The sequence below is a fragment of the Cajanus cajan genome, chromosome 2 (genome assembly GCF_000230855.2).
Source record: "Cajanus cajan strain Asha chromosome 2, NIPB_CcT2T_4, whole genome shotgun sequence".
NCBI lineage: Eukaryota > Viridiplantae > Streptophyta > Magnoliopsida > Fabales > Fabaceae > Cajanus > Cajanus cajan.
This window is the reverse complement of record NC_138518.1, coordinates 13,916,804-13,988,892: the sequence shown is the minus strand read 5'-3', so window position 1 is coordinate 13,988,892 and position 72,089 is coordinate 13,916,804. Positions and strand designations below refer to the sequence as shown.

At 33.6% G+C, this 72,089-nt stretch overlaps 2 protein-coding genes and 1 long non-coding RNA gene across 4 annotated transcripts; 2 read left to right on the top strand and 1 right to left on the bottom strand.

Moving 5' to 3' along the window:
* Window positions 1-37,080: 37,080 nt before the first annotated feature.
* On the top strand, window positions 37,081-54,052 carry LOC145954176 (uncharacterized). 2 transcript variants are annotated; one of them, XR_014431331.1, is made up of 5 exons: window positions 37,081-37,148; window positions 37,306-37,381; window positions 37,828-37,949; window positions 40,095-40,162; window positions 53,788-54,052. It is a non-coding gene; the product is annotated as an uncharacterized LOC145954176 (long non-coding RNA). The 2 variants fall into 2 exon arrangements; XR_014431330.1 differs by lacking the exon at window positions 53,788-54,052 and adding an exon at window positions 43,155-44,187.
* Window positions 54,053-55,913: 1,861 nt separating this feature from the next.
* On the top strand, window positions 55,914-63,814 carry LOC109788658 (uncharacterized). Its single transcript, XM_020347435.3, has 7 exons — window positions 55,914-56,566; window positions 57,004-57,150; window positions 57,444-57,793; window positions 61,288-62,032; window positions 62,138-62,234; window positions 62,326-62,380; window positions 63,317-63,814. Exons 1-7 carry the CDS (start codon window positions 56,086-56,088, stop codon window positions 63,377-63,379), a joined length of 1,938 nt encoding a protein of 645 aa, XP_020203024.1. The 5' UTR covers window positions 55,914-56,085; the 3' UTR covers window positions 63,380-63,814.
* A 1,565-nt stretch (window positions 63,815-65,379) lies between these two features.
* On the bottom strand, window positions 65,380-68,504 carry CYB-1 (cytochrome B561-1). Its single transcript, XM_020347434.3, has 4 exons — window positions 68,155-68,504; window positions 67,778-67,826; window positions 65,943-66,142; window positions 65,380-65,825 (listed from the first exon to the last, which is right to left on the bottom strand). Exons 1-4 carry the CDS (start codon window positions 68,299-68,301, stop codon window positions 65,523-65,525), a joined length of 699 nt encoding a protein of 232 aa, XP_020203023.1. The 5' UTR covers window positions 68,302-68,504; the 3' UTR covers window positions 65,380-65,522.
* Window positions 68,505-72,089: the final 3,585 nt, after the last annotated feature.

Below are 72,089 nucleotides of genomic sequence, written 5' to 3'. Positions count from 1 at the left end.
AAGTTTTCGATGATATTCTTTAAACAATCAAATAAATTCAACACTTTATTAACATTTCTAATTTATATCTATTCCGATCCCTTTTATTATCTCACATTATTAATCATTTCAATCGCTTTTCTTTCCTTGTATTTCTTAAATTCGTATAGCCCTTAGGGTGTAAACACCTCATCTATGTACAAAAATTAGTTTTTTTCAAAAGTGTTGCTTACAAAATATTGGAATAAGAATACCCTTTATATACATATATTTATTGAAAGAAACCTAATTTAACCCTTGAGCGTTCTGGCTCGTTTAATAATAAATGACTGACAGGTGAAGATAGCGACAGTCAAGATCATGGCATCACAGTGTGCCCCTGATAAAAGCATATTGAAATGTACAAAGCAACTACTCTGTTGTCTGTACGTGAATCAAATTAACTCTCTTCAAATACTCTTGTCATACTAAATTTAATTAAACCCTCCAAATTCATCACATGAAACCATGATATTCCATCACTATCGTAATCATTGCAAGACTTTTAGATGAGACGTTTACTTTATGCCTCGGAGGACCTAGCCTTCTCATCTTCATAATCATTCTGCAACTCTTGCTTATAATATAAACTGTTTTTTTTTAATATATATATCTTTTTATGCAAGTATTATATGAAGTGTAAGTATTTCTTTCTTGACAACACCCTAGTAATATGGTATACAGTATTTTTCATATAGCAAATATTATAGAATTCATAATAATTTTCACAAGGTTGCGAAAATGTAGTGATATTTTTATGCAAACATATTTTTCATAAATATTTTATCACAATTCTTATAAAAGAAAAATATTTTTTAATTTATAAATATAATCCATGCAATATTTTAAACTAACAATCAAATATTAATTTATATTTACAAAGTAAATTTTCCTGATTTTACATTATTTTAATATAAATAAAAATCAAATATGAAAACACTATATGAATCTAAACGGACAAAAAATGTAGCTGTTTTAATTTCTGTGTCTTTTCATAGTGGGGTCTCCTACACCAAAATATATAACTTGTATTTAATCATTAATTTGTTATTATGCTTTCTGCTATCGGAGTAGGGGGGCCATCGACCATGTCTTATGTTGGTCAGTCAATATTGATCTGCTACATTTAAGCTTGTAATTCATTTTTCCATTTAACGATTTGAACATTCTTTTAAATAAAATTTTATATATCGATGTATAATAACGTAGTGTGATTAATTATCTATCATCATTCATCAGTTTGATGTATCAATTAAATTATTTATATTTAAGGCCTTTTAGACCTTAAATGTTATTGATATTCTGATCAACGGGGACAATATCAGATCTAGGTCTTTCCAATAGTAAAAAGGAGAAGAGAATTGGTAATTGGTTTAATCACTTGAACAAAATAGATTTTTAAGTTATATTTAATATTATCTTTAATGATAAAAATGGTCGCAAAATAATTTATCAATATTTTTATAATTGTATATCTTTATAATAATTAAAAAAAAAAAGTGTATGAATTTTTTTTTGGTATTTTTTATTATTTTCACTAAAAGTGTAAGAAGTAATTCATAGTTTATATATTTTTTAATTGTTTTATCTTAATCGATGTAAAATTTGTAAGGTAATGATTGTCCTATATTTATGTACTCTTTAATTATCTTATTTTTAATTAATGTGAAACTTGAAATTTTTCTAATACACTTTCTCAAGTCTAACACTATTGAACTTGGTACATGAATAAATGGTAGGTGATTTAATACCATAAAAGAATAGTGAATTATAAACTTAACTCAAACCTACAAAATTAGTTTGTAAGATAAGAGTTACCTTCCACTTATACGCTTTTTAATTATCTTATTTTTAGTTAATATAGAATTTAATTTTTTTCTAATAAAAGTTATTATTAATTTTTTTACTAGCAATTTTCAATAATTACTTTTATGAATATAATTTTAGTGACTATTATTTATTGACTATTAATATTTTTATTAGATAATAAAAGAAAATAATTAGTTTATTATTATTAAATAGTTATCGTTAATAATAAATTTTAATATAGTGAATTCATGTAATTAAAATAAGTGGATAATACCTACAAAAAGTTACCTAGTAATGAAATTTTCTTTTTAATAGTTTGTACCAAGATTATGTTTAAATTTATCTTATAAATATGAATTTAAACTTAACTTGATTTTATAAAAATAATCATTATCATCAATCTAGTAATCAGAATTAAACTAATATACACATAATCTTAAATTCAAACATATATATTATGGGCATAATCTTAAATTCAAACATATTATGGGCTTTGTAATTCTCGTGGGTAAAAAAAATAAACTACTTAACCTACAAAAGAGAATTGCAAAGTTAAAATTGACCATCTCACATAAGAATTGCGGCAACAATTTTAACACAATATATAAGAAAAACGTACATGAAATTGAAATTTAATTATAAACTCATACAAAGCATTCATCTCAATGTAGGCCATAATAACGATGTTTCAAGATAGGACTTACCTGAAAGGAGCTTGCACCTATTGGACGAACAATCCACGCGAAATGTACACAGATTAACTAGCTATATTTAGAAAAATAAACAAAAATCATATCAGACAACAAAAACTTCATCTTCAAATACATTTCTTTTTTGGGTAAGGATGAAATTTCAACACAAAATCAATGGAAAGAGGAAGAAAAGAATTGAAAATGGCAATGATTGCATGCTTGCTCACCTTGATTGCAGTGATCACCTTTTTACATGGCTCGCTTCCACTCTGTGTCATTGTAGCCATCATTAGAAAAGTCAATACAATCAAAATCTTGGTTCTGATAAGTGACGAAAGAAAAGATATGGGAATTTGCAAGTTGTGGTGTAGAGTAAATAATCACATAACGATATCACATATATATATCAATGATAAAGAAAAGACCCTTCGATACCATTGTACTAGTTTCAATTCTTTCTTTCCTTTTTGAAATAAAATCTCTGCCTAGCTAGATTGAACTTGCTCAGTTTCATGTATATCTTAATGGTTTTGCTCTTTGTTTTCTTTCTTCCTTTCTTCCGAATAATGCTTTCACGTGATGAAAGTTATGTTTCACATATATATACACAACATATAAAGGAATGAAAAGATGAATGAAAATGAAGTACGTTTTATACTAGTTATATCCACCAAATGCTGACATGCCATTCACTAAAGAATAGTCTTATATGCTCACTTCATATAGTTTCTATATGATAAGAGAGAAACAGAAGAGAAGAAAGAAAAATATAGAAATTAAAAAAAAAAAAAAAAAAAGTGGGGAAATGTGAAATGAAAATAACATTATTCTTTACCAAATTAATGTATATTGTCTTCTGTCTCAATGAATTAACGCATTCATTTCTTTTCATGAAACAGATTAAGAATGAGTAAGTTCTCAAAGAAAAAAGTAACTTGGAATTAACCACTGCATACCCATGTAAGCTTTTAAGGTTTATTTTAAAAAAAATCATTGAAAATAAAATATCTATATAATATATATTATACTTTTATATCTTAAATATATATAATAAATATTTTCTGTTTCAGTAAAAAACTTATGACTTATAAAGAAATTGTAGATATAACACTAGGAAAAAGCATGCATCGTCTATATATCAAACAGTGACTACACATGAAACAAAAGAAAGAAGGTGAAGTTGTTAAGGCATGCGCAGAGAGAAACACCCCCCGAGACACAAAGAGAGAGAGAAGACACAAAGTTACCTGAAAGAAGAACTTGTTGAACACAGCCTCATCTTATGCGTGTGAGTTATAAACAGCAATGAAGCTCAACAAGAACTGCTGGAAGAACAGCAGAGAAGAGAAGTGACAAAATATATATAACCTTGAGAGTTGAGACAGTGAGAGATAAATGGTAAGAGAGTAAGAGAGTAGTGTATGTGTTGATCAAATCAATGGTATATATTTATATATATCTGTTGAGAAGTTATATGATATCTTCGATTCTGCATGTTTGGTTTGTTTTGCAGAAAGTGAGTAAAGTGAACTACTTCTTAGGTTCTATAACTAATTCATAATAATAATAATAATTATTATTATTATTATTATTATTATTAATGATAATAATAATATATGACACTGCATGCTCTGCAAGCCTTTGATGTCAAATAGTAGAAGGCTATTTGCTACTACTAATTAAGAAATAGAGAGAGACTTTAATTTGTTTGTGTGCATGAGATGCAGATATCTGTGCAGTATCATACGTCACTCTCCCCCTTCACCTCTCTCTCCGCAGTATGCAGAACAGAAGCAATTATAAAACATTAACTAAGAAACAAAATTAATTTTCTTAGGTACACCATATTTGTGTACTAAACATATAATCTATTTCTCTTGTTTAGCATTGTAAATCTTTTGTATCAATTAATGTATATCTTGTGTACCAATAATAATGTGTTTGTTTACTGCCATTTCCGAATTGCAAACTTTGCTCATCAGAAAAGCTATCTCACAAAGTTTTTTTTTGTTTGAAAAGGAACGGAATGACAATTCAAATATATCTTTAGTCATTAGTTCAAGGTGGTATTGAAATTAGTTTCTTTAAACGAAATTTTGGGCTTAATTTTTTTAATGGAAAGATATGATTAAAAAAAGACGTCTTATTAAAAATAATTAAGTAAATTTTTTAGTAAGATTAATCATAATAAGATTATAAGAAAAAACACCTTTTATCATTAAATATTTTTAAATCTTATTTTTTTAATTATTAGTTTAGACTTGTAAAAATTTAATTCAGAATAAAAAACTATATTACAATAATGTATTACGTACCGATATATACTTTTACCTTTTGATATTATGTTCTTCAGATGACAATGACTCACAAAACCTTATCATTATATATATTTTCTTGGTTTTATTTTCCTGAAATGTTCTGGACAGGAAACATTAATTTTGTATATATTTTGCTGCAAAGATGAGCATGCAGCAAATCCAATATTATATTGTGAAAAAATCTTACTAAATGATCTTTCAGAGACTAAAGCCCTTCAGAAATACGGTGCATAGATTACAGCATCGATCATTGGAATATGAAATATAGTTCGTGACACATCTCTTTCTCATCTATTTTCCTGTCTCTCGTATACACTACCAATTCCTTGCATATGATGCAGAATCTCAAGGCATCATTTACCAACATTTTATATATTATTACATTTCAAATTATTGACCTTAATTATCGCATAACGCTATCATTCAGATTCAGACTGCAATGGCCTATTTCAAAAACACACAGTTTGCCATTATTATAGTGTTTATCAATTAAAATCCTAATTTTACTGTAACACGTAGTCAACCATATATACGACACACCTTGAAATCCTAATTAGTTTTGCTCGTTAATTAGACATTCTTATTGTGCGAAAGTGTAGTTATTATTTGGAGGTTATTCACTAAAAAATATTTTTTATAATTAGTTAAGAAGTTCTTTAAAATATTTTTAATTTGTATCTAAATAAACTATTGTTATGTTCTTATTATCATTATTAGTTTGTGTTAGATATATCACATTAACTAATAATAAATTTGTTTTTTTGTAAAGAAAAAAAAACTTAACTAATAATAAATTTATGATAGTGTATATAAATTTCAAAATAATTTTTATTTTTTTAATTTTGTAAAGTTAAATTATGTTTATAATTTTTTTTAAAATAATATCAGAATCTATATTTTAGAGGGTATTTTGGACTTAGTGACTCGCTTATTATTAAGTTATTATCGAATCAATCAAAGATATTCAATTCTACAAATTTTACTATATATCCATATATCCAATTTTGAATGTGAAGACTATCTATGGGGGATTTATTTCTTTGAGATGGATACATTCATGTTCTTGATGTTGTAAAATCACTTTTAAACACGTAAAATAATCATCGTGTTTTCTAAGATGTTTTATATGCATTTTCCATTGATAATTAACCTGCTTAATTAGGAGTGCTGGTTGAGATTATTACATCATTATTGCTCTTCTCATTGGATTGTGTGTTTGTTTCATGTTTCATGTTTCAAATACATAAATTACATTCCTAATTTAGAATCAACATAACTAGTGTTGATGCTTAAATTAGCACATATATGTTGAACTGGTTCCTAGCTAGTGCTGATTGTTGAAGCTAGTACATTTATATAATTCACCTTAAAGATAAAGTACCACTGTTATTTTTCTTCAGGGTGTTTTTCCAAAATGTGCGTGCATACTTTTAGAATTATAATAAAAAATGTTAAAAAAAAATATATTCTTATTTAAATTATTAAAAAAATTAACAGTAGTTTTAATCACTTGTGTAATTTGATAAAAGATAATGAATGATTTTTATTACGTACAAAACCCTATCATTTACTTTCTGAATTTCAACTTTGAACATTAACTTCATCATCGTAAGTGAAAAAGAAAACGTTGTATTCGGCTAATTTACATGCAAATGATCGCTACTATGATATAGCCTGTTTTCTTTGACTGTCAAAATTTTTTGACCAACTTAGCATTCTTACATACAATTTAATCAATATTTTAATACTTTGCAAGAATAAAATTGTACAAATTAAGTACGTTTGAGTGTATAATAATGAACCCTAGCTAGGCGTAGGACATCATGGGCATCTCCTTTAACACAGTTTGACCAACCTCGCAGTGTTTTGACGTTCTCCAACTCCCCAAACACAACTTCTATTAAAAGAATGCAAGGGTTATTCCATATTTAGTTGAATCAATACCATTGAGTAGCATGAATATACTCTTAGTTTAAAATTAAAAGATAATCTAGACCAAAAACGAATCTTAATTAATGAGGATTAAAATCTTAAAAAGGGTCAATTTAATATTTCCTTCAAACTAAAAAAAATACACAATTTTGGTGACCCCAAATGAATGGTACTTAAGCTTGATGGTCACTGAGACAACCAAGGACCAAATGATCAATATATAGGTAAAAATGGATACAAAACCACGTCTTTCGGCACCATCACTTGAACCCTTCCAAACGGAAGAGTGGTCGAGGCAAGTGATGGATTCGACCTTTCAACACCCTCGCCAACCAAGAACAATGGGCTGAATGATTATCTATATATGTGAATGGATATGAAACCACATCATTCGACACCCTTAACAACTAAGAGCAATAGGCCGAATAATCATCTTGCCTTAGTAACAAAGGATGAGCACATGATTAATGTTAAATAGGATAAAGTTAAGATTAAGACTCACCTTACCTAATCATTAATCATAGACAAAAGTCCACGAGAACAGGGTGAATACGGTTAGTATAAATGATAACATATTTCAAGTTAAAAGATTATTGTTCATTTATTATTAGCATCTATTATTTTGAATGACTATCTTACTTAAGTGTTAGAATGATTTTTATAAATACATTTCACTCCGCGTAACTAAAAAATACCAAATAGAAAATTGAATAGAAGAAACGAAGATATATAAGGGAGAAGCTTATTACCCGTATCTCTAGGCAAGTATAACATAAGACTCAATCTTTTAAGTAAGGTTTCAAGGTTTCAAATTTAAGTATTGTATATGTAAAAAAAAACAGTTGAAAAGAGAGACTTCATTAAAAGTTTCTCAACAAAAATTAGTTATCAATAAATTAGTGGTTTAAATATGTTTTTAATCCCTATAAAAATTGATGATTTTGATTTTGGTCCCTCTAAAGTTTTTTCTTTTCTTTTTTATCTTTCTAAAATTTATAAACATTATTTTTTGTCATCGTAAAATAAATAAATTTTGATTTTAATCTCTATAAAATATTTTTCTTTATTTTTCATCCCTCTAAAATCTAAATTAACTATTTTTAGTGTCTAATGGTTATTTTAAGGTGGATAATATAACATTTATTATAAGGACTTATAAATTTTTTTAGAGATGTTAAATATTAATATGATATTAATAATGATTGTAAGTAACACTTTTATTTTATAAGTTGATTGTAAGTAACACTTACAATGGTTACTTAACTTTTTAATAAATAAAAAAGTTAAAAATGACCACATAAAAATAGAGATTAAAAATAATATTTTTAATTTTATAAAGATGAAAAATAAAGGAAAAATTTTACAAGAACTAAAATCAAATCTTGTTAATTTTATAGAAACTAAAAACATATTTAAACCTAAATTAATGGATATTTCATACCAATAACATAATTAAAAAAAAAATAACCACTCTATAATACACAACAAATTAGGTCAAACCCTTCTTTAATCGTTTAGCAGCATTTGATAATTCAACAAGAACGACTCAGAACACGACATGCAATATAGGTCAGTTTGTTATAAAAATATTAATTCTGGTATGAAATAATCTAATGATTAATTTTGAAATATTTAAGAGTAAAAAAAAAGAAGCTAATTTGTGTTTTTTTATTATTTTAAATATCACTTAAAAAATGATTTTATTATAAGTTATTCAAAATATTTTTAATTTTAATTTTATTTTATATTTTTAATTTTCTGCTTCACATATAAAAACTTATAAAAGTAATTATTTTATGAAAAAAAGTTATAAACAAGTGGGCTATATTCTATAGTAATATTTTAGCATATTTTTAAGACAAATAGTATATGATTATAATTCATAATAATATTTTAAAATTTATATATATTCCACCATCTTCCTCCTAGCCAACAAGACACTATGCACAGCTCGTAAAAAGGCCATGTGACCGTGGCATCACATATTGCCATTTAAGGCCTCCATAGACAACGAGCCCAGCAACACCATGGAGTTCCGATTCATGGGTCTGTAATAAATTTCTGGTTGTTATCTTTATTGGCAGATGATAAACACACCTCCACTCTCGTATAAACACACCCCCTTTTTAAAATATATATATATATAATGTCTAAATTACCCTTTTAAAAAAAATGAAATTCCTAAATTTACACCCCCCTTCCCCGCACCCGAACAGGCCGTTCTGCAAGAAGAACGTCCCGTTCTGCAAGCAGTACAGGCCGTTCTGCTTGCAGTACGGGCCGTACTGAAAGTAGTACATGCCGTTCTGGGGCCGTTCTGTTGCAGTACAGGCCACCGCGTCACTTTTAAAATGGCTACCTTATGACTGATTTTAAAACTCCGATTTTAAAAGTCATTTTTGTACTAGTGTGTCTTTCCATAGAACAAGTAAGAGTCTTTCTCTTACAAGACCACCTGCTGACATTACGCACCCCTCTTCTTTCTCTTTCTGGCACTCCTCTTCTTTTTTTTCCCGCACCTCGCACACCCCTCTTCTTTCTCTTTCTGGCACTCCTCTTCTTCTTCTTCTTCTTACTATTGCGGAAAGTTCTTTCCGGAATTATATAAAAATGTTCCGGAAAATACTTTCCATAATATTAAATTCTTATTCCGGAAAGTATTTTCCGGAAATGTTTTGTTACATAATCCCGGAAAGTACTTTTCATAATATTAAAGTTACAATTACGGAAAGTTTTTTCCGGAATTATATGAACAATAATTTTACTATTCCGGAAAGTACGCTAATGACTGTAAAAGTACTTTTCGGAATGCTAATGACTGTAAAAGAACCTTTCTTATGCTGATTATGGTGGGGCTAGTCCTTTTTTTCTATTCAGAATGACTGTAAAAGTATATTGCTTAATGATATTGAGCGGAAAGAGGCTTTGGAAAGAAGAGGGATGTGGAGTGTGGGGTGCGGGGAAAGGGGGTGCGGGGAAGGGAGGTGTAAATTTAGGAATTTCATTTTTTTAAGGGTAATTTAGACATTTTATATATTTTTTTTTAAAAAGGGGGTGTGTTTATACGAGAGTGGAGGTGTGTTTATCATCTGCCATCTTTATTTTCTTTAGTTAAATTGGGCTTTTATATGGACTTTAATTCACAAGTTGGGTTGAGCTTTTAGGTAATAGAAAAGGCTAAAGTTTGGCTTATGATATAGGCACCTTTTTTTTATTTATTTATTATTATAAATATATCTCTTTTATTTAAAAAAAAATTGTTAAAATATCCATAATTTTTTATTCTTTAATTTTTTTAATTTCACACCTCTAACTTTTAATTTACTATTTTTTTTCTTCTTTTTCTCACACATCCTTCATTTCGCATGCACCTTCTTATTTTTCTCCTCACCTATTTCAGTAAGTAATTTTAGTTATCTCATTTTTTACATTACTCTCTTTTCTCCTCATCTTGTTTATTTTTTCACATGCACCCATATTATAGAATTGGTACGCGACAACATTGTAGATACATGGGACTTCCTCAACAGTTTCTATTGAACTAAACATACATTTTTTTTCTTCCAACACTTCCTCTCCCTTCACACTTCCAAAAACTTTAACATTGAATTTAGTGTTATGAAAAAGACATTTTAGAATACTAATTTCACTATTTCACAATACATTCAAAGATAGTAAAATTAGTGTTTCGAAAAGAACTTTTCAGAATTGTGTTTTTTACATACTTTCAGAAAGTACTTTTTGGAATAGTATATTTAGTGTTTCAAAATAGTAAATTAAGTGTTCCAGAATAGTAAATTTAGCATTCTGAAAAATACTTTATGAAAGTATGTAAAATAACAAACTTCTAGAAAATACTTTCTAGAGTGCTAAACTTAGTATTTCAGAAAACTTTTTGAAATTATGTAAAATAACACATTTCTGAAAAGTACTTTTCAAAATAGTAAAATTAATGTTCTAGAAAGTATTTTCCGAAATAATAAAATTAATGTTCCAAAAAGTACTTTCTAGAAGTATGTTGTTTTACAAAATTTTGAAAAGTACTTTTCGAAATACTAAATTTATTGTTTCGGAAAGTAATTTTCATAAGTATGTTAAAAACCAATTTTGAATTATGTTTTCAACAACACTAATTTTACTATTCTGAAAACTATTTTCTAGAACACTAAAATTATTTGATAAGTTTTTTATATGTGTAAATTAGAGAAGTGCTTGAAGAAAAAAAACACATTTAGCTTAGCACTTTCGATATTGTCGAAAAAGTCACATGCGCCTATAATATTGTCAAAAATTAGTTCTACACTCTAGGTACGTATGAAAACTAAAAGAGGGGAAAGAGAAGATAATAGTAAAACTGAAAGAAGAGGAGAAACAAAGTAATGTAAAATTGAAAGGATCAAAACTACCTACCAAAATAGATGGAGGTGGAGGAAAAACAAGGAGGTGCATGTGAAAACAAAAAGAGGAGGGAAGGAGCTGTGTGAACAAGAAGAAAAAAGTGCTAAATTAAATGTTGGGTAAAATTATAAAAATTAAAGATATTTTAAGAATTTAATTATTTTTTTTAAAAGGAAGTGAACTTATAAAAAAAATGTATATAATTATGAGTCCTAAATCTATATGAATAAACTTCCCCTCTTTAATAGGTATGTGGTTCTTCTCTATTTTCTTTTCATTTTTTAAATATTCTTTTAATTTATTTCTTTTTAAAATAAATTTTAAAAAAAATTATCTTATTCATTCACTTCTTTGGCCTTTTGGCCTGAATAAATAAAAAAATTTAAATATTTTCATAAATAAATTATTTAAAAAATAATTTACTGAAATAAATTATTTTGGCCACGTGGACATTTACAAACAAAACGTCAACAGAAGTGACGATTTTATTTTACAAGAAAAATGTAAGTATAATTGACGTTTTTAGTATAATTGAAAGTTCATATCACTTTATATGTTTATATTAAATTTTGTTAAAATTGAACAACAACTTAAAGGTAATCAAAATATTCATATTTTAGTATATTTAAAAATGTATATATTACTTCAATTTTGTTTTACAAGAATGAAATATCAAATCATCTTGAATTAATATAAAATTTTGTATATATGATCTAAGAGTAAAAAACTTTCAATTTAATGGTTGAATTTATAAAATTCACATTTAATATAAAGTTATTGAGCGATGTAATACTTAGTAAAAGTTATACCGGTGTTATTATAACCCTTCTCTTTTAAAATATTATTTTTATAAATTAAATTTTAACATTTTAAATAAATTATTAATTAAATTAATATATTTATTCATCTTAAATATAAGATATAAAATTCAAAAAATGTATTTATTCTTGTTTTATTTTCTAATTATCAACCATTAATAAAATACTAATTTAAAATCTTATCTAATTATATCATAATATTTTCATACCAAATTTAAAACCAGATATTAGTTATACAAAAATATCAAGATCATATAGTAAATTATCAATAAGATTCTAGTTAAATAATTTAAAATAATTAATTTTTCAACTATATTGTTTACAAATAGTTTATTCCAAAGCTAATCAAATTTTTCTATATTAATTATTAGTTTGGATCGATGAAATTTAATAACTTTTAATTTATTATATCCGTCGAAAATATAAATTTTTCGATGGATTTGTATCCATAAAAAATTACCGATGAATATATCCATCTAAAATATAAATTTTTCAACGGATTTGAATCCAACAGATATGTATTCGTCAGAAATTACTGACAGATATATCTGTCGAAAATATAAATTTTTGACAGATTTTTTTTTTGTCAGTAAAATCCGTCAAAAATATAAATTTTCTGACAAATTTGTATCCGCTAGAAATTATCTGTTGATAATTTACATTTTTCTTGTAACGAGGAACTAAAATTTTCATAAGCCAAATAGTAATAAAACAAAATAATAATTAGGATAAGAAATTCAAATCATTGACTTCTTTTTTCTATTTTTTGTATATGTACCTTTTAATTTTATTTATCTATTATACTCACTTTTTTATATATATATATATATATATATATATATATATATATATTATATCTATGCATATTGTTTGAACTTATATATTTTTTCTTTTATTTTACTCTTGAATAATATTACTGGAACATATTACATATTGTATATTGATATCTCATTCACAACTTTTTATTTCGTATTTTTAATTAAGGGATTAATTACCTGATACTGCTTTTCAAATATTTCTTTTTCTCGAAAGAACCCTTTATCTTTACATAATCTTTTATAAAGATCTATAACTATTATTATACTTATTTATTAATTTAAGTTAATGAGTCGATTTGGCTTGAATAACTTATCAAGTCTCGTTTTCTTTTTCTTTCTTTTTATTCTTCAATTTAAAAAAGGCACAATTTATTTGGAATAACTTCGTGCATGAATCATGTTTTATTGAGATATGTGAATAATATAAACTCTATAAACTTTTTTTAAACGATAATATTAATATAAATATTGATTGCATGAAACTATATTTAATATTTCATCAATCATTATATCTCGCATTCTTATATTCATTTATTTAAAATTATGTGAGAGAAGAGATTCATTTATTTTAAGAATAAATTTTGGTAGATTTATATAACTCAATAATTAATAACTCAATAATTAATATTGTGACATCCTCTACTCCAACATATATATATAATAGTTATAAAAATAAACTATATTTAATATTTCATCAATCATTATCTCGCATTCTTATATTCATTTATTTAAAATTATATGAGAGGAGAGATTCATTTATTTTAAGAATAAATTTTGGTAGATTTATATAACTCAATAATTAATATTGTGACATCCTCTACTCCAACATACATATACAGTAATTATAAAAATAAACTTCTTCATCATTAAAAACCAAATCTCCAACCACATAAGGTAAATAGTTCACATTCATAAACTTAATCCAAATAACATGTCAGTGAAATTACAAAGAAATAAAACTGAGTTTTCAAATAGTTTAATGGAAATAGCATCCTAAATTAAGCCTAGCTATGTCCCGATGTCACATATCCTATTAGAGCATGCCCAACTGAAGCCTAAGCCTTATCACCAATATCTTCATGCTGATGATCACCTGCAATACAATTTAAACACATACAAAGTGAGGTTAGCGGAAATACACACAGAAGGGGGAGGTTGAATGTGTATGCCCTAGTTCCTATTTATCCAGGTACGGGAGAAAAAAGGATTATTTATATGTAGGGTTACATGAGGGAATTGGGTAGAGGAAGAGCCCTTAGGGTTATGAATAATTTTATAATTATTTCTGTTTGGAGAATTAATTGTCTTATGTGATTCTATATATATTTAGGACTACGAATATATGTTTAATTTGTAAAAATGATACTCTGGGAGAGAGAACGAAATTATAGAAAAGTGTCTGTAAGTTAGGTTGTGAAAATTGGATGATTTCGTTTTAAGGAATTGAGGATCTCATTAGATTCTGTATGTGTTGAGGATTATAAATATGCTAATAATTTGTAAGAATGATGATCTGGGAAAGAGAACGAAATTATAGAAAAGTGTCTGTGAGCTAGGTTTTGGGACAATTGAGGATTTTACTATTTATGTTAAAATTATATTAAATTGATAATTCTATTGTTTATTATATTAATTTATGAATGTTATTATTATATTATTTAATAAGAATTGATGATCTAGATGTGAATTGCTTGAGGGATGTGTAAACCCTTATTTTGTTAGACTTATCTGTTGAGTATGTGATATGGAATTGTGTATGTGATATGAAATCGTGATATGAGATGAGATGTTGTATGAACATGATTAAGAATGTGATTGCGATGTGTTTCCTCACACTAATGACTAGGGATGGCACGGCCCCTGGGTAAGTGGTGCTACAGGGAGGGCGTGACCCTAGCATGGTGTGAGATGAGTAAGACAGTTAACACACACCACTTATGTCGATTATGGCAGCCCTGGCATAGGGTTAATTGCAAGAGACTGTATGGATTGTAATTGTGGTTCCTCACACTCATGCTTCAGGGACGAGCGTACTCCTGAATGACCAGGGATGATACGAACCCTGGGTAGGTGATGCTTCAGGGACGAGCGTACTCCTGGATGATCAGGGATGATACGAACCCTAGTATGGTGTGGGTTGAGTGAGGCAATTAACCCGTATCACCTGTGTCAGATGTGGCGAGGTCTTGGCATAGTGTTAATTGTAAGATTGGCTTGAATTATGGATGTGGAAATGATATTGTTAATCGTAAAATTGTGTGGATTGTGATGGATTGATAAATTATGATACATGCTTGTATATATATGAATTATGATTTCATTATGATGTGGTTGTATGTACTTTGCATGTAGATATTTTCTTTTCTCACCGTATAAATTGTGGATGTTTTAGGTGAGGAAGATCCGGTTACGAGTGACATCTAGAATGCCAACAGTTGAATTGTGGGTATGCTCTGATATTGTGACATCGGGGTAGAGGATTTTTAGGACATAGATTTTATATGGATTTGGAATTGTAAATATGATTTTGAAAACAATTTGTAAACTTTCAAGTTTTATTTTCAATTATTATGTTGGTTATTGATAAATGAATATGAAGGTTTTATGTGAACCCTTTTACCAACGTTAAAAATTTTATTCTTTAATTTATTTATATGATTATATTTATATATGTGTTGGGGTAGTAAGGGTGTCACAGCAAGCGTACTTTTGGTTGGCAAAATTAAAGCAAAATTTTTGTCTAGTGATTTGTGTTGACTCAAACTAATTCTTAATGTAGAAAACTAAGTAGATTAGATCTCCGTCTGAAAAAGGTTTATCGTCTAGTAAAGATAGTTTTCACAAGGTCAAGTAAGTTTTCGTCCAAAGCTTTGACGAGAAACGAAATGGTTCAAAAGCAAAACATGTAATAACAAAATTTAGAAAGATTGCACAGACAGTTATACTAGTTCACTCAAACTGAGCTACGTCCAGTTTCCTTCAATCTTGATGGGTTCCACTAGACGCTAGTATTCTTAACCATTTCTGGTTCACCAAGTACTTTTGGCCACTCCCGGCCTGTCGGCTTCACTCACCAATGCTAGTATTCTCAACCACTTCTAGTTTGCAAGTATTCTTTCTATCAGCCTCTTCAGGCGTTACAATAGTTGTAGATTTTGAGTGTGTGTATAACTCTCACAGAGAGAATAGGGTAATTTCTACACTCACTAAGGTGCGTAACCTTAGTTTTTCAAGGATAAGTGTCTGAGTGTTTGGTTACTCTCGAAGAGAGGATGAACTATTGGCAACACTCACTAAGATAAGCTATCTTAGTTTATACACAGATATACAGGAAGTGCTTTGAGAGGAAGAATAGTTAAAGCTTTTAGGCTCTTGAATTTTTCGTTTTATCTTTTTTCGATCTCTATCTTCTTCTTCTTGGTCTTGATACTTATATACTTCTGATAAATCTGCCCGTTGTTTGAATTTAAATTTATCCGTTGGAGCGTAATCTTTTGTTGATGCAGATGAAAGCTTCTTTCATGTTCATCAGATCTTCTCATTTAATGCATTTGATCTTTGCATTAAATGTTTGCTTGTATTCGTGGAGCCTCTCTGAGTAGTTGATTTCTTCGATGTATGACTCCAACCATGGTCTAGGTATATTTTTACTTTTCATCAGTTTAGTCGTTGTCGTGCTATCTTTCCCTAAAAAGTAGGTGTCCTTTCTCTGACGCATCCGACTTTGACTTGGGAAGCATTCTTGAACAATTTTTTATTCTTGACTATGTCCTCTTACGTTTCTTGTATACTTCCTTTCAATGTGATTAGTGGACTTCAGACGTGCTTAAGTATTCACGACATCGTCTGGTTACTAGATGTTACATCTGATCTTGACGCTTCTTATCGTCTGAGTGTGGAAGTGATAACTTCGTCTTTTTTTATTAATTCTTCCTGATGGTCACTTCATGTCGATGCCTTGGTCATTGATGACAATATATTGTCCAATTTTTGTCTGATGCCTTAGGCTTCTATTTGATAAACTTTGTATCTGATTTGAGCCTAGATTATCCTTAGCCTTGATGTTGGTTTCTCTATCATCTAACATCTCCCACTGTTTGAACTTTTCTTTTTCCAGACTGAAACACTAATGCACAAGTAAGAAATAACAATATATATTATATTTTTCATATTCAAAACTTTAGTGGGAATTGCGAATTTCACTTCGTTTAACTTAACACAAAGAACAACAAGGGAGTGAGAAACATCTCACTCAGGTTCAAGTGTAGAAATAAAGGTTAGATAACACACACACACACAACAGACATAAGTCACAAGCAAAAATCACATGTAAACAATACACATACACAATCAATATCACTTGCTCATTTATCATGCAATGATTTCATGGACTTGACTCATAAATGCATGCATGTGGCACCATACGGAAGTTTCACATTTCTCATCATTTCATCACTGGTGACCCAAGGTACACCTAGAATAGCTTGTTACATCACTAGTATGCGGCCTAAGCGACACACCTGGAATAAATCATATATGCACATGATGCATGTCACACATTCACGATTTCATTGACTCAACATTTCACTTATCATGGAATTTCATGTCTTATCTCATTTCATCACATTTCACATTCTCATAGTCATAATGTTCACATTAGCACATTCTCATTCACATCATGTCTCATGTGATCATTTGTTCATATTTTGCATAGTCATACTCATAATTGGGTTTCACACAGGAGCCCACAGAGTACTCTAATTCATATCAAAACTTATCTAGTTTTGAAATCAAATACATATTTACACTCTACATCACACAAGGAACGCAACAGAACATTCAGAAAGAAAAACATAAAACATTCATATTTTTCCTGTTTCTCATAGGGTTCTCTCAGGAACCCATAGAGCACTCTAATTCATATCAAAACTTGTTTACTTTCGAAATTAATCACATATTCATACATCACATTCAACAAGGAACACAATAGAACAATCAGAAGGCAACATACAAAACATTCATATTTTGCCTGTTCCTAGAAGCATGCATTAGGCAATGGATTGGGGGCCAATCCTGCTACCCAACAATTATTCCTACACCCCCGAGCGAGGTTTCTCACTCCCCCTTTACCTGGATAAGCAAAAGACGAAGCAAGAGCGGAATCTGGTTGATCTCCTTCTCTTGGTTCTCCTTGGTATTTAAAGAGTGTGGCCAGAAGCAGTGCCAGAGTCTACTATTTATAGATGTCAAGAGTGGCTAGAATGGCCCGTTCTGGATCCTTTCATCATGCGTAAAATTCACATATGGAATGGCCTGTTCTTAAACCAAAACGACCCTTTCTAGAGATGAGTTTTAACTCACAACGACCATGTTTGGAACGACCCATTCTTAAACTAAAACGACCTGTTCCCAACTAGGGTTATAGGCCATTTTAGTAGTTTGGAACGACCAGTTCCAGTTTGGGAACGACACATTCTGGGCTACCAAAAATAGGTCTTTTTAGTAGTTTGGAACGACTCATTCCAGTTTGAGAACGACCCGTTCTAGGCTACTAAATCACTTTTATTAGGCTTTGAGCCTTCGTATATCTGTGAAAATCGAGGTGTTACAAATATTTTTTATCAAATTTTGACAATTCAATTGTCAAACTAAAAGTTTTTAATATTTAGATCAAGTATACAAATTTTTTAAAATTTTAAAAATCGTATGATGTTTCATTATATATATTCAAATCAATGTATAAAATATTTTTATAATTATTCATCAATTTGAATTAATGAAATGAAGTACTGATGGAACCTCCTCCCCATTGATGGATTGATGACTCAAGGGGAGATACTCCTTACTCTAAGGATCATGAATCATCAAGAGCTCCTAGTTTCCATAAATGAAAGTAGACGTCCAAGGGAAAAGATGAAGAGAGTGAAGTGTGGATGCTTTTAAGGTAGGGTTGGCTCACTCCAAATGAATGTGGAGGCCACTCTAGTGTTTTCACTCACTAAGGAAGGGATGTTGAGGCATGAAATGCTCACTCAATATTATACAATCCAAAATATTTACAAGATGGGTGGCCTAGGGTATATACAAAAGGGAGGAAGGAATTAGGGTTGCATTTGTGAGTGCATGGTCAAGCAATGCAAGCCAAATGCACTCCAAATGCACCCTAAATTAACCCTTATGTGACGCCTACTTGCTTGCCAATGATGGAATCTTTGGCTTGGTTAAGATACAACTATAGGTGCATTATAAGACCATGCAACCTAGGTACCCTCTTCTTGGGCCTAAGCCTTTCCAAGTCCAAAAATAACTCCAATGATCACCAAAAACATGTCTAGGTCTAGTCTCCCAACCTTACTAAAATACCCTAGTTAAAAAATAAAATCCTATGACCTAAGGTACCTCAAAATACAAGGATAAAATGAGAAATAGAAGTAAAATAAATCTTATGTCTAAGGTACCCCAAAATACAAGGGTAAAATAGGAAATTAAGGACAAGGGCAAAATAGGAATAAAAATAAATCCTATACTAACAAGACTTAGGAGAGTGATCAATACTCTATAATTATGAGGAGCATGTCTCTAGGGGTGTTAGCTCCCCTATCCTCTTCCACTCTCTTAGCCATAGACCTAGTGTTGGGTCCTATATGTAGCTCAAAGAATGGTCCTCCATCATCCTCTTCTTCTTGAGAAGGATTTGTCTTCAGATCAACATTCCCATAAACTACTACAAACTTTCCTAGCTATGCAATCCATAAGTACATGATTCATTAGATGCATGAAGGTGCTAAGGCATTGGTGAGGCCGAAAGGCATCACTAACCACTCATATAAGCCAAATTTGGAAAATTTAATGGTCCCATGCAATTCATCCATCATATCATCTAGCCTAGGGATTGGGTGCCTATACTTTATTTATTGATGGTTTCTATAATCGGTGTATATCCTCTTCTTGCCATCTTTTATTGGAACTGTTCTTACCGGAAATCTGCTGTAGAGATGATCCTCCGAGTAAGATTGGTGAGCCTCCTTCGCTGGTACGCTTGATGCTCCAAGATGGGGGTGGTACCTGCAAAAGAGACTCCGATGCTAAAGTTAGGGTTTGTATGAGTATGAGTCTCGTATAAGTAATGCACGTACCTTAGTGTGAATTATGGTTGCTTTGGGCCCTGGGCCAGAGATGAGATATGATAAGATTAGATAATGGATCTCGTCTGGAGCGAGATTCCCTGAGATCAGTTATGATCTACTTAAATGTCAAGCTGACGTCGCGTAGCGCGTGCCCGAGGTCATCTTGCGCTGTGATGCCGAGCTCGGAGCTCGGTTTCGCAGTACGGATAGTACACTAGCCCCCTGAGCTCCGAAGACCGTAGGTCGAGGAGTTAAAACCGAGCTCGCTAGAGGGAAGTGACCTTTCGCGTACGTTGGTCTGTCAAGGTGCCTTCTCGTTTCGATAACCGAGGCTGGTGCGTTAATGGGCGCGACGGTTATGCAATGATGGCCTCATTTAATGTGTGATCAGGCGTGTCTTTTGGCTGACACGTGCCGTGACCGTTTTTGAATTTGGGGAAAAACCCTTTTCTTTCTCTCTCCCGCGTCTCTTCTCATTCACTTTACTTTCTTCCACTCTTTGACTTTTCGAGTACGATAGTTCTCTTTGCTTTCTTGCTTCCGTTCGTTCTCCGTCTCCATTTTCACAGTCCCCGTCATCGTTTTCGGTAACCCAGTCATTGTTAGGATTATTTTTTGAGGAGGAGTACCAGGTACTTTCTTTCTGCAGTTTTCTTTTTCTTTCTTCCCCACTCTTCTTTGGGTCTTTCTTGTTGTCTTTATGGCTGAAGGGTGTGGTGCTGGTTCCTCCACGCCTACCAAGGGCAAGGCACGGGGTAAGGCGGCGAAAAAGAAGGAGGTGGCTTCGCCATCGGACCTCGTTCCAGGCATTCCAGGGTATGACTGGGTTCAGCGCGAGGTGGCGGAGGCCCAAAGCGTTTTTCAGTCCTTTCGTGAAGTCAATGCGGTTTTGAGATCGCTCAGAATCTGTGACCCTTTTATGTCCCGAATGATCCGTCTTGAACCGTGTCAGGCTGGAGAGGGCGTGTATATGGGGAAGTCCACTGTCTCTCCCCATTTCTATATGTACCATTGTTTTTTTAGGGATTTAGGTGTCTGCCTTCCCTTCACCCAATTTGAGTGTGATTTTTTGAATTTTGTCAACTCGGCTCCGTGCCAGTTGCACCCCAACAGTTGGGGTTTTCTGCGGGCTTTTCAAGTCCTTTGTACAGTTCTAGGGATAGAGGTGTCCCTTCCCGTTTTTCTTCATTTTTATCAGTTGAAGATAGGCGTTCCTCCTTATGGCATACTGTCCCTGAGCGGGAGTAGGGATGGGGGTTTGTTTACCCTCTACGCCCACTCATACAAGAATTTCAAGCAAGAGTTTTTTCGGGTCGCTCTTGTGGATGTCGACCCATTGGATGATGAGGCGTTTTACTTCGGCGGGCTGCCGAAGTTCCCGTTCTACTAGTGCTCCGAACCATCCAGGTTTCATGGGGTTGGCCAATTGAAACTGACGGCTTCGGAGGCGGCCGCCGTTGAGAATCTCGCAGCGCTTCCTCGTCCGCTGGATTGCAAGCTCGTTCTGTCGCTTGCAAACTCAGCATACAGGGAGAGGGGCCTGGAGAGTGAGTATTTCACCCTCTTTTTAGATTATTAAGGTTTGCGACAATCTTTTTTCTGATGTGCTTCAGTATGTTGTGTTTGTAGGCATAATGGGCAGGAATAAGTGGCGCGAGCTAAAGCACCGCTACAACGTCTCCGAGCTCGAGGTCCCTGAGGCTCCAGAGGAGGAGGTTTCCCCCCTGAAGGTCAACCAAAAAAGAAAGAGGGGCGATAAAGAGGTCGGGGAAACCTCTGCCCCTCGCGGAATGGAGGAGGTGACCTCCAAGGATGCATATGCCAATGCAGTCGATCTCACTGGGAGCCCTTCGCCTGGGGAGGTTCCCCAAGTGGCTGTTGCAGGGACTTCTGAGCAAGCTGTTCCCTCTGCTGAGGTATGTGTTTTGTGCGTTAATTTATTTTCTGTGCTGATTTGGCTTGGTTTGTTGAGGTGTTGTCTCTCTTTGTAGGCTGGGGTAGCTGCCAAGGTGGAGGCCCTGGTTGCTGAGCAGGTCACCCAGGCTGCCAAGGTGAGTACCTCGCTTTTCGCTCTTCCCTCTATCTTGTATGTTAAATTATTGTTTCTTGACATAAGGTTGGTTTTTGCAGGAAGGGGACGCTGTCGAGACCCCGGTGCCCCCGAGGTCGGAGGTGCCAGACGTGGACCCCCCTGTTGCCGAGCGGGGGACGCCAGCTTATACTTCTGCTACGGTTCGCGGCAAGGGACCAAGTTCCGAGATCCCTCCAGCTATGCCCGTGGCCTCTGCACCATCGTCAGGGCCGTCACAGGGGGCTTCCCGGAGCCGATATATTACTCACCAGTTCGGGAAGGGTCGCTCTGATGTGCGCCTGGACCATGTGAGCGCCTCGACCGACCTGAACTCGCTGTGGAGCGATGGGGTGACTGCCGAGAGATTCTTCCCCGAGGGCACGCTGAGCTCGGAGGATCAGGGGATGATCGAGGAGGTCGGGCCTATGGAAGTCTTTGACGCTGCTCAAGTCTTCCTTCAGAGGACTATGGCTATTGTGGACCACTGGAAGCACAAGTGGTCCAAGCAGCAGGAGGACCTGGCCAGGCTGAAGGGCCGAGTTAAGCCCTTGAAGGCAGAAGCCAAGGCCCTAAGGGAGGGGAGAAAAGCTTTGAAGGACGAGAACCAGGCCTTGGCAGGTGCTCTCGGGGAGGCTAAGCTGCATAACGAAGCCGAGCTTCAAGCTACTCGGATGGAGGTGGAGAGGCTTCGGAAGTCTCTAGAGATTTCCCTACGGTCGAACGAGACCTATGCTACTCAGGTTCGCGACTTGCAGGAGCTCTCCAGTTCCTCCCGAGCTCGTATGCGTGCCTTAGAGGATGAGGTCACTACGCAAAAGGTCGAGCTGGTGGCGGTGGCCGAGAAATGTCTCTGCGACGAGGTGGTTCTTGGCGGCCAAATGGAGGAGAATGCCGCTTTGAGGGTGGACCTCGCGAAGCTGGAGGAGGCCAAAGCGGGGTGGAGAGGAAACTCGAGGAGACCGAGCACTCTGTTGTGGTAGAGCATAAGAGGGGTTTTTTCAAGGCCGCTCGCCAGGCCAGACTCCTTGCGCCGGGGTTTGACTTCTCCTCCATGCATGTGGAGAAGGTCGTCCGCTTTGGGAAGCTGGTGAGGGAGGATGATGTCGAGGACAGCTCTAGCGAGAATGCCTCTGCGTAGGCATATTTTGTAATGGCTTAGCTAAATTTTTTCTGCTTTATCTTTCTGTTTTGAATTCGAGTGTAGAACTCTGGAAACATCACTTGTATATATGTATTTTTGTCTTGCTGCGTTTTCTTTTGCTTTTGCGTTTAAGCCTGATTTTTCTTTTTTGCGCGTTTTGAGAGATATACCTGGTATCTGTTGAAGGTTCGAACTCGACCTTGGATAAGAGTATTGAGATTCGTATTCGACCTCAAATTTTAAAGAGGTTCGGGCTCGACCTCGGATAAGGGTGCTTAAGGTTCGTACTCGACCTTAAATTTTAGTAAAATGATTTTATTAAGGTTCGAACTCGACCTTGGATAAGAGTATTGAGGTTCGTATTCGACCTCAAATTTTAACGAGGTTCGGGCTCGACCTTGGATAAGCGTGCTTAAGGTTCGTATTCGACCTTAAATTGGAGTAAAATGATTTTATTAAGGTTCGAACTCGACCTTGTATAAGAGTATTGAGGTTTGTATTCGACCTCAAATTTTAACAAGGTTCGGGCTCGACCTCGGATAAGAACATAAAATAAGAATATGGATTGAACAGAATGAGTCATTTTATTGATTATGTGTGCCTCGTTAAAAGCCCTCTCAGTCAAAACAAAGACTGAGGCGGGAAAAGAGTGCACAACTCGTTCATACAAAATTAATTGAAATGGAACTTAAGGTGCGTAGCGTTCCGAGTTCGCGGCATTGGCTGTTCGCCGTGTTCTTGTATTCGGAGAGCTCTGGTTTCTTGAGCTTTGTCTCCAGGCTTGCTAGCGGGGCTCGGTCTTTCACTACAAGGATCGGTCCTTGGGCCAAGGTCAGTGGCCTTCTTGCGGGTGATGTGAGCTACGGTGGGAGGATCTCCCTTGCTTTGCTTGCTAGACGAGGAGATCTTCAGACTCTCGGCGTAGCACTGCCGAGCCATCTTCTAATTTGCTTTGACGGAGATGATTTTACCGTCGCTTCCTGGGAACTTCATGGTGAGGTGCGGAGTGGACACCACTGCCCCAAGCTGGTTCAATGTCGACCTCCCAATGATGATGTTATATGAGGTGTTGGCCTCCACAAGGAGGTATTGAACCATGATTCTCCTTGTATTTGGGGAGCTTCTGAAGGTGGTCAGTAAGTCCACGTATCCTCGAGTGTGCACTCGTTCTCCTGCGAAACTGACTAGGGGCTCCGTGTGAGGTTGGATGAGAGAATGGGAGACGTCTAGCCTAAGGAACGTCGACCAGTACAGGACATCAGTCGAACTCCCTTGGTCAATGAGTGTCTTCTGCACTTCCCAGTTGGCTATTTCTATGACGATGACCATGGGATCATCTTGGTTAGGGCTGACGCCTGCGTAGTCCTCGTCAGAGAAAGAGATCGGCGGTGAGCTCTGGTGCGAGGCCGAGGTGGTAGAGTGGACGCAATTGATGTTCCGCAGGTGTCTCCTCTAGGCCGAGCTGCTGGCACCTCCCCCAACGAAACCACCTGCAATTGTGTTGATTACTCCCCGTAAGGGAGCTGACCCTGTTTCCTGGGTTATCTCGGCTTGTACTGCGCCGCCGTCATTTTGTTGGGAGCCCGAGGGTTGGTTCGTGCGAGCTCCCGAACCACGACCTCTGCCTCGCCCTCGTCTGCCATAGCCCCCTCGGTGACCCTGCTGTCGCTGGACGTACTGGCCGAGGTGACCGGCCTGGATGAGCTCTTCGATACGGTCCCAGAGCATGCGGCACTCCTCCGTGGTGTGACCGTGGTTCCTATGGTACCGACAGTATTTGGACTTGTCGGTACTATTGGGAGTGTGCCCTGGTGGTGGAAGGGCGAGTAGGTTGTTGTTGCTGGCTTCCTCCAGGATGTGGACTCTGGGTGCGTTCAGGGGAGTGTAGAAGTCATATCTCCCCCCTCTGTTTGCCCTAGTCGACTTCTTGAACTGGCTGTCATTATTGACTTTGATTTTCTCCTTGTGCCCCTGTTCTGGCTTCGCTGGTCCTTTTCTGCGAACCTGGTCACATAAAGCGGAGTGTTCCTCCATCTGGATGTAGCCCGCCGCGCGAGCGCGAAGCTCGTCCATGTCGCGAGGAGACTCACGACATAGGCTGTCGATGAATGGTCCGGGCTTGAGTGCCATAAGCATGGCATGTAGGGCGACCTCGGGGTTCAGATTTCTGATCTTAACCGAGGTGGCGGCAAATCGTTCCATGAACGCCCGGAGTAGTTCGTCGTCGTTTTGCCTGAGGCTGGCTAGGGCGGCTGAAGTGACATGGTGAGGTCGGCTCGTAGCATACTGCGCTGTGAACCTTCTGACTAGGGTGCCGAAACTATCAATGGACTCGGCGGGTAGTTGGGTGTACCAGTTAAGCGCGGCCCCCTTGAGCGAGGTCGGAAAAACCCTACATAGAATAGCGTCATTGTTAGTGTAGAGATTTACCTATGTTGTGTACAGGTCGATGTGCTCATCTGGGTCCGTCGTGCCATCATAGCGATCGAGTTGGAGACGCTTCCACCCATGAGGGAGTGGTGTCTCCATGATGCCATCCACAAAAGGGTGGCGGCGAAAGGTTGCCTGATCCCCTGGGATATGAGTAAGGGCTTTGCTGGCTTCATGGGCCGACTTGTGTGTCGGTGCATGGGACCGGTGCGTGGCAGGCCGTTGAGTCGGTGCCCTAGTTGCGGTCTGGGGTTGAGAGACTGAGTGTTCCTCCTCCTCATTGTGGTTGCTCGTATGAGGAGGATGATCAGAGTGGTGCCGAGGGAGTTGAGCGCGGATTTGCTCGTTCTCGGCGCGTAGCGCCGCAGGTCGGCTTCATTAGCGGTACGCATTGCCGCTAGGTCAGTCTCGTGCCTTGCACGCATGCTTTGTAGGTCGGTGGGGTGTTGCTTCCGCATCTGTTCGACCTGGTCGATTAGTCTCCTCAATGCTACTTCGTTATCCATGGTAGTTGAGTGATTTGCGTCGTCTGTTGCGCGTCTACTATGGCTTCTGGTGAATACCATAAGCGTGGCCGATAAGAGCTGTCTTGATCAGCCCCACGGTGGGCGCCAAATGTTCTTACCAGAAATCTGCTGTAGAGATGATCCTCCGAGTAAGATTGGTGAGCCTCCTTCGCTGGTACGCTTGATGCTCCAAGATGGGGGTGGTACCTGCAAAAGAGACTCCGATGCTAAAGTTAGGGTTTGTATGAGTATGAGTCTCATATAAGTAATGCACGTACCTTAGTGTGAATTAGGGTTGCTTTGGGCCCTGGGCCAGAGATGAGATATGATAAGATTAGATAATGGATCTTGTCTGGAGCGAGATTCCCTGAGATCAATTATGATCTACTTAAATGCCGAGCTGACATCGCGTAACGCGTGCCCGAGGTCATCTTGCGCTGTGATGCCGAGCTCGGAGCTCGGTTTCGTAGTACGGATAGTACAAGAACCAAAAGAACGAGGATGGCATAAGGGTTAAGGTTCTTTTGAACGTAACCTTTCTTTATTTCTAAAGGGAAGTCTCTTTTCTTTTCTTTTCTTTATTTTTTTGATTTTGTTTTTGTTTTTCTCCTCTTCTTCTCTCTTTGCTTTCACCTTGAGTTGATCCTCATTCACTTGAGAAAGTGATAGAGGACACCACACAAACTTTTTACCTAAGTGTTCAAAACTTATTTTATTTGTGATGCCATCATGGATTGTTTTCTTGTCAAATTGTCATGGCCTCCCAAGCAAAACATGACTAGCCTCTAATAGCACTATGTCACACAAAACTTCATCTTTATATTTGTCGATGGAGATTGGTATGTTTTCTTGTTGGTTAACTACAATGCCTCATTCCTCATTAATCCATTGCAATTTGTAAGGTTTAGGATGTGGTTTTGTAGTTAAGGCTAACTTCTCAACCAATCTAGTGCTACAACAATTGCAACTAGACCCACTATCTACAATGAGAGAAAAAGTGTTTTCTAAAACCTTGTATCTTATGTGAAACAAGTTATCTCTTTAAGATTGGTCAATTTCACTACTAGATTGACTGTCAAGGAGCCTTCTAACCATTAGTAAGTCTCCTTCACAAGATAAGGTTTCTTCCTCGGAATCTATGGCTTCTTCTTCACTACTAGAAGTATAAGAAGAAGAAGTAGCTTCATCAAAGCTACTTTAGTGATCTTGGCCTTTTAAAATCATTGTTTTCTTTGTAGGACATTGAGAAGCTATATGTCCCCTATCAAGGCACTTGAAGCACTAGATGTCACTTGACCTAGATTCTTTAGAAGGTGCTTTGGGAGAAGATTTTTCTTTTTCTTTTTCTTTTTCTTTTTCTTTTTCTTTGGAATAAAGTTGGGAAGAGTGACCTCCTTGTTGAAACTCTTGGAAAAAGAGGGAGTGGAATCTTTTCGAAAAGATTTTCTTTTAAGTTGATGCTCCACTCTTGAAGAAAGTTGAACAAGTTCATTCAAATCTCTATAGGGTAAAAGTTCAACTTTTTCTCTTATCTCAAAGATAATACCACTTTGAAATCTAGAGATGGTGGTCCTCTCTTCCTCCCTAATCCCAGCCTTCATCATTAGTAAATCCATTTTTTGCCTATATTATTCCACACTATATGACCCTTGTTTCAACCTTTGTAGCTTATCCATAAGCTCTCGGTCATAGTATGGAGGATTATGCCTCATTCTCAAGGCATTATGGATTTCATTCCAATTTGAATTTGGGGCTCATGATTTATTCTTCTCTCTTTTTTTAGGGAGGTCCAGCAATACATAACATGCCCTTGGAAGCTAAGGGTTGCTAAAGAAACCTTCCTTTCTTCACTCACTCCATGGCAAGAGAAAAGTTGTTTAAATTTTATTTCCCAATCCAAATAGGTTTCCACATTATCTTTACCATGAAATGAGGGAAGAGTGATGTTAGGTTCCTTATTGGAGGACTCCCTATGTTTATGTATTCAAGGGGGTCTTTGGTAGTAATCATCATTGTGATGACTACTATAGAGGCTTTCACTTGGAGGTTGAGTGTGATGACTCTCCTCCTCATTTATACTCTTAGGGATTCTTTTGCCTTTTTGGGACCTAGTTGGAAGGACCCTTGGTTTGGATCCACTAGCTTCCCCCAACTAATTTTGCAAGTAATTTTCTTATTTCCTCATTGTTTTTCTCTTTTTTTTTTCTCTCCTCCTAAGCTCTTCCGCTCTTTTTATGTTTTCCTCCTCTTTTTTTCTTAGGTATTCTTTTAACTCCCTAAGTTCATCTCTAACACTAAGTCTACTACTATAGGAGTTATGCCTATGCACACAAGAATGATCACCCATCTTTAATCAAAAAAGTTTTCACAAAAGAGTTTGTAAAGTTTTCTCAAAGAGTGAGTGATAAAAGGTTTTTACAAACAATTTTAAGGTGCAAGATTAGTATTAGAAGCCCTAAGTGTACAAATTGAGCTATCAAAGGAGGTGGACTACTATGAATCACTTAATAACCAAGTCTTTTTAAGTAAAAATCACTAAGCCTCCTTATACTTTTCTCACAAAAACAATTTTACACAATAACCAAGTGTGTGTGTGCACGAACCCCTAGTAGGCAATTTGTAGCCTTCTAAACGAAGCAAGAAACCTAAGGCAATTATACTACCAAAGAGGAATTGAAAGAAATCTATAAAAGTATGCTAGTCAAAGTTTCTAGCTAGGTGGAGGCTTTCAGATCACCTCCAATTACATGAAAAATTATTACAAGTAAAAATAACCAACCAAGGGGAGATGGGATCACACTAAAGGCTTCCCAAGATACCCCTTTAAAAGGCCTTTTACAAAGTGAGAAAGAGATGGTAAAAATTAAAACAAAGTTACAACGAAAATTGATGAGAAAGTTAGTGACAAAATTGGTAAAACCAAATCTGTCACCAACTCCTGACTAGTTTTCCTTTTCTTCAAGTCTTGCACCAATAAGCAAACTTGGGTCAGCCTTTCCAAGTGTTTAATCACTCCTAGGTAGAGATTCAAATGGCTACTCCACTCAATCCACCAAAGGTTTGCTAGTTGCCTAGGAGTATTCTTCACCTACAGCCGAAATGAAACCAACCCAAGATCAAGAGTCCAAGAAAATAAAACTGAAAAGGGACAAGTAAAGAAAGGCTAAACTCAAAGAGAATTAATTAAGACAAGACACAAAGAGGTCAATAAATGACAATCTAAAATTAAGGAAAATTTAAAAAGGAAGCACACAAAGAGAATAGTCTTAGAATGGTGCTAGAATAGATTAAGTCTTTTAATCCACTTGATTTGGTCCTTAATATGGTTTGGTCCAGCCACTTCTAAGGTCTCAAAATAAGTCCATGAAGGTCATAAGTCCAACTCCAAAAGCATAGGTAAAGGCCAAGTCCACAAGTCCTTTTTGCCAATTTTTTTGTTCCTTTTCCTTCATTTTTTTTTTCACATCAGATTTTGTTCTTTTTTTGGTCTAGATTTTTTTTAAAACTTTCAGACCTTTTTTTGTTGGTTGGATTTTTCACTTGTGTATGGTTAGATTTTAGGTCAAATTTTGGAGAAAGAAGGAGAAGACAAGTGGCAAATTCTTAGAGGTGCTTAAGGTATCTTTTGAGTGGAAAGTGTCTTATACAATCTATTATAATTTGTTTTGCAAAAAATTTTCCAGCACACTTCTTATATTCTTTTAGGTACAAAAGTAGGGAATATTGACCAAATCAAGTGAACATGCAAGAGAGGAAAAGTGGGTTGCAATTTGAATGCATGTGCAAGGAATAAACACACATGAATGATTAGAAATACATGGAACATGCTAGGACTAAATAACATTCATGAATGACACCTAAAAATCTTCTAAATGTCATGCCCACTTTATGCTATGCATCATAAATTTTTTTTTTCATGTATTCATGCAAAGTGTTTGGCACACATACATAGAATTTTGTATACAAAAGGGATAACAAGACTAGACAAAACTTAGATGGATTTCAAAATCATAAAGCATGTTCATGGCATGTTCTTCATGTTCATATGCAACTCAAAACCTAAAAGAAAAAAGGATGAATACCAACTAAACAAGGAAGCCTAAAACACACAAGGAAGGTTCATAAGAATGCATAAAATGAACCAAAACTCAAGAAAAGACACATAGATCACATGAACATATATTTTTGATGATCTATTTGGTCAAACAACAAGACAAGCAAGAAGACATTGACATGACGGAATACAATGAAGAAGGACAAGAGTAGAAGTTTCCCGTTGATGAACCTTGGCTCTAGATACCAAAATGATAAAACCTCCTCTCCATTGATGGATTGATGACTCAAAGGGAGAGACTCCTTACTCCAAGGATCATGGATCATCAAGAGCTGCTAGTTTCCATGGATGAAAGTGGATGTCCAAGGGAAGAGATGAAGGGAATGAAGTGTGGATGCTCTTAAGGTAGGGTTGGCTCACTCCAAATGAAGATGGAGGCCACTCTAGGATTTTCATTCTCCTAGGGTGAAGATAAGAGAAGGTTGGCCGAAAAGCTCAACCTAATGACTAAGGAAGAGATGTTGAGGCATGAAATGCTCACTCAATATCATATAATCCAAAGTATTTACAAGGTAGGTGGCCTAGGGTATATATAGAAGGGAGGAAGGAATTAGGTTTGCATTTGTGAGTGCATGGTCAAGCAATGCAAGTCAAATGTACTCCAAATGCACCCTAAATTAACCCTAATGTGACGCCTAGTTGGTGGCCAAAGATGGAATCTTTGGCTTGGTTAAGCTACAGCTAGGTGCATAATAAGACCATGCAACCTAGGTGCCCTCTTCTTGGGCCCAAACCTTTCCAAGTACAAAAATAATTCCAATGATCGCCAAAAACACGTCTAGGTCTAGTCTCCCAACCTTAATAAAATACCATAGTTACAAAATAAAATCCTATAACCTAAGGCACCCCAAAATACAAGGGTAAAATAGGAAATACAAGTAAAAATAAATCATATGTCTAAGGTGTCCAAAAATACAAGGTTAAAATAAGAAATACAAGTAAAAATAAATCTTATGTCTAAGGTGTCCAAAAATACAAGGGTAACATGGGAACTAGAAGTAAAATAAATTCTATGTCTAAGGTACCCCCAAAATACAAGGGTAAAATAGGAAATTAAAGATAAAGGAAAAATAGGAATAAAAATAAATCCTATACTAACAAAACTTAAGAGGAGTGATCAATACTCTATAATTATGAGGAGCATGCTCTAGGGGTGTTAGCTCCCCTATCCTTTTCCACTCTCTTAGCCATGGACCTAGTGATGAGTCCCACATGTAGCTCCAAGGATGGTCCTCCATCAAGTATCATATGATTTTCATTTTTTTTAAATCATTAGAATTGATCTATGCATTAAAAACTTGTAATTTAATAGTTAGATCATTGAAATTTGATGTAAAACATGAGTTATTGAGTGAAGTAAGTCTACCAAGACTTTTAGAGTAAGTAGATCCCTCCTCATTCTATTATTCTTATGTTTTTCCACCTTTGTAAAATTCACAAATCTCAAAATGATCATTGCAAAAAAAAATTGAAGAAAAGCATTCCTTCAAGTGTTCCATAATATTTCCTTTCAAGATTAAAATTTGTTCTAGTAAGAAATAAATGAAGTATGGTACAAGTATAAAACCCTATTTTTTTAAGAGAGAGAAAGGATGTTGTGAACACTCATTTACCCCAAGCATTATAAATAGAGATATTTAACAAACACTTTTAATTAAAAGATGTCTAAAATAATCCACCAAGTAAAAAGGTTCATAGTTGTTAAATAAAACTCTTTAACATAAAAAGGAAAGTCAACATTAATATAAGTTTTTTAAAAAATAGGCACAAACCAACCTTTTATATTAAACTTTCAAGATGAAGAATCATAAAGAAAATTCAAAAAATTCAATCCATAAATAAAGAAAATAAAGCGAGATCTTCTAACCTTGATATCACACTATTAGAGCAAAACTCTAAAAGAACCACTAAACCACTAAGTTTCATCTCCCTCAAGTTCAACCTCATATGTTTTCTCTACTCCTACAAATAGGGATCAAACCAAACAAAACAGCAACCACACAAACACAAAGGAGTGAGAATTTATCTCATCAGTGTATAACACATATAAGGCATGTGACTAGTGTTAACATGGTAAAAATTCATAATTAAATGTCACCTACACACACACACACACACACACACACACACACACACACACACACATATATATATATACATACATATCCAAAATTCAAGGCAGACTCATCTCAACAACACCAATCACTCTACTTACATCCACTATTCACAAAAACAATTCATTTAATCCAATAAATCTCAATTATAATATAAAGACTTGTGCAAATGTATTCACTTAACTCTACATGAATGTGGTACCAATCTCCTTATCATCACTAACCCAAGGCAGCCTATGGTCCATTGAATGAATTCATCACATAATAGGTGACCCCTTCACACTACAAAGAAAATTGTTAATTGGTGAGGGAATTTAGTGAGATAAAACTTCTTTCGTTATTCCCTCGCTAAATAAAAATGGATTTGCGACCAAAATAATCTTTCTCTAAGTGCAAGCTAATTAGCAAAAGATTTGCAAGGAATACAAATTTTATCGCTAAACACTCGCAAATAGGTAGTGAGATTCAAATTCTCTCACTAATTCTTCCCAAAAAAAAGTCAAGAATATTGAATTTTCTTTTGCGAGGGAAAAATTCCCTAGCAAATATGGAGAAAATAAAATATTTTAGCAAGTGAATATTTTGGTTGCTAATGTGTCTCAATAATTAAAACAATAAAACTTAATTTAGCGAGGAAATATTTCCCTCACCAATCATTCACAAAAGTAGAGATAATAAAAGTTTTTTTTGCCAAGAAAAAACATCTCTCGTCATTTCCTCACAAATTTGACACAATTAAATTTATTTAGCCAGGAAATTATTGTCACACAATTCTCTTGCAAAAGTGAAAGGAAAATAAATTTATTTTAGCAAGAGTATGTTTCCCTTGCAATTCTCTTGCAAAGTTGAAGAAATTAAAAATTATTTTAACACAAAAGAAATTGTAAAAGTTTTGGTAAAATTAAAACAAGATAAAATTTAAAAATTTAACAAAATTAATATGTGAATTCTATGTGTATGGATGTATCAATGTGTTGAAAATTAAATGTCAGATAATTACATATTTAAAGAAAATAATATTTTCATCGTATAATATTAATTACATATATTAAAGGTAATATATAAGTATTGAGATATTATTTATATAAAATATTTTATAATATGTAAATAGATTAGTATTTTATGATGAATTACTATTTATTATATTTAATTAATATAATGTTAAAATGTGTATATTAAACACATAATTTTTTAAACAAATATTTTTATATAAAAAATTTATCATTGAATAAAATATAATTATTACAAAATCTAATAATCACACACATACACACACATAACATATATATATATATATATATATATATATATATATGGGTGTGTGTGTGTTAATTTATATTATATATTGTGGAGAAAAGAGAAATATTAGAAGAGGGGTTGAATAGTATTACTGAAAAACTCTTACTTTTTGTAGTGTAATGAAGTAGTAACTGTGACAAAAATGAGAGAATAGATGAAGTAAATAATGAACTCAAGAATTTATACTGGTTCATCCTAACTATTAAGACCATGTTCAGTTCTTGATTCAACCAGATCAAGTTTCACTATTTTTCCAAAGATACAAGTATTCTTTACCAAGCCACATTTGGCTCAACACTAAATATTCTTTGAATTGCATCTTCAAGCAATCTGCCCTAGTATTCTTTTCACACAAAGCCTCTGTAGGCTTTAAAACCAAGTATTCTTTTACAGTTAGCTTAGATTGCTCTATAAGTTTCTAGAAGGGTAACTAGGGTTGGTTAGCTTAAGTACAAGGTAACTAACCATGGTTACACTTGACCATGGTTAGTCTAACTTGCACCATAAGCCAACCGAACTAGTATATATATAGAAAAGCTTGTATTGGCCAAATTTTTCACTTTGGGAGTTTAATGAATTAGATGAATTTTTCCTAATTCTCTCTCTCAAAGCTTGTTTCTCCCCTTGAAACTTGCTCCATTTCTCTTATCTTCTCTTAAGTGTGGTGAGATTTGGAGGGACTTATCACTCCATTGAGTGTGGTGTCACCAAGGGGGTTCTCTACCCTTTCATGTGTGTTTGAAGAAGGCTTCTAACACCTTTAGAAGACTTTGGAAAAGCTAGAAGGAGGCAAAGAGGAAAATATCCATGCAAAGGAAATTGGAGGAGAACTACATCAATCTAGTCTCTCCAAAGGGTTTTCCATCATTCGGTATCAGAGCAAGGTTTTCTTGGTAATCTCTTTCCATAACTTTTTGTGTCTTTTGATTTGGTCAATATGTGTTTTTCTTGATTGTCTTGTGTTTGTGTGTTTAGAATTGTTCTTGTGTCATATCTATAAATCTATAGAACAATTCAACTTTGTCTTGTAATTTTTGATTCATGCATCAATTCATATGAAGCAATCTTTTTGCGCGCCTTTAGGTTAGTCTTGTCTTGCATTTTAATATTTTAGGGTTTCTTATATCTTGTTTGAACTCTTAAAATTTTGGTCAAAAAAAATTCCTAAAACAAAAGTGTATGATAATGTGCTTTTTCAATTTTTTAATCCATGTAGTTTTGTCTAATTGTCTTGTTTAGTGCTTATATGTCATTACTTCCATTGTATGCCTTTTTTCTTTTGAACCTTTGAACAATATTCTCTATTTTTATGTCTTAAACATTTCTGGCTGCACATAATACAAATCTTAGAAATGCTCATCATATGAATCTTATGCATGTTATTAGATCTAGCATGTTCCAATGTCATATTTTTTTGGACTTCATTTGCTAATTTTTGCTTAGCAATTTAAGGCCAGAAATTCCTTTGAGTCATTTGTGTTTTAATTGAACAACAAAACCTAAATATAAAGTGTGAGAAAAAAAAATTAAAAGAACTTTCAAAATCTAGAGAAAAATAGAAATAAAACTAGTCTTAAATTTCATTAAAATTTCTCTAGTTCATTCACACTTTCTATAGTATTTCTTCCACCACTAATAAGCCAATTGTTCCTAATTCTATACCCTGTTTTTAGTGCTCACATTCAGTTTTTCTTATAAAAAAAAAAAGAAAGAAAAGAAAAGAAAGATCCAAGAAGGCAATCAAAGAGAAAAAGAACAATAGTATACAAAAGTTTGTGAAAATTGAAAAGAAAACAACAACTTTTAGAGCACTTGGACTTACATTTTTGGAACTTGTTTATTACCTTTACTCTATGATTTTGGTGGTTGGAAATACCTCTTAATTGTTCCAAATAATTGCACAAATTTTTGTTTCATTTTGTAATCAACTCTAGTGTCATTACTATTCCTTTGAAAGCTAGTGTTGAAATTGTACTTTTATTTGTTGCTTTATGTCTTTTAATACTCTTTGAGTTTGTCACATCTCTTCCTACTTGAGTTTACACTTTCTTAATTGTACCTTTTTATTTTTGGTTGTTAGCTTCTTGTCTCTCTTGGTGTTGTACATTCTTATGGTGTAGGTATACTTCAAGGATTCACTACTAGAAAAGATTGGATAATTTAATGACAGAATTTGCGACGGATTTCGCGACCCACTGTTCCAGCAAAGAAATTTGATACATATAGAGATGGAATTAGTGACCGAATTTGCGACGGAAAAGCTGCAGTGAAGAAAATCAGTCACTAATTCAGTTACTAAATGTCTTAAAATTCTGTTTTTCATTTGCAAATTTTAGTAATTTCATTGTAATTCAATTCATTTTAGTTGTAACTCCTTAGCCATATTTTTGGGTTAATTTTTTTGTGTTCCTAAGCTTGTACTCACATTTAGGAGTGGTTTTTGGGAAGCCTTTTGAGTGCTTCCACTTCTCCTAAATAATTTTAGTTAAAACTAGTAATTCATTTAATACTTGTAAAAGTGTTTTAAGGGGCTCTAAGTGTTACTTAGACTTCCACCCTAGGGAACTTCACTAGTATATGCTTTAATTGCTTTCCTTTTACTTGCTTTGCATTAGTATAATTGTTAGGACCATTTTTCTTTAGTTACTCGTTTAGAAGGCTAATTCTTGCCTACTAGGGGTTTCGTGCACACACACACTTGAAAACTTTTGTGAATTTTTTTTATCACTTCTAATCTTTGGTTTTACTAGCAAATTTTGTGAAAACTTTTTCAAGCAAAGATGAGTTATCATTCAAGGCATAGTAGTGTGCATGGTTATAATTCTCATAGTGATAGAAGTGATACTAAAGAAGAACTTAGGAAATTAAAAGAATATATTTGGAAAAGGGCAGAGGAAAATATAGAAAAGGAAGAAGAAAATAGAAAAAGAGATGAAGAACTTAGAAGGGGTAATGAGGAGTTAAAAGAAATGTTGGCCAGACTCACTACAAAAAAAATGTTAAATAATAGAGGTTATTTTGCGGAGGTTTTAAAAACCTCCTAAAGTTATTAAATTAGGTGAAAACACTGAATTTTTTATTTTATTTACGGAGGTTTATAACATCTTCTAATTAAATAATATTTTCTCGCTTAAATCCCATTTTTCTCTAAAATAAAATATTTTTGCGCTTAAACTACTCACGCACCTCCCTCTTATCAAAAAATCAGAATTCCCTTTTGTCAAAGAAATGAGAAAACCTGAACACAATTCGACGTTCGAGTGGCATCCGTGTAGTGAAGAACATTTGTTTCTTTCTCAAACGATTCTTGCGTAGATAGCTCAAGCCATACCGCCATTGGCATTTGTCTTTCGTTCATGGGCATGGTCCCTTTGAAAGACGAAGTCATACGAGTTTCTCCTTCAATTGAATCAAAGCGTAGAGAAATCAGAAAACCCCACCAATCCTAAGCTTCTACCAATCTTCGTATCGTTGGAAACCCGTTGATTTTGGTCCCAAGCTTCTACCAATTGTCGTACATGCTTCCCATTGCCGCAACGCTTTGTACGCACATATTTCCACCTTTTTTGCTTAGCTTATATTTTTTTTAATTAATTGTGGTTTGATTTGTGATTTAGAGGTTATGGTTTCATGGGGGTTTTGTCATTAGAGGTGATTATTAAGTTATGGGGTTTTGGGGAAATTGCTTTTTTGTTTTTAGGAATTCAAGTTTGTTGCATTGTCGACCCACTTCAAAGAATAGTGGAGGGTAGGATGCCGAGAATCTAAGAGTCAAGGTATTTGTACATAATTACAATAAGGATACTTGTAATTATTTAATTATTTGGTTTATGATCTGCATGGTGCCAAGAATATTTAATAAAAGAAGAAATTCAATAAATATAAAGAGTACAATGAATTTGGAGGATAAGGGATCTTTTTTAGCTACAAATGCACATGGTAGCATAAATTGCCCTTTGCCATAATATTTTTTTCTTTGAGTGTCCTGTTACATATAAACAATATACTTTCTTCTATTCGTGGCTTTAATTTTTATAAAATAAACTAAAACTGAAAATTATGAAGCTACATTCAAGTTAAAGGGACCAGTCTATTACAAACATGAATGTCAAAGTGATTTTACCTGGGATGTAAACTAAGGGTGTACCTGTTCTAATACTAGAGAAAAATAATTTATTGAATTGTCATTATATTGCTAGCAACTCATATGATTGTCTTTTAGGGAAAGTGAAGGTTCATTTCAGTATGGTAACTACTATAGAGAAGTTGAAGACATGCGAGCTGTAGTTCAACACTTCCGTGAGCAGAAATACATAATTACAACAATTGTTGGTCATAGTAAAGGTCAGATTACAAGTATCTTTTAGTGTCCTTTGATTCATCATGTTTTGCTAAATTCTATTTTTTGACTATAATTAAGAAATTTCCTTAATTTTGTTTCACTCTGTTTTCAAATAATTTTGAGTAATTGTGATAGTCTGCTGTATGATACAGGGCTTGTGTTTGTTGAATAGTTTGGTGCAATATTGATATTTAAAGACCCTTTATTTGTTGAGAAGGCTTTGTATTTGATGAATAATTAGTCTAGCTTTTGTTTGGATGATTGATTTGAATGATGATTTTCGAAAAAGACAATTTTTGTTAAATAAAAAGAGTTTAATACATTGCCTAATTCTGTTCAGTTTTGTTTCAATGGAATGAAATCAATTATCTAGTTCATTTACTTTCATTTTATAAAGAATTATATAAACTAAATATGTTGTAAATCTGCTATAAGTAATTGTCATGATGCTCTTATTTAAAGCCTGCAACTATCCATAGAAGCAATGTGCCAAAACCAAGTCTATATGTCTTAATATTGTTTGATTTTCACCCATAATCAGTCTTTTGTTTGATAAATCCTAGAAAACAAATAACTTAACCCTTTTAAGCATGTTTAAATCTTAGACACATGTATAGAAGCCATCTTGATTTTGGACACAAGAACATAGCAAAACAATAAAAATGAAAAGATTTAAAGTAGGATGTTTTTTCTGGTCTTGTTAGGATTCCACAATGATAAAAAAAAAAAAAAAGAATTGAAAACAATAGCAACAAATAACAAAGTATTTCAACAGAAAATATGTGAGTGTATTAACTTTAGAATAAAATGTATAAACCCAACCAGAGCTTGAGGCTCCTCACTAGAGCATATTGCTCCTCAGAGAAAGAGAATTCTCTGTCCAATTACATAACAAACTCTGTTAGCTCCTTTCTCCTCTTCCCCCACTTATTTTCACTAAGATTCTTCATAACTAATATTTCTACCACAACCTTTGTTGTATAAGGATGTTTAAGGAGGATGAAATGGCCGTACTTCGACAAATGATCAATAACCACAAATATAGCTTCATAACCTTTGGATTTGGGAAGACCAGTAATAAAATCCATTGAAATATCCTCCCAAATTTGATTTGGGATAAGGAACTATTTTTGGTAGAATGGTTGTATATCAAAAAAATAAAATGGATACTATACAAATACACATTTTTAAGTATGTGTATTTCAAACCAATTAATTGTTTGCATATTTTAAACTAGTTATTAGTACTAAGTGGATGCTTCAATGAATGCTAAAAACTTAAATAAATCTCATTTTAAAATTCTGATTTTAGGACATATTTAATACATTTTAGAAATATTAAAAAAAAGAACACATCTGAAAACTAAATTATGAACATGTTGAAAAAATTTCATTCCAGAAGCTATATATCTTTACCAGAAAAGCATATAGAATAGGGAATTTTTTACCCACGTCTGGAATTGCCTTTAGCAGCATCACACAAAAGAAGTGATGAATAAACTACCACCAGAGAGAATCTTTGGTTGAGTTTTGTTTCAATTCAGTAACTATAAAGATGGCTTCATGGGTAAAGAATAAAGCTGGCTTTTAGAAACTAAATTTCCTTAGTGTAAAATATTCTATTTATTTGGTATTAAAAGTGTAAAATATTTTAATACTTATAATTTTAGTTTTCCTATGAGTCAATTTTTTAAAAAAATTTCCAGATTTATTTTCTGAAATGTATTTAATCCATTTCACAAGTAATTTTTTTTGAAACATTAATAAATTTGTAACTATATGTTTTCCAAAATATTTTCCAAGAAAAGTATTTTTATAAATAAAAAATAAAAAATCAAAGAGGTGTATGAAGAGAAATATGAGAAGGTTAGAAGAGGATGAAGAGTGAAATGGTAAAAAATTAAAGTAAAGAGAAAAGAAAAAGAATTGGAAGCAGATCTCCAAATAACGAAAGCAACATGATCTTATTTTCTCTTTAACTATAACATTGTAAATGTTAATACATTTGTCATCCTAATAAACCTATATTGTTCCATTTCTTAGACAGGGTATTAAACTTGCTCTATTTTGATATTGAAGATCAATGCTTAGTTATATTTTTTTTAAAGACATTTGGTTCTAATTATACCTTTGGTTTTTGATTGGCAGCTCTATTATATTGTTAGACTTATATTGTTGCATTTCTGGTACACTGCTGGTTCCATTGGTTCTTAGAGGTAACTTTTTGTTGGTTCCATTATTTCTTATTCAAAATGCCTGATTATTATTTTTTCACATGGTAGTAGTTGTAACATAAAAGCTAGCGTTGAATCTTAGGTTATGTTTCTCCTTCCACTCATTATTATTTTTAGTTTGAATAATTATTATATTTTTTTTATATAATTTATATTATAATTTTGCGGAGGTCTTGCTTTATTTTATGCATACTATACTATTTTATATTAGCATAACTTGATAAATTATTCTTATAAAATTGTTTAGGTATCCTTAATAATGGATAAGTCATGGATTTGAAAGCCCCTAAATTCAATTGATTACTCCATTGGTTTGAATAAATTCTTAGATTTTGCTTTTAAGAATGGAGCTGTAGGAGATACGATTCACGATTCAATGCCCGTGTCCAAAATTATGAAATGGCAAACTAGAGACATTGTTGAGGATCACTTACTTTATAAACCATTTCCTCAAAACTATGTTATATGGGATCTCCATGGTAAAAAGGAAGCATTGGAATCTTCTCAAATGGAAGATGTTTTCCAAGATAGTGGTGTTCAACCTCAAAATCCAATGGAAATGATGATGAATGACGCATTTGAACAATACATGCAACATGCCTCTAATATAGGTGCATCATGACAATTAAATGAAAATGAAATATTAAATGATGAGTCAAGGGGGGATTATAATGGCTTTTATGAGCTTCTAAATGATGGGAGTCAAACATTGTATGAAGGAAGCAAATACACAAAATTGGAATTTATAATCAAATTATATCATATAAAAGTTTTGTGTGGATTAAGTGACAAGGCAATGACTATGATATTGGATATATTGAAAGACACATTTGAAGAAGCAAAGTTTCCTCCTTCTGTTTAAGAGGCCAAGAAAATTATTAACAAGCTTAGTCTTAACTATAAAAAAATTGATGCTTGTCCAAAACACTGCATGTTGTATTTGGGAGATGATGAAAAAAGTTTGGATGCTTATAAGCATTGTGGTACATCTAGATGGAAACCCAAGAAGAAGAAAAAATTAGCCGCAAAGGTTTTACATTACTTTCCATTGAAACCAAGATTGCAAAGATTATTCACATGTTGTAAGACTACAAAAGATATGAGATGGCATGTTTTGGAAAATAATAAAGATGGGTTGATGAGGCATCCAAGAGATGGAGAGGTATGGAAAACTTTTGATTTAATCCATCCTGAGTTTTCTTCAGATCCTCGGAATGTCTTAGGCCATGCTACTGATGGCTTTAATCCTGCTAGGACCTTGAGTTCTTCCTATAGCATTTGGCTAGTGTTCTTAATTCCATATAATCTTCCACATTGGATATGTATGAATCACACTTCATTCATCCTATCAATGATCATTCCAAGAAAGCAAGGTCCTAGAAATAACATAGATGTGTACCTACAGCCCCTTGTAGAGGAGTTACGTGATTTATGGAATGGTGTGGATCCCTATGACTCATCATTGAATGAAAATTTTAGAATGCGAGCAGCTCTTATATGGACAATTAGTGAATTTCCTGGCTTAGGCATGTTATCAGGTTGGAACACACACACAAGATTGGCTTGCCCGACTTGCAATTTTGATGTGGAACCTTGTCGCCTTCAAAATTGTAAAAAATGGTGTTTTATGGGTTATTGTCATTTTCTAAGAAGAAATCATAAATTTAGATTAAATCGTGTTCGTTTTAATGGAAACACAGAAGAACGAAACCCACCATTAAAATTATCTGGATTTGACATTTTTTGACAAGTGGAACATATTAATATTACATTTGGAAGTGGATCCATTCAAAATGGAACAATAAAAAGATCTAGACAAGAACCCGCACAATGGAATAAAAAAAGCATATTCTTTGAACTTCCATATTGGGAGTCTAATTTGTTGCGACATAATCTAGATTTTATGCATATTAAGAAAAATGTATGTGACAATGTGATGTATACATTGCTCCATGAGAAGGATAAATCAAAAGACAACCTTAATGCTCGAAAAGATTTAAAAGAAATGGGCTTAAGGCATGATCTTTGGCCAGATGATAATGGAAGATATCACCTTGCTTTGTTTTCACTGACCCGCGATACCAAAAAGTTTTATTTGGAAACTTTGAAGACTATTACAGTACCAGATGGTTACTCAAGTAACATTTCCAGATGTATTGATGAGAAACTTAACAAAATATCTGGGTTGAAAAGTCACAATTGCCATATTATTATGGAACAATTGCTATCACTAGCAATTCGTAACTTTTTGCCAGACCATGTGACTTCTATCTTAGTGGAGTTTTGTTATTTTTTTATAATGCTTTGTGGTAAAGGCTTAAATCTTCCAGAACTTCAATTTCTCCAAGATCGCATTATGGTTACACTATGCCACTTAGAAATGTTATTCCCTCTGTCATTTTTCACAGTTATGGTTCATTTAACTGTTCATCTCATAGAGGAAGCAAAACTTGGAGGCCTAGTGCATTATTGATATATGTATCTAGTGGAGAGGTGAATATTTTAATAGCTTAAATTTATGATGTCATGTTACAAATATCTTACTACTGCTCTCTAATTGTTAATCATTTATGTAAGGAATTAGGTCACTTAAAATCTTTTGTGCGAAATAAAGCACAACTTGAAGGATCCATAGTTGAGGGGTATTTAGTTGAAGAGTCCCTTACCTTTTGTTCTCGGTACATTGAAGATATTGAGACAAGGTTCAATAAACCTAAACGTGTTTGAGATGATCCAATTGATAATGAGACTTCTTTTATGTCTTCTATCTTCCCACAAATTGGTAAACTAGTAGGAGCTTGCTCAATGTTCACTTTAACTCCAATGTAAAAATTGCAAGCTCATCGGTATCTGCTCCTCAATTGCACAATAGTCATACCATTTGTAAAGTGAGTAAAATGAGATAAACTTATTATTATTAGTCTACTTAAAATATTATAGCCATGTGCATTGATTATAATAATTATTTATGTAGTGAATTTAGACAATTCATTAAAAGGAGTTCAAGAGGAAGAAGACCTTCGTCTACGGAGATAGAGAAGAAAGTCAATAAAGAGTTTTTTGATTGGTTTAGAAAGCGGGTGAGTAGTCATTTAGTGGTTAGATATCTTTTTACCATATTTTTTTTAAAATTTGACTTCCAATTTTTCTAGATTATGAATCCAGACACAATGAGTGAAATGTCTACTGATCTAAAGTTTATAGCACGAGGACCTTTGGATAATGCAAGAAGATTTACTGCATATAACATTAATGGGTTCAAATTTCAAACCTTGGCTCGCGAAGAGGGATTAAAAACACAAAATAATGGTGTTTTTTTAACATCTAACACATCATGTATTTCAAGTAGCGTTGATGGCAACTTAAGGCAAGCAGACTTACCATATTATGGGAAGTTGGATGATATCATTGAGATTAACTACTATGGTCGATTAATGTTATCCTTTTCAAATGTAAATAGGCTGATACTACACGAGATAAAGGGTATAAAAAGGACTGTTGGAATTTTAATTGTGTTAACTTTGATAGATTGATTCATGTTGGCGATCGTGAAGAACATGAACCATACATTGAAGCATCTCAAGCACAAATGGTGTACTATGTAGATGATGTAGTCAATAAAGGATGGAGTGTTGTTGTACATATGAAGCCAAGAGATTTATATGACCTGGGAGAAGAAGTAGAAGAAAATGCATATGAAAATGAGCCATACTAAGACCAAGAGCTTGAAAAATTTTCTAGGCTTGATGATTAATATGTATAATTGGCTACAAACCATCTAAATGATAATATAGTTGATTGAAGTTTGACTCCTAAAATAGCAAGAAATTCACACTTGTTTGACTATATTTATTTACTTTTGCACTTCTTTAAAGGTAATAATTTGACTTGTAAATGTTGTGATTATTTCATTTATTGATTATTTTAAACTTGTTTTAATTTTGATAGTATATAATGTTTAATTTAATTGTTCTGTATTGTCTTTAGAACCTTTATCTCAGCTAAACTTAGACTCAGCTTTTAGCGTTTTTCCCTTTTCTCTCCTCTTGTTGGATTCACCACCCTTCAAAGTAATGGTGTCATTTGTTCTAGGGTGATCGTTGTTTTTTAAGTGAAGGTCATGAACTTGAAGAGCTCCAAGAAGTTCATCAAGAGTGAGAATATTAAGATCTTGCGCTTTAGTGATGGTGGTGGCCTTTGGCTCCCAGATCTTCGGTAGACTATCTAGGATCTTCAGATTGTTCTGAATTTGTAAACTTAGTTCCCAGGGATTTTAACCCATTGAGAATTGTTTGGAAGCATCCAAAAACCTCATCAATGATTTCATTCTCATTCATGGAGAACAACTCATAGTGCCTCTAAAGTGTGACGACTTATTTAAGCCTCACATCTTCAATGCCATTGTGAGTTACCTTGATGGCATCCCACTTCTTTTTCATCATTGAGTAGCTACAAAACTTGTTATACTTAGTTCTAGACAAGAAGCAAGTAAGTATATATCTTTCTTTAGTATTGAGTTGCAAGGTATTGTAATCTTCTTGAGTATACTAGCTTTTAGGCTTCGTGATTACTATATCTCTGGTGGAGGACCATGGAGAAGTTGGTTCCATCAATCTCCTTGTGTGATGATTCTCTAGAATTGGTACTGGGTGGATTTGATGAACATCTCCATCCTATCCTTCTAGTATGGGTAGTCTTCTCTATTGAAAGCAGAAGGCCCCTTGTGAGAGAAAGGAAAATAACTTATTAGATGAAGCATTGGAAAAGAGTCAGATAAAACACCAGAGACTTTTATACTAGTTTATTTCAACCATTGAGACTACCATTACAAGAAAATGATGATTTTGCAACAGTTATATGACCTACCTTGCGATGGTTAGAACTGCCGCAAAGACACCATTGCGACGGTTCACTAACTGTCGCAGAAATGTCCGTCACGAGTGAAATTTGCGACGGTTACTGGAACCCTTTCACAAACCGTCGCAAAATTGAAATTGTGACCTTTAAAGCACCCATCGCTAAATATTTATTTTTTATTTTATTAAATTTTATAGACGTCTCAAATTAGATCGCTATTCTTCTCGAGGATTCTATTTCACAACACTTCACTTTTTAGCATGTTTTGTCCTTACTTACACAATTTCTGGGAAACTTTCCAAAAGGTCACCCATCCCTATATTTCTCCAAGTCAAGCACACTTAACTGTAGAGTTCTGATAAGATAGGCTATCGAAAAGCAGATACATGTTGTTAGTATATGTGACAACCTCTACCCCGCATACAATAACACATAAATAATAAAATTAGAATAACACAGTCTTTCATTTTTAGAATATCAAACGTGTTTAGATAGAGAGCACCACATCCATAACTTAAACAAATAACTAATCAGTGGTAATTACAAAAGAAATAAGGCTAAGGTTTTCAAAATAATTTAATAGAAATAACACCCTAATCTAATCCTATCTACGCCCCGATGTCACATGTCCTATCAGAGCAAAGCCCAACATAGAAGCCTAAGCTTCATCACCTCAGCCTCATGCTAATAATCACCTGTGTAACGGTCAAAGGAAAACAACAAAAAGAAAATGGAGTGAGAAACATCTCACTCTAGCTTACAGTGTAGAAATACACACCGGATAGCCAAACACAAACAAGACATGTATATGTACATAGCATAGATGGATTAATAACAATGTCACATTCCACTCATCAAAGGCATAAAAATCACTTTAACATATAACATTAAAATGCACATGTAATGGACACGACTACATATTATCATGCATGTGGCGCCATTAACATATCACATGGCATATTGCCGCTAGCAATACACGAAGAGTAGTATAGGAGTACAGTAGAAACTCTTTAAATTAATACTCGGTAAATTAATAAACTCTCTAAAATAATAAATTTGTCCGGTCCCGACTTGGGCCAATGTAAAAAATTGAAAAACTCGATAAAATAATAAGATAATAATTTTTCGGGAGATCCCTTTATAATTTTCGGTCCCAAGAAAATCATAAATTCATAATTCATAGAAACTGAAAAAAATATGTTACACTCTAACACATTCATGTAATTTATATATGCCAAACTTGCTTAAGAATACATTGAACACATTTGTTCCTCTTGTTTACATTTACTGTACTTCAAAAGTCATTATTGATTTCCAATGCATATGTACTTCAAAAGTCATTACGTATTGATTTTTAATGCATATGTACTTCAAAAGTTACTAATTTACGTTGAGTCCCAAGGTTCGCTGCAACGTAATTCTAAGAGGCATAGATTAATTTGCCTTTTTATTTGATATGTATAGTATAATTACTTACAAACTCTTTAAATTAATAATTATTAATTTATCGATAAATTAATAACTCTCTAAATTAATAAATTTCTCCGGTCCTGACATTATTAATTTAAAGAGTTTCTACTGTACATGTGGGGTCACACCCTCTGCGCACTCTCACTAGAAGGACATACTACTAGGGTCTCGTCGAGATAACTAAGCCGTGCAAGATACATCCTATGCACACAATGGGCGAGACTGGGACTTACAAACCGAGTTATCCCTAAGGACTAATCCCCAAGCTTTTACACAAGGGGGCCTTCCCTAGTGGTGTATTCCATATAGTACCCTTTGTCGCCACCGGCCCGAAACGGGCTTTCGGCATTCGCGAAGGATGGTTGGACTCTTTTATTTGTAGTTTTGAAAATGTATTGGATTGCTAGAATGACTTATTCTCAAACTGAGACCTCGTCAAACGAGCAATTTTATTAAAAGGCTCACCAATCCATATTAATCCCAAGCGGGACCCTCCATGGATTAGTGGTTTTCGCAAAAGGAGGGTTCGTGGAGTCGCCACCAATGTTTTACTCAAAACATTGGAAAAAGGGATAAGGCAATCGATTCAAGAATCGACTTCGGCCATTACAACCAGAGTCGGGTAAGGGAGTCGGTTACGCGTGGGGAAGGTGTTAGCACCCCACAGCGCCCCTTTCGGGTTCCCTATGACAGATTATTTCTAAAATAACAGCGTAAAATTACTAAATTACCCCTATTTATTCTAAGCAATTATAAATTAACTATCTACATGATGACAGTTTAAATATGCACACAGAAAGCAGTAAAAGGAAGGATTTAAGAAGAAACCTTTGAAGCGTGCTTTTATATATTAAAGTAAAACTGGGAAGCTTTTTGGCGTTCCCTCGCTCTACAAGCCCGCTCGCTCCCTCCTATAAAATTTTGACTATGGAAATCCGGAGGATTTCCCTTCGACTAGGTTCGATCCTCAAGCAAAATGGCTCGGGGCTCAAGAACTTCGTCGGATCAACTCTCCGAGTGATTTCTAGGGCAGAACACTGCTCAAAAACCCTAGAATACTCAAGGAGAGGGTTAAAACTATGTGTCAAAGTGTCAAATGACGTCCAATTGACGTCATATTTATAGGGAACAGGCCCAATACGGGCCCTGGAGCCAATACGGCCGTATTGAAATTTTTGAACTTCAATACGGCCGTATTGAGTTCAATACGGCCGTATTGAAATTCAGAAATTTCAATACGGCCGTATTGAGTTCACTGCGGCTGTATTGAAGCTTCAATACGGCCGTATTGATTTCAGTACGGCCGTATTGAAGTTTCAGAAACTTCAATACGGCCGTATTGAGTTCACTGCGGCCGTATTGAAGCTTCAATACGGCCGTATTAAGTTCAGTACGGCCGTATTGGGCTTCATTCCCTCCACTTTCTTATTTTGAGCTATTCTAAGACCTCTAGACCTACAGAGAACCCTCCTAGGGCCTTCCAGGAGTCCTTCTGGCTGATCTTCCTTCAGTCTTCGAGAGTCTTCAAGCTTTATTTCCGACCCGGGCAATTTTAGGGGTCTACACCCTTAAAAACCTTTATGCAAATGATGCATGTCAATCAAGACTCTATACATTCTCATATCACATTATCATGTCTCATCATCATGTCTTATCATCATATCACATCATCATATCTCATTATATTCACATAGTTTCCACAAAGCACTTTAATTCATATCAAAACTTATCTATTTGCGAAAGTAAACACATATTCATACACCTCATTCAACAAGGAATACAACAAAGCAATCAGGAAACAAAATAGAAAATGTTAGAAATTTGTCTGTTCCTCATAGGGTTTCCCATAAGAACCCATAGAGCACTCTAATTCATATCAAAACATTTTTATTCCCAAAATTAATCACATATTCACACATTACATTCAACAAGGAATACAATAGAGAAATCAGAAAACAAAACAGAAAACATTCATATTTTACCTGTTTCGGGTTCTCTTAAGAACCCATGGAGATCTCAAATCATACAATTATTTACATATAAGAAGAGCAACAGAAGAAACATATATAATTGGGAAAAATCCCTCATACATGAGCATACAACAAACATAGGATTGGGAGCCAATCCCACTACCCAACAAATATTCCCACACCCAGAGAAAGGTTTCTCACTCTCCCCTTATCTCGATAAGTAGGAGCTGAAACTAAAGCCAGATCCTGCTGGTCTCCTACTCTGGGTTCCCCGTTGGTCTTCAGAGAGTGTAGAAGAAAAAGAGATCAGGAGTGAAAATTGTGCTTTTGGGAGTGCTGGAGCGTTCTATTTATAAGCATCAAGAGTGGCCAGAACGGCCCGTTTCGAATCCGGAACAGCCCGTTCTGGACTCATTCGTCATGCTTAAATTTCATATCCAGAACGACCCATTCTCAAACCAGAACGACCTGTTCTGGGATTACAATTTAACCCACAGCGGCCATGTTGGGAACGACCCGTTCTGAGTTTGCATATTGCTTATAAAATCCTGTGTTGGAACGGCCCGTTCCAGTTTATAGTTTAAAGGCCATTTTAGTAGTTTGGAATAGCCCGTTCTAGTTTGGAAATGGCCCGTTCTGGGCTACTAAAAATCAAAATATTTTTCAAAAATAATTTTCATAAAAATAAATAATAATTAACCCTTATACTAGTAAAAAATTTGGGATGTTACAGTATAAGTATTACAAATTAATTCATTTAAGTCATTCTCAACTATACAATCTCATACTTATACTATCTTTGGATCCCTCTCATTCCGGTGTATCCGAACCGTTATAAATATATAATAATTATATTATATTTAATTAATCTTTATTTATATATATACTTACTTTTATAATTAACAATCTACTTACTTATTTCTATTTAAATTTAACATTATGATACAATTTAAATTATTTATTATAAAATTAAAAGTTTAAATAATAATTTATATATTTTAAAATGAGAAAGGTTATAATAACACCCGTGTAACTTTTACTAAGTATTACACCGCTCAATAATTTTATATTAAATGTGAATTTTGTAAATCCAACCGTTGGATTGAAAGTTCATATCACTTTATATGTTTATATCAAATTTGTTAAAATTGAACAACTTGAAGGTAATCAAAGTGTTCATATTTTAGTATATTTTGAAATGTATATATTACGTCAATTTTGTTTTACAAGAATGAAGTATCAAATCATCTTGAATTAATATAAAATTTTGTATATATGATCTAAGAGTAAAAAACTTTCAATCTAATGGTTGAATTTATAAAACTTACATTTAATATAAAGTTATTGAGCGGTGTAATATTTAGTAAAAGTTACACCGGTGTTATTATAACATTTTTCTTTTAAAATATTATTTTTATAATTTAAATTTTAACATTTTAAATAAATTATTAATTAACTTAATTTATTTATTCATCTTAAATCTAAGATATAAATTAAAAAATGTATTTATCCTTGTTTTATTTTCTAATTATCAACCATTAATAAAATACTAATTTAAAATCTTATCTAGTTATATCATAAATTTTTTTATATCAAATTTAAAACTAGATATTAGTTATACAAAAAGATCAAGATCATATAGTAAATAATCAATAAGATTCTAGTTAAATAATTTAAAATAATTAATTTTTTAACTATATTATTTGCAAATAATTTATTCCAAAGCTAATCAATTTTTTCTATATTAATTATTAGTAAAATTTAATAACTTGTAATTTAATAATTGGATCGATAAAATTTAACTTACACAATGAGTTATTGAGCAGAGTAATTTTATTAAGGGTTACTTTGTGAGTTATTTGATTCTTGCTCTCTCTCTCGCAGCTGGATTAATTTTTCAATTCCACTCCCTTATATACAAATTAATATATATATATATATAATATATATATATATATATAATATATATATATATTATATTTTGATTTATTTTTTTGTGTGCTTACCTTTTAATATTTTGAGTTTCTTCTTCTTTTTTAATTGTAATCTTTCAAAAAATTGATAACATTTTATAATTGCTCTTGATTTTATAATTTTTAGTCACTATTTTGAAATTGTAGAAAGAAAAAAATAATTGTGTATCTCATATTAAACAAAATATATATAAAATTGTTAATAAAATACAAGTTTATTAAGATAATATAATACTTCCAAAAGAAAAATATTACTTTTAGTCTAGTCTACTATTAAATTTGTTTTTAATCCTAAACTTTATCAAATTTCACCGTAACTTTTGAACAAAATAATATTTAGTTTGTACTAAAAATAACTTTTAAATTCTAATTAAATAGGGGTTATATATATATATTATATTCAAACCTAAAAGTGATTTTTAAGTGAATATTTGTGAAAAGATAATTTAATTTATCAAATATCTCATATTTAATTAATCATTAAAATGATAAATTTCATAAATTATTTATTAGTCGTTCAATATTCTTGATTTAATCCATAATTAAGATGTATTATTAATTTCACTAACACATAAAAAAATATAACATATATATATATATATATATATATTTAATTTTTAGCTTCCAAGGATTAACATAAAACTTTTTTATTCTAAAATAATTTAAAAGATAGAGAAATAAAATTAATATAGTATATTAAAGTATTTTTTCCTTTTTAACATTTCTAAATGTAATTACATGTCATTATGATTTTATTTTTCTATTTTTTATTGAAAGTAAAATTATAGAATTTTGGAGTGTGCATGACTTTGTGAATTTTTATTTCAATTTTTATCTTGTAGACTGCGATTGTTTACTACAAATTGCCTCAATATAGATAAATTTTGTGGTAGCTATTTGACTCCGTCGCACGAACTGCCACAATGTTGAAAAATTTTGCAACAATTGGGAGAAACCGTCGTATGAAGGGTCGCAACATCAAAGTGACGACGGTTTCAGGATAACTGTTGCAATTTGTCTGTCGCAAATCATCATTTTCCTTGTAGTGTACGTCCAGTTTTTAATCCAGCCAAATTGAGTTCCACTAACTTTCAACAAAGTTACAAGTATTCTTTTACTACGCCACTTTTGGCTCAATCTTAAGTAGTCTTTGACTTGTTTCTTCAAGCAACTACCTTAGTATTCTTTGAACAATAAGCCTCTTCAAGCTTAACACCAAGTATTCTTTCAACCAAGCCTCTCGAGGCTTAACACCAAGTATTCTTTCAAACAAGTCTCTCTAGGCTCAACATTAAGTATTCTTTTACACAAGCCTCTCCAAGATCAACCTTTACAACAAAGGTAATGGATGATTACAAGATTGTTTCATCTCTTCCAGACATGGTGTAATCAACAATGAAAGCATAAGTAATCTACAAAGAAATATGTACAAGATTTTACATTAGAATGTTTCTTTGTAGTTTTTCAACTCTATGTATCTCTATACAAATTTCTCAATGTATATTGCTTCTATTGCTTATGTTCTATATGTGTCACTGTACTAGTTTTGTTTTCTAAAGACTTGATCCTTTTATAGTAGCTTCAAAGAAGATGACCATTACAACAACTTTGAATTGAACTTACAATTTGCTTCATGAGTTGCTTAGTTTGTCTTCTTTATTGATCTTAGAGATTATTGTTGATGCATTTAATGCGAACATTAAATACGTTTTTAGCAAAACGTGTATCTCTTATATGATCTACTAGGCTACTTATCATCATTTTCTTCTAAAATGAGCATGATAGAAGCTATGCCTAAAGTAGTTGATGTCAGCACATAGTAGTCTTTTGCAAAGCCTTTTTTGTGATATCCAGGATTTTTCTTTTTTCTTCTGACAAATAATTTGTCTTTTTCTTCTTTAATAGATTTTGAGAGTTCCAATATTTCTTTCTATTTTGATCTGTTAAGGAATAAAATATTAAATGAAATTTAATATTAGTGTCATTTGGAATATATGTTTAATGCATAGAGACAAACTATATGCTTCGTCCGATTTTCTTTATCTTACATATGATTATTTTCCACATTTCATTTGATATAGTATATCTTTGTACATATTTGACCTTGCTTAAAAAGAAAATCTTTTGTTTGTTATTATTAAAACTTGAGGGATCCATGATCGTCTTTTGACTTAACAACGTGTCAAGTGATAGTACAATCAAATAATAAAAAATGAGTAGCAAATTTATCTTTCACTGGGAGGATGGGCATGGAAATGGATTGATTAATTTTTCTATGTTGGCATTCTTAAAGTTATAAAAGCTTTAAAAATTGATCCTTTTTACTGGAACTGTAGATCCCTTTTATAGTTGAAATTGGTTTGTAACCAACCCCCCCCCCCACTATCTAAGCACTTCCTTCTTTTTAGCTAACCAACCTTATCATATAACCTCTCTCTTCTCTCTCTCTCTCTCTCTCTCCCTCTCTCTCTCTCTCTCTCTTTCTTGCAACTGTTAGCATAATTACTCTCCCATTGAAAACCAAGTCTTCACATTATCCCCAAAAACTTTATCTTTTTTCCAGAAATTACAACCAAATAAAATTAGTTATTTCACATGCGTCATATAGGTGGGATTAGATCTATTAATTTCCAATAGTAATTATGATATTGTGACACATGAATGATGTAAATGATGTGAAACAATATTGGCATATTGGAAAATTGACGTATGTTGAGCCTTTAAGGGTTATACGATGACAACTTGGCAAATTGTGAATGTGCAATGTGATAACATGATATTGTATTGAGTTTTGTATGATATGCATCATATGCATAAAAGTTTTTTATGGGTACGATATGGAATGTGTTGCCATGGAAGCTTTCTTTTGTGTAAAAGCTTGGAGATTCATGATCTTGGGGACAATTGGGTTTGGGAAGCCCCAATTCCACCTAGCTTGTGTGCATGAGGTGGGACTCACATGACATAGCTAACCCAATGAATTGTTGATGTATCTCTTCCTAGTGTAGAGTGTGATGAAGGTGTGACCTGACATGTTCTCCTAGGTTACTTAAGTGTACCTTTGACAATTGACAAATTGATGTGTTTTTTACTGGTCCTACATGCATATGCACATTGAAGTCTATGTCCATTGCATTATGTATGTTGATGTGTAACTATGTAATGTACCTTATTGTGACCCTTAATTGAATCTACTAAGCTATCTTGTCATTGATATATTATTGTTATTATATCTTGTTATGTGTTTAATTATCTGATTATTTTTCACATCGTGAGATAGAGTGAAATGTTTCTCACCCCCTGTTTCTTATATTTGTTTTAATGTATGTTATTGTAGGCGAAACTCATCATGATGTTGGTGATGTTGGTGACAAGGCCTAAACCTTGTGTTGAGATTTCTGCTTTGATAGGATGTGTCATCGAAGTTTAGTTAAAACTTTTATTTTGGTGGTTTATTTATGTTTATGACTTCATGTTAGATTTCATTTTGTAATTGTTATGCTAAACATTTGTTTTATTTCTTTTGGTGACATGTTCCAATGTGATACATCTATTTAAGATAATTTTGAACCTTTTTTTAACTAGTGAAATTTATTTTTGAACACTTTCCTATCTTAGTTATTTTGTACTATGTTTGTATGTGAAGTAAGGAGTGTCACGTGAATAATAATCACAACTTAGACAATTTAGTTATGTTTGAGGGACTACCATAATTTTAAATGTTGGAATATTTTAATTCAAATGTTAAAATATGTATGACTACTTTAATTTCATGTTTCCTACATTACTTTTTTAATTTAAGCTTAAATTATATTTACACTTTTTTAATAATATGTTTTTATTAAATTTTTGCTATAAAATATTATATTTTGTTATGGTTTTAAAATATATATATATATATATATATATATATATATTAATAAAAAAGTTGATTAATCCAAATCAAACCAATTCATTGTTGATTGATTTGGTTCAGATTGCAAGATTTTTTAGTAATCCAAATCAAACTAAACAAAATTGATTAATTTAAACTTTAGTTTACCCAAAATCAAATTGGTCTATGAAGACCCTTATATAAAGATAAAAAAGTAAAAAAATAAAAAATAAAATTGTTTTTATTTACATATATATTAATAAGTGATTAGTATTTATTTTATTAAAAAAAATTATATGAATATTTTTTAAATTTTTTTTTTATTTCTAAATTTCATATTACTAAATATCACATCATTAAATATCAATAAATATTAAAACTTAATTATTAATATAAAGCCATTTGATAGAAAACCAAAATTTTATTTTTTCTTAAATTAGTGAGACTAAATGTCTCTATTCTATTTTAAAGTAGAAAGATCAAAATTATAAATTAATAAAAATAAAATCCTAAATCCTAAACCCTAAACTTAAAAAATAATAATATAAAATTATTTTAACACAAAAAGCTCTCACTTATAATACCTGCCATTTTCCCAAATTTTTTTTTATAAAAAGTTGTGTTTTAAATTATGACTTTCATTAAAATAAAAAAATTAAAAAGTAAAAGTTCTAAATAAAAAGTAGTATGCCCCATACACGACTTACCTATTTTGAATTTTCCTTTTAGATTTAAAATTACACGTGAAAGGTAAAATAGCCTCTACATCTAATTATGAAAAAGTTTAATGGTATGTTTGGATAAGGAATTTATATAGGGTAATTCATTTATTTGAAGAATTTCAAATTCCTTGAGGTGAAATGTTTTGTTTGGATGAGAAATTTACAAAGACTTTGAAATTCAAGCATTTGTGAAATTCCTTAAAATAGTAAAATTTCAAATTCTCCCAAAAATTTAACAATTTGAAATTCCTCATATTTGTTTTTCTTATTTCACCTATATATTTTATCTTATCTCTTCATTCTTTTAATTATTGAATATTCAAAAATATTTTAAAAATTATTAAATATTATCTAATATTAATTTTTAAAATTATTAAATATTTAAAAATTAGCTAATATTTATTTTTATGAAATTTAATTTAAAAATCTCAACATATAAATATATTTTTAAAATTAATTTTACCATGGTAGAACCAAATTATTATATCCATCTTAACAATTTAAAATTTAAAAATTTGAATTAATTTATCCAAAAAAAATATTTAAGAATGATAGAAATTGAAATCAAAGTAATTCAAATACTAAGAATTTAAAATTCCTTGAATTTGTAAAATCCTTCATCCAAACACACCATAATTGTTCATCCAGTAAATCCACCCAATCTTATTAAAACTTAATTAACATCTTTAGAGTTTAAATCTTGATTTAATTAAGATCTTTAGAGTAATTAAGATTTTGAATTTAAATCCAGTAACTAGTGTTTCTTAATTAAGATATTTAAAATTTCAATCTAGATTATATTGAAGAGAAAAATACTCAATTTATATAGATTTAGGAACTAAAAAATTAGTGAGTAATTATTTGTGTGAGTCTGTGCTTTGAATTTCTCCCTCACTTCACCAGTAGCACCATCTCATCATCACTCGTCACTCATTCACTCATTCCAACCCCTCAATTTTCCCGAGAAAAAAAGAAAAAACCTCGAAAATTTTCCTTTCATCCAAACACATAAACCCTATTCCTCTTCCATTCCTCTTCCATGGATCCCTCTCGCCGCGCCCCACGCGCAGTGATCGATCCCGTCCCGAAGTTCCGCCAAGTCGGGTTCTTCGCCCCGCCCGAGCGCTCCCAATCGGGTCCTCCCGACCCGACCCACTCCTCTCCCCCAATCTCCAGCTCCCTCTCTCCGGTCATGATCCCGCCGCCGCGCCACCTCTCCGACAACCTCCTCCTCCACGCCCTCCCCGCCGCCTCCCCGCTCCGCCCCGACTCCCCCGCGGCACCCGGGACCTCCTTCGACGCCGCCGATTTCTTCCCCGCGCTGCCGTCGCCCGCGCCGTCCTCCTCCTACTCCAGCAGGATCGCCGGCGAGGGAGGCTTCTTCAACGGCGCTGCCGGGAAGGTGGCGGCCTCGTCGTTCCCCCGCGGCGGATTCGACCTGACGGCGATGAAGGCAAGCGTCGTGCCGGCGAGCGAGCTGACCACGGTTTCGGTGGTGAAAGATTCGCTCGGGATTCCCGGTGAGGTTCTTTTCTGTGGCTAGGTTTTGAATTTGAAGTGGTTTTGGATGGGAAATTGTGGAGAGTATGCGTTGAATTTGGGTTTTGTCAAGCTTAGTGTGAAAGTAGGGACTTGGTTTAAGAGATTCTGTGTGTTTGGGTGAACGTTTGCAAAATTGGTTTTTGAAGTGATGTCATTTATGTTTTGATATAATTATAGAAGCAAGTTCATAGTGAAACTTAATATAAATATTTTAATCTAGTTTGAAGTTACCTAAATTTGCTTAAACTGAATATTAATTTGCCAACAGGGAACCAAATGTGTGAAAATTTACCTAAAATTAAGTTAGCTGGTATTTCAATGTGAATCCAAACGCATACTTAATTGAGCTTTTGTGTCAGTACGTGAGAAACTATGTTCTTAAAGCCTGGGCTAATAATCATCAACATTTGATTAGATAAAGAGAAAGGAAACAAAGTAGGAGGGTCAGCAGTGGAAGTGAAAGACCAATCTAGTAGTTCAAAACAGCAGAAACAAAAAACCTCAAAAGCTGAAAGACGGGCTCTTCAAGAAGCTCAACGAGCTGCAAAGGCTGCTGCAAAAGGTGTGTAGTTGTTAAATATGTCATGTGATTTGTTTAAGCTATCTGACTGAAAGTGCTTTTACCCTGGACATTTATTTGTGATTATATATGCTCATCTTATTTCTTTATGCCTATTGATACCTAATTCCCTGTCAGAACTGCTGTTAAGTGTTCATGGACTCTAATATTGTGTTCTCTAATGATCTTAACATGCCTAAAAGTGGGAGTTTATGATGTTCTTTCTTGGGTCACTTTTCTGCACTACCCGGTGTGATAATGCTAATTAGATAGCTTTAATAAAATTGTGTCACTAGCTGACGGAAATAAGGCATCTGGAACTGCGGCTTCAATGAATGCAAAATCAGCTAAAGCTGTAAAGCCTGCACAGAAAGTTGATAATGCAGCAGTTGCTGCCTCTGAAAAGAAGGGAGGTGATATCCCACCAGAAAAGGATAGAAAGAAAGATGCTCCTCAACCACGCATGCAGTATGATGACAAGAGCCGAGTGGAGAAAGCTAAACGTCGGTCTGTGGTGAAACAAACTGAAGCTAGGAACAGAGTTGAGTTGTTCAGGCATTTACCACAGTATGAACATGGGAGTCAGCTTCCAGATCTTGAAGCAAGGTTTTTCCATCTTTCTCCAGTGCACCCTGCTGTTTACAAGGTATTTACATTTTTCTGTTATTTCATCTTGTTACAATTCCATATATTTGTTGTTTGATTTGTATACTACAATTGTTATTGGGTTATAGTAATATATTTAATGTAGTATGTGTTGCCCTGAGCATTGCAATGCCAAACAGCGCTGGGAGCCAAGGTTGTAAAAATTGAGATTTTACCTAGGATTGGGAGGGGGGGGGGGGTTGAAAGATTTTAACTTGGGGATCGTAAGATCCTACATCCCTACTTGTAATACTTATATATAATACATAAGGGAATGTAGCTATGGATGAAAAAAAATGAATTAGTTTCCTGACAGTTTTTAAATTGGAAAATGAAACAAATGGAGGATAATTACATGCTCTCAACCCCTCTGAAAGCATTTTTTATCTTTTCTTTAGCTTGGTTCATTTCTTCGTAAATAAACTCCATGGCTGGATTATAATTTATATCCACCAAACATCACTTTAACTAGGGGGAAAGCACCCTTCATACAATTAAGATCATTTTTCCACAACCCCTTATCTTATCTATAACCAAGTTCTCCACAAACTTCCCATCCTTAGACTTTGCTAATTGACTAGAAGTCCATTTTCAAATGTGAACGTTCTAGTTAATGGACCCTTTTTCTCATTCCAGCATCCTTAGGTCATGTAGGAAGTAGCAAAATGAGTTAAGCCAGGTTTAATCAAGTCACCCGACTCAGCCCCTATAGTAAATTTTTATGCAATAAAGTAGTAAGACTTGTTTTACCATAGATGTAAGATGTAATCCTTCTACCACTTGCAATTATCTCTCAATAAAGTGCTATCTTTTTCTCAAAATCCTCAAGCATCAAGTCAATGCAATGAGTTGCACTAGGTGTCAAATATAGCTTAGTCCTCTTTAGCATCAACATCCCCCCAACTGCCTAGTAATTTGCTGCATTGTTTGTGCAATATAGACACTTCCCCAACCTCAACGACATCATCTAGCATCTTGAAAATTTTGTCAGCTGTCTTTCATGTTAGATGCATCAATAGACTTCAAGAAATTGTTCCAAGCCAGACTATTTACTAGAAAGTTCAATATAGTTCAACTCCTCCTATTAGTCCATCCATTTGCCATTATTGTGCATCCAGATTTCTTCCAATAAGTTCAGTGGTTCTCTAAAGAAAGATTGATCTTTTCAATATGATACTTCGAGTATTTCACCTTAATTTCATGGTAGGATGGTGAGTCAAATCCTGGACCATGTCAAGCAACCGACTCAAACATCATCTTGTATTCTTGATTGTTGGCCACATTAAAAGGGATAACATCATTGTAAAAAAGTAGAGAAATGTCCTGTCATGCTTCCTCCCTTACATCCTTCTTGAAAATCTTGTTGATTGTTATTTGAGAGCTTACCTTTCTCTTGAAAAGATTTTGATTACCACTACCAGTACCACCAATAAGACTTTTCTGATTGAGAAGCAAAGCTACTGCCTATTCCTTCCCTATCACTAGATTTTTTTTTGGATGTTTTGTTGCAATGATGTAACAATACCCAACATTTCCTTCTTATTAACACCAATATTTTTGGTTGTTCCTGCCAAATTATGCTTTCATGCTTCAAACAGTAAGCTCCTCTTGTTAACACCTTCTCACAATATTTGTACTTGACTTTCTTGCATCTCCATCAACAGTAACACATTGTTTCCATGCCACATTATTCTTCATTCCAACAACATTTTTATGTATTTTAGGTGGAGGTCCACTTGCTTCACTCTCTCCACCTTCCCCTCTTGTGCCTTCATTTGTAGACATTTTTCTCCAATTCAAAAAATTGAAATTAAACCAAAAATAGAAATAGAGGCACAACACATTTACAAGAGGCAGGGACTGCATGAATTTGGAAACCAATCAATAGAGGTCAGAGGTGTATATTTGATGAGAAGAGAAACTGAGATTTGGAAACTAGAAAAGAAAAGCAAATTGAATGAGGAATAGGAGAATATACCAGACCAACAAATTGAATGAGGGAGAGGAGATATCGAGATAGGGTAGGTTGGTCCAGTTGATGATGGTGACCAAAACAACAAAGACGTTCGCAAAAACAGATGTCCATGTTCGCATTCATGATGGCGAGGTTTGATGAGTGTCCAGCATTTGCTGAGGTTCGGGGTCACAAGGGTGAAGGTCAAGAAGGGTTCACGATTGATTAGAGGAGAAACCATGTGTGAATTGAACCACGGATAAATAAATTAAGGATTTTGACACTAGATCAGTTAGATCAAGCACTTCTTCATTTGCCCAAGCAGATCGAAATGGATTACAAATCCCTTGATTCCACACGTAAACCCGTGATCCTACCCTGATCCCACCCTAGTCTGATCACACTTGTAATAATAAGTAATAACTCTAAACACTCTTTTCGATACGTAACATCATATGGTCCAGTTCACTAATATTTGATAGTTGATGGCGAGGTTCAATGAGCGTCTAGCATTTGCCGAGGTGTGGGGTTGCAAGGGTGAGGGTCAAGAAGGGTTCGAGATTGATTAGGGGAGAAACCATGTGTGAATTGAAAAGGGGATAAATAAATTTAGGATGACATTGGGTTAGTCAGATCAGGCCCTTTTCCGTTTTTCCAAACAGATGAAAATGGATCACAAATCCCACGATTCCACGCTTAAACTCACGATCCTACCCTGATTCCACTTCAGTCTGATCACACTTGCAGTAAGAAGTAATAACTTGAACACTGTTTTCGATAGGTGACATCATATGGTCAGGTTCACTGATATTTGATAGTTGATCAAAATTAAGGAAAAAACTTGGGTATAGTTCTTTCGGTGCAGTTAATGTTGTTCTCCAATCAAAGTTGGAGTTTTAGCTCAGTATTATGTAAGTGTATTTAATGCAAGTCTCATTAATTTACATTTATGCTATTATTGAGGCAAAACTTTAACTTTGATTAGAGAACAAGACCAATTGCACCTAAGAAACTGTACCTAAGTTTTGTCCAAAAATTAAATCCTTTACTCAATAAAGAGGCATCATCTTGACCTCATGGGTTATATTTCAGATGGTATGCACAATGCAGTGCTAATCATTCCTTAGATGTCAGTACCAACCGAAGGAGGGTCAACTAAAAGAAAAATGCCAAGTACTACTTGATTTTGTCTAATAGTATAGTTTGTGTAGCTCATTTTCAAAATTTGTTGAGTGGAAGAATCTGTGCAATTTTCTTGATGCAATTATCAATTTCATTGACTGTTATAATGCACTGCATCTTAGCCTATGATCTATCTGCAACTTAAGAAGTCAAGCTGAATGACATCCAAATGAAAGTAAAGTGTGTTTAGCCATCTACATTTGCAAAATGGATGCCCCTCTGTGAGTCAATTCAGAATTGAAACTTATGGTGTTTTAGTGAATAGGATAGTGATTAGAACCTGGGTCAATGTCTTGTGACCTAGATCTTTTTAAATATTTTTCCTCAAATCTTCATGATCTTCCTTTGTGGTGTTTCAGGTGGGTTTGCAGTATCTAACTGGAGATATATCTGGTGCCAATGCTCGTTGTATTGCAATGCTTCAAGCATTTCAAGAGGCCATCAAAGACTACAAGGTTCCAGTTGAGAAGACTCTGGTGAGAGACTTAACAGCAAAAGTTAGTAGTTATGTATCATTTCTTATTGAGTGCCGACCTCTATCAATCAGCATGGGAAATGCAATTAGGTTTCTCAAAAGTCGGATAGCCAAGCTACCTTTGACCTTGTCTGAATCAGAAGCAAAAGCTTCACTCCAGTCAGATATTGAGCGTTTTATTAGTGAAAAGATTATACTTGCCGACAAGGTGATAGTGAAGCATGCTGTCACCAAAATAAGAGACGGTGATGTCCTTCTAACTTATGGGTCCTCATCAGCTGTTGAAATGATACTATTACATGCACATGAGTTGGGAAGACAGTTTCGTGTTGTGGTAGTTGACTCTCGTCCAAAGCTTAGAGGGCGACTTTTACTTCGCAGGCTTGTGGAGAAAGGTCTTAGCTGTACATATACTCATATAAATGCTGTTTCCTACATAATGCATGAAGTTACTCGAGTTTTTCTGGGTGCTTCATCAGTTTTATCTAATGGAACGGTATATTCAAGGGTAGGGACTGCATGTGTTGCAATGGTTGCTCATGCATTCCGTGTGCCTGTCATAGTATGTTGTGAGGCCTATAAATTTCATGAACGGGTACAGTTGGACTCAATTTGCTCAAATGAACTTGGTATGTAAATTTAAAAGTGGTACAAGATGAGGATTCTATTTACAGTTTATTACCAGTTTTCATTGTGTCTGTAAAAAGATTGATGTTTCTATGATGCTCTTACAGGTGATCCAGATGTCATTTCAAATGTACTGGGTAGAGAGGATGTCAACTACTTGGATGGATGGGCCAATATTGAAAATATGCAACTTTTAAATTTGATGTGAGCTTTAAAATTGATAGTTATACTGTATACCACACCAAATTGTCATTTCCTCACTCTAACATTGCTCTTCTCTTTAAATTGATGGCAGTTATGATGCAACACCTTCAGATTATGTTTCAATGATTGTCACAGATTATGGCATGGTAAGTGCTGGAATTTTAAAGAGGATTTTGTCTTGGTTGCTAAAACATGCCTAAAATGTCCCTTCAGATTTTTATTTTAGTTTGCATTGTGTCAACTAGTCTTTGGGTAGATGTATTGAGTACACAAATTCTGTCTCACTATTTTTAGGAGAATGATTTTTGAGTGAGGATAAAATACCAGTCACACTACAAAAAACCTAAAAGAATAGTACGAAAGACAACACAAATAGAAAAGTACTGTTAGAGATGTAATATGGCATGGAAACCATTTATGTGTTACCTAAAAGATTAAGCTTGTGGTATTGTTGGATCATTATATGGTATCAAAGGCTCAATTTAAGCTGTTTGCATTTGCTCACGTTAAATGCCAATGACTCGTGAGAGTAGGATCGGCATTCAACGTGCTTTGGAAAGTGGCGTTGACATAAAAAAACACACTTTTAGTGATCTAGAGTATGATGTCTACTTCTCCATTCTTCTATTCTAATAGTTGATTATGGGGGTATGTGCATTATCCAAGCATCAAGCCCAAAGGGCTCTTGTGAGGGAATATATTAAATATATAGAATAATATAAAAATATTCACGTGTCTTGCTTAATTAGATAAGCTTTGGGAATTGTTGGTTCGTCAAATACGAAGTACTTCTTGGTTTTATAATTTCCCTTTTTCCTCAAGTATATAAGAAAAAAAAAAATGTTGAAAAGAAGCAAGAGGTACATTATAATAGAGGTAAAGAACCATCCTTCTCTAAACTAGTTCAATGCTGGTAACAACTAACAACAGAACCCCTTGCCCCAGTGATATAATACATGCTTTTGTTTTTATACATTATCAATGATCAAAGGGCATTGTGTTATCCTTTCTTCACATATTCATATTTAGATCATGAATGTCTTATAAAGAAAAGATGTTTTGCTTGACATTTTTACTTTCAGGTTCCCCCCACAAGTGTGCCTGTAATTGCAAGAGAATATGGGAGAGAACAGGTCTGGATATAAATTATGCAAATGTGTACCATCTCAATTTTGTGGGCGTGCATGTTTCTGTATTATTTTCCCACCTTGGAATAATGTAATGAGCCTTTTTGTTCTGAAATTTTGGATATTTCTGTATTCACCTGTCCTAGGGAAGAGTGCCAATATTCGCCTCTCCAGGAGTATTTAGCCATGTATTCTCTCATCTGTAACAGTTCATTTTAGCCTGTTCTTCAAATTTTGGACAATTATTCGATCACAATTTTGGTTTAGAAAGTTCTAGTTGTGCTTAGGCCCATCTGTGGTTACTGACTTGCACTGTAATTATGAAAACCACTACGGATTGAAATTATCACTGAAAATCTGTTGCGTGTGATTGCTCTAATTGTTGGCAACAAGGAAAATGGGTTGCTTGATAACATTGGCCATGGAATGGAATACTTGGTTGCTTTTTTGCCATTTCATTCTTCCATTTTGCTTGCGGAGCATGCAAGCTTGCAGGGTATAATTTTAACTCACACTTTGTTTCATAATTCTAGATGAAGCTAACAGATGCAGTGGCCATAAATTGAATCACCTCAGCAGATTTAAGCTTGTGACTCTGAAAGTGACTAATTTTTTTAGTTTAGTGATCAACATTTAGACTTGCGCTCATAGGTGTTAATATTAGACTATTTTTCAGGGAAAGATCTACGTAATTTTGAATTATTCATTATAATGTATTTAAAATATACGTTCAAATAAATCTATACCATTAATATATATATATATATATATATATATATATATATATAATCGTTACCGCAGATTTAAACTGTAACTTTTTTATTGAAATAAATGTGAGAATTGGTTTCTTTATGTTAAATATAAGTCAGTTTAAAGGGTGTCCACCACTAGATGACACAACATGTAGTTCTATTTTAAATTGCAAATCTCGCAGATTCTTTTCTCGCACTTTCTGTCTCCAATCCAAACAGCCATTATTTTATGGCGTCAGAACAATCGTCATTGTAATGATCTGACAGGCTGTTAACACAAGTTATATTATTAAATGAATTGTCAATTTATTATACTTGTAAGGCTCTAATAGTTAACAGGTTGCAATTTTTTTTTATATAATCCTCGGGTATCCTCAATATAAGAGGATCCTAATATATTGTTTGGTTTAGTCGAAAAGGAGAACAAAGAAGGAAGAGAAAAGATAAAAATAAAACGTGGATCTCACCTTTTCGTTCTTCTCGTTTTATGCAAAAACAATTCTCATTTAATAGTGAGAGAGAGAGCAACTTAAAATGATTTAAAGACAAAATTATCCGAATTTGTTATACGTCTTTTTCTTTTATTTGGAATATGTCATTTTATATACATATTTTCTTTCTTTTTCTTTTTATACAGTCAAACAATTTATAAAACTCTTACTTTCTACTCATCTTTTATTTATTTATTTTCTTTCTTTTGGGTTTCCCCCCCAAACAAAATATCATAAATCTTCATTGGAAAGGCAGAATTTGGGAAGTGATTTTCCGCCACAACCTGGCCTTTTATTTGGATGGAAAGAAAAAAATGAATGAAAAAAATAAATTAGACAAAGAAAACAGACGAGAAAATTGTTAATTTATTAATTGAAAGTCAATTTTCCCTCTTTTCTTTTAGAAAAAATCCAACAAAAAAATGTATCATTATTTATATTCCCCCCCCCCCCCCCCCCCTATCTATCTTCTTAACTAGACATTACATAAGAGAAGCTAACTAGGTCATGAACAATGATACCAATCTTCATGAATGGATTTATCCTCCCTGGGACGTTTACTTCCTCTTGTTAGTTAATAGCTAAAAAATGTTTCTTTTAGTTGCAGCCTTCTCTTTTGGAAGTCTGGCCTTCCAATATACCAAGTTAGCAATAAAAAATCGATATTAAAAAAACCCAACATCTTGAAACATCGTAGACTCATCTCATCGCTCAATTTGGACAATCAATATGCACGAAACATGAATATTCATTAATAGAATGAAAATACAGTAAATAATAGAAAAGAAAATTAAACCTGTATACACGTTTAATAACTTTGTTCATACATCCATGTAAGTTGTAACCTTGTATGTATTAAAGTTGATACAAATGTTCATGTTCCTCAATTTTGAAGTAAATAGATCACTATATGGTTACTCATTCATTTCCTCTTATGATATCAGCTTTACCATAAACTGGAGTAACAATTCCAAGAATCACAAAGCCACCCAAAATGACAATCAAAATGCCTAAGGAATTGACCAGAAGTGCCTCATTGGAATAGCGTGATATGATCTTGTTGACCTGAAGGAATGTAACTTTTTCCAAAATACCAGTAGTAGCTGTGGCTATAGTCAAGGCATAGATATAGATCCCAAAGAACACGTGCCATGGCAATAAGGCTGCTCTACTATTTCTTGACCCTCCAGGGTACCAAAATGTTGCAAACCCAGCACCCCACTAATTAACATTGTAACAAACAATTAATTAGATACATGGAAATGATGGAATCCAAAGTCACAAGTAGAAATAGAACAAGTTGTAATATCAAGTGTAAACTACAAAGATATTAGATACCTGGATGGTGAATAGGAAAATGCATGCAAGGCCTAACCATGAATGCAGGCTGTAGAAGTTGTCAATGCCCTTGTCAATGTGAAACTTCCAAGCAGCCCAGATACCAATTAAGCTCAAAATGAGTGCGATAAACTGTAATGCGAGATGAACTGATTTTTTGAGGCTTTTAGTTCCAGATAAGGTCTTGTATGCAAGCATCGCTGCACATTGTCATAATAAAAATGTTAAAAGAAATTAGTTCTAGCATGAAAGTACTCAAACAATCAACGGATAGTAAGAAATAAGATTGCATGGAATTTATGACAAGTTCATTTGCTGAGAAATTATATTTTCATAAAAAGTTGTTATGAGCATCATGAAGGTACCAGCCACCAGTTCACCTTTGCTGTCTCTTACAATCTTACCAGAATAAGGACCAACTGTTTTAAGAGTTTGTTTGAATATAATCTTAAAAGAGCTTGAGAGCTTCTTTAGTGAAAATATAGAGCTTTTTCCAGTAGAGAAGCTCTCATAAGCTCTTCTAAACTTGTATCTAAACACACTCAAATTCTAATTTGACTTCTGCTGTTTCCTTTTGGGTTAGAGGTGGCTCTACTAGTCCTAGGGATTCACATACCAAAAGTAATTAAGATAAAAGATGGGAAAAATGTTTTTGTCTATTTTTCTCAGGTGTCACAATGAAGAGGAATGTTATATAGATATAAAGTAGGGCCCTCACGCTGCCATGTAAAATACACCACTCAGCACTACAATAATATGACACAATGGGGATAAGTTATCCAACATGCTGCGTAGTTGAAAGGACAATAATGAATATCAATTCATATTGTTCTGCTATTCAGATTAAGACAGGATTCATAAATGAGATAAACAAATATTAGATCTTATTTGAGCATAATGAATTGTTTTGTTCTCTTTAGAGGACCTAGAACAGTTTCATACAAACTGGAAACTTAAAAATTAAATGATATCAGGCTCAGATACTCCAAAAACGACAAAGTATTGTGCCATGCCCTTATCAGATACCAATTTGTACAATACTCCTAGATACGTATCAAAGAGTATCCTCAGATTTATTTAAAGAAATTTTATTGATTTATATGTTTGGTATACAACTTAAAGACTCTGAAAAAGACTACAATTACATACGGCTCTATCTTTTCCTTTGTATCCTTAAAGCTATAGTAAATAGTAGGCAATTATATAGAACCAAAACCCCTTGATGCTTTTTGTGACATTCTAACTTGAACCAGGGAAAAATACGAACATTGCAACATGTCTATAGGAGAAAGAACATATTTTGATATGGGCAGTGGAAAAAGATAATTATGATAACGAGTATTATTACTGTAAATTATGATCATCATCTTCTAATATTATTATGCATAATGAGAAATTATCAACATCTATAAATATTGGTCATCCATGGAAAGTACTTTTTAAATTTATGTTAACATATCTAGGCCATATTATATGTTGAAATTTTTTAGAATTTGCCTTGTCAATGTCATATTGTACCCATGTTCTACCATAAACCATAGAAAATTGTCTCGCCTCCTAGAACACCCTAAACCATAGAAAACATTGTGAATCAACAATCATGAACACTACAAATCAAAGGCCAAAAGAGTTTTTTTCTCATCATGGGTTACATTACAATACATAAAGACAGAGACACCCTGATTTCACCTTACATCAAAGATCTAACAAAAATTCTTCAGTGCAACTGAACCATGACCACAGCAATTTTCAGAGCGATGCTGATATGCACATAAGGAATTACATATCCATTTCCTCTAGAAATATTACATATATAAATAGAAAAGAACATTTACCTTCACCATTGATTAGAACAAGCCCAATCACCATCAACACCGGATGAACCTACATTGCAAAAACAAAAAAAAATAAAATTAAAACAACACAAGCGGTCCAAATGCACTTGCTCACATAATGCTGAAATTGCAAAAAAAAAAAAAAAAAAAAAAACAAACAAACATGAAATTTTTTTATACAAAAACTAAAATTGCCAAAAGAAATAGTCAACAATAATGAATTCACAATCCATGAAACACTCAAAATCCTTCTACCCTTCTTGCCAAAAACCAAAAACATGAAATTCCCCAAAAGAGAAAAAAAAAATAGATTGAGAAAAGAAGGCATACCCATGACCCCAAAATGAAAAGTAATGTTAGTGAAGAGAGAGAATTACATTAAAAATGAGATCTTTGTTATCAGAAACGAGAGCAAGGCCTCCCCTGAAATGGAGGGCCCACGTCAGGACAAGAACTGCGATGATCACGCCCACCGCTCTCACCGCCGTGAAGATCGGAAACCTCACCACCGGCGGAGTTGCCATTCTTACCTTTCTAGAGAGAGAAAATGGAAGAGAGAGAGAGAGACAGAGAGAGAGTAATGAGAGGGAAATGAGAGAAAACGCAAAAGCATATAAACTAAGAAAATGGGTCAGCTTTGCACAGTTAGTCCAGTTTCTTCCCACACCAGAAAGAAACTATTTTTTCACTTCCCACGTTAAAATTAATCTTCATCTCCTGTGTGTGAATTATGATGAGATCTAGACAACATCATGCTAGGTATGATTTTATAAAACAAAAAAAAATGTATGATTTTATAATTAAGATTGATTTTTTTTTTCTTTTGAGAGAAATTAAGATTGAGTTTTATTGTCGTTTTTTTCTTAAATATAATTTTTAGGCTATAGTAAAATTTTCTCCCTTATTTTATTTTTTATTTAATTTAATTTACTACATCTTAAATTTTTTTACCTCATTTCCTAAAAAAAATTAAAAATTGAAAAATTCATCAAATTAATTAAGTCAACAAATTAAAAGTCAAACTGATTAATTATTAATTCAATCATAAGACTCAATCTTTATTAATTTTTTTTTAAAAAACAAATTCATGTCATATATATTAACATGGTTATAAATTTCAATAAATTTTAATCATAAGTTACTAGAAAATATAAAATTTTAAATAATCAATTTTTTTTAGTTCAATTTCTATATTATTCAAAATTATCTTTATCTTTATTTTATATGAAGAAATATATGGAAAAGTTGCATATTGAATTTTATAAATTAATAAAATTAAAAATATAAATAATATATATATATAATATTTGTAATTGATGTTATAAAATAATATATATAATATATGCATTTGTATAATATTATTAAATATAATTTAAAATTAATAATATATTATAAAAATTATTTGAGATGCTCATACTTCAAATAAATGTGTTGATATAATTGTTGGTGCAATGATTAAATAAGGCTCTTAACATTTATAGGAGCATGGATTCGGTTTCCATGTGGTGTCCATTCTTTTATTAATAAAGCTCGCTGTGTCTGAAAAATTTCAACCTGACCCATAGGTGGTTTGAACTTCTGTTTGAAAATCTCGTCAGTTAAAGAATGCCTGGAGACCAAACTAAACCCTAACCAACAATTTTTTAAAAAGTTTGAAGGAGTCACCATCGATATTTTATTCAAAACATCAAAAAAATAAAAAAGGTTTTTAAAAATCAATAATGGCCTTAACATTTAGAATTGGGTTCGTCTACTGCATGGCTTGAGAGTGACACACTTACAAAAATAATCAAGAAAAATATTATCCTAACCCCAAAATATGACAATCTCACCTCAATGAAGGATCTCAAACCCATCTCATTATGCAATGTAGCTTACAAGATCTTGTCCAAGGTCCTCTCTAATAGACTTGAACCTTTTCTTCCTAAATGTATATTAGAGGAGTAATCAACCTTTATGGAGAAGAGATCTATACTACACAATGTTCTTGTAGCCATAGAGACTATCCACCACATGAAATGAAAAAAACATGGCACAAGAGGAGTTTTTCACACAAGATTGGTATCTCAAAAGCATTTGATAGGGTCGATTGGGGTTAGATCCACTCTGTCTATAAAAAAATTGGGATTTGTAGACTTATGGATCAAGTGGATGTCAATGTGTGTGGAATTTGTAGAGTATAAAATCCTACTCAACAATGACAAAATCGGCCCAATCAAACCATGGAAGGGCCTTAGACAAGGTAAACTTTTCTCACCATACCTCTTCTTCCTCAGAGTTGAGGGCCTATTTGCTTTCATCAAGAAGGTAGAAGCAAAAGGTGATATCCACAGGGTCAGAATCCTACCATGAATCATCTCCTCTTCGTAGGTGATAGTTTCCTTGTCTTCAAAGCAACAAAACATGATGGAGGAACGATGAAGCCTGAAAATGTATGAAGAAGCCTTGAGCTAGACAATCAATTTCACAAAATCGAAAGTCTTCTTCTCCAAAAATGTTCCAATAGGTCAACAAGTCTCCATCACCAATATCCTTGAAGTTGTTGAATGCTTAGGAATAGGTAAATATCTTGGCATGCCTTGCCTCATTGGAAGAAACAAAAAATCAATATTTAGATCCCTTAAGGACAAAGTTTAGTGTAAGGTCAACTCCTAGAGCGGAAATAACCTCTCAATCATTGGTAGGGAAGTAATGATTAAAGTAGTACTTCAAGAAATTCATGCATATTGCGTGAGCGTCTTCCTCCTCCCAACCTCCATCGATGATGATATCCAAAAGTTGATGAACTCATTTTGGGGGGCACAAACTGCAACAATAATAGAAAAGGTATTAATTGGCTAAGTTGAGAAAAACTAACCATAAGAAAGAAACATAGTGGCCTTGGACATCGATAACTTCAACCTTTCCATGTTAGGGAAACAAGGTTGGAGAATCTCGAATGCTATGATAGCAAGAATCCTCAAAACCAAATATTTTCCCTTGGATGATTGTTTAGAAACTAAGATTGAAAACAATCCTAGCTTCACTTGGTGTGGAATCTGGTCTTCCCAGGTTCTGGTATGTGAAGGCTATAGGATGAAATTAGAAATGGCCAAAGCACACATGTTTAGATGGATCCATGGCTACATGAACATGACAACAACTACATACAATTAAATGAAGATCAAACATTAGGAACTTGAAAGTTGTGGCTTTCATAGATTGTGATTGCTACTACTGGAAGAATGAATTCCTAAACATATATTTTTAACCCTTGTGACTCAGTAGCTATCACCAACGTCGGTGATTTTACATCGATTTTGCCAAAAGTGATGTAATTAAAATGTGGTGACAATTTTGTAATTAAGTATAAAATTTTAATATATTTACATCATTTTTGAGTGTGATCATGTAAATGAGTTTTATTCTACATCAGGTTTTGAAGTAACCGATGTAGTATTATCTTCGTAAGTGCGAAAAAAATCGCGCGTTCTTCTCACAAGAATCACGCTTTCTCCTTTCATTCATCGTCTCTCGTAATGCAGGAAGGCACAGAAACCCAAACCCTATTCTTCATATGTTCAAATCATTCTTCTCAGGCTCAAGAGCCATTCTCCTCACATCTAAACCCTATTTGAAGCTCCATTACTTGTCTGTGGCAAAGTTGATTGAAAAAGTGAAGCAATCACGTGGAAGACGAAGCTCCCTCCTTCCAAGTCGCACTGCCGCTACACTATCACTGTCCTCCCTGGCGATGGCATCAACCCCAAAGTCATCTTTGTCGCCAAAGACGTTCTTCTCCTTGCCGGTTCCTTCGAAGGTAACCCTTTCTCTCTTGCTTTTTTCATAATCACGACATTTTCATTTTTTATTGAGTGCTTGCTGAACCAGGGATCAAATATGCGTTCTAGGAGATGCTTCTAGGTGGAGCTGTGTTGGATGCCACGAGAGTTCCATTGCTTGAGGAAACCCTTTCTATCGTTAAGCAATCCGATGTTGTTCTACTTGGTGCCATTGGAGGGTGGCTACTTTACTTTCATTCTTTACCACTTTAGAATTTTTTTTTTTAACTTCGTCCAAACTTAGATATACTATCCCAAGTAGAGATGGTGTTGTTTTAAAATTACCCCAGTATAACTATTAGTTTTTCTATTTATTATGAGTGGTTAATTACATTCTTTATGGCAGTCACAAAGGTGAATTTCTATACTTGTGTGAAATTTAGGAATAGTTTGTTCAAAAGGTTACTTTTGCTCCCTAAATATGGTTTTGTAAATATTAGTTTTCTATTTCTTTCAAATGTAGGCCTGATGATTCTACTGTTGTGGTTGGT

Excerpts from the sequence above, each read along its gene's own strand:
- LOC109788658 (XM_020347435.3), top strand. The coding sequence starts at position 56,086 with ATGGATCCCTCTCGCCGCGCCCCACGCGCAGTGATCGATCCCGTCCCG. Across the intron at positions 57,794-61,287 it reads TGCACCCTGCTGTTTACAAG|GTGGGTTTGCAGTATCTAAC; the intron begins GTATTTACATTT and ends GTGGTGTTTCAG. Across the intron at positions 62,033-62,137 it reads AATTTGCTCAAATGAACTTG|GTGATCCAGATGTCATTTCA; the intron begins GTATGTAAATTT and ends ATGCTCTTACAG.
- CYB-1 (XM_020347434.3), bottom strand. The coding sequence starts at position 68,301 with ATGGCAACTCCGCCGGTGGTGAGGTTTCCGATCTTCACGGCGGTGAGA. Across the intron at positions 66,143-67,777 it reads TGTTCTAATCAATGGTGAAG|CGATGCTTGCATACAAGACC; the intron begins GTAAATGTTCTT and ends GACAATGTGCAG. Across the intron at positions 65,826-65,942 it reads TTTTCCTATTCACCATCCAG|TGGGGTGCTGGGTTTGCAAC; the intron begins GTATCTAATATC and ends AATGTTAATTAG.